Here is a 72,089-nt window from a genome sequence, read left to right on the forward strand (position 1 = left end):
GCACAGGCAGAAGAGACATATAACCTGAGTGCTAAGTGCGGGGCCTAGAAACATGTGACAATGCTCCATGTAGGCAGGGCCAAGGCAGAATAGAATAACATCACCTATGTTCTGGGTCCAGTGATATATCACAATTTCATCTCTGGGCTGAGACTCAAATCATGCTGGGTGCTGGGCACATGACATGTCAGTCACACCTGCAGGTAGGTCCAGGGACGAGATTAACAATCCTGCACATGTCCCAGTTTTAGGTATGAGAGTCAACACTGTTGCGGGAAGTCAGGGACCCCAAACGGAGGGACCGGCTGAAGTCATGACAGTAGAACGTGGATTGCAAATATTTCATGGACACTTATCACTTCCCCAATCAATACCCTTGTGATTTCCTATGCCTGTCTTTACTTTAATCTCTTAATCCTGTCAGCCAAGAAGGATGTATATCGTCTCAGGACCCTGTAATAATTGCGTTAACTATACAAATTGTACAGCGTGTGTGTTTGAGGAATATGAAATGTGGGCACCCTGAAAAAAGAACAGGATAACAGCAATAGTTCAGGGAATAAGAGAGATAACCTTAAACTCTGACCGCCAGTGAGCCGGGCAGAACAGAGCCATATGTCTCTTCTTTCAAAAGCAAATGGGAGAAATATCGCTGAATTCTTTTTCTCAGCATGGGATATCCCTGAGAGAGAATGCACACCTAGGGGTAGGTCTCTGAACTGGCCCCCCCGGGGCGTACCTGTCTCTTATGGTTGAGACTGCAGGGGTGAAATAAATTCCAGCCTCCCATAGTGCTCCCAGGCTTATTAGGAAGAGGAAATTCCCACCTAATAAATTTTGGTCAGACTGGTTGATCTCAAAACCCTGTCTCCTGATAAGATGTTATCAATGACAATGGTGCCCGAAACTTCATTAGCAATTTTAATTTCGCCTCGGTCCTGTGGCCCTCTGATCTCACCCTGCCTCCACTTGCCTTGTGATATTCTATTACCCTGTTAAGTACTTGATGTCTGTCACCCACACCTATTTCGCACACTCCCTCCCCTTTTGAAAATCCCTAATAAAAACTTGCTGGTTTTTGTGGCTTGTGGGGCATCAGGGATCCTACCAATGTGTGATGTCTCCCCCAGATGCCCAGCTTTAAAATTTCTCTCTTTTGTACTCTGTCCCTTTATTTCTTAAGCCAGCCAACGCTTAGGAAAATAGAAAAGAACCTACATGATTTTGGGGGCAGGTCCCCCGAAACAACACATCCTGAATGTTGGGTCCATCTACATGAGGCACATCTCATCAGTGAACCGGATCTATGCATCATAGCCTCAATTCCTATTGCAGATTGTGTTGACTTAATGGAGTCCCAGCCTCCTTGGTGTGCTGAATCCTGGTCTGAGAGTCACCAAGCCACCTGTGGACCACAATTATGCACAAGAGCCTTTTTTTTTTTTTAATCTTCTGACTGCCTCTGGGTGTGAGATTTAGAACTTCAACAGTGCACTGTGTTGATGTATGGCTTACATCTTTACTTGACCATCCTTACTTTCAGCTGGGTTTTCATATGAGGGTCACAATCCCACCTATCTTCTGGGCCCTGTGAAAACATTCTCTGTACCAACTGATGGCATTATACATTGTGCATTAGTGTCACCATTCACTCCGAGACATTCATGCTGGTATGGACCAATGATTGTACCTGTGGCCCTAAGCCAAGATATGACAGTCAACATCACTCTAGTTGGCTCGGTCCAGATAGGAGAGTCCCGCCTATGAGTGGATTTAGAAATGAGTTACCATTCCAAGTGTGGCCAAATCTTCACGTATGAAAGTCGTAATTCCAAGTGTAAGCTGCATTCCTGTGTGAGATTTAAAACTTCATCAGTGGGCTTTGTCATGTATGAATGTGATTAATGAAATGGTTGGCAGGGTGTGTGTATGTAACACACAATTTCACATGTGTGCCGGGCTTTGTGTTGACACTCTCTGTACCACCCAAGGTCTTTATATGATATGCAACAAAGTGGTAACCCATTACCTTTGAACAAAGGGAAGGCCCACAATATTACCCATATTGGCTGGTTCGAGGTATAAAAGTCATCATCACACCTGTAAACTAAGCAAAGATAAATGTCACAACCCTACTTGTGGGTAGGGAGCAAGCAGAAGAATCACATCATCTGGGTCCTTCTCCAGGGATATGTCACAATCATTTTTGAGGGCAGGGAATTGGCAGGAAAGTCACATTATCTGTGTGCTGGGCTCAGTGATAAGTCACTCTCTATTTTGTGCAGATGGTCCAGGACAAAGCTCATAGGAGAGAAGAGTTCCCATCAAAGAGTTGATGGGTCCAAAGATATGTCAAATTACCCCTTGTGGGCAGGATGCAGGCAGGAGACTTACATCACCTTGGCGCTGGGCCCAGAAATATGTCACAATGTCTTGTGATTGCAGTGTGAAGGCAAGAGTAACGTCAACATAGTGCTGGGACAAGGGACATGTTACAATCTCCCCGGTGGGCAGAAGCTAGGGAAAAGAGAAAAGCCACATCAGCTAGGTGCTAGTCTCAGAGATAAGTCACAATTTTTCCTGTAGACTGAGACCAGGCTGGATAAGAGAGTCACATCACCTGAATAAAAGGCACAGAGATAGGTCAAATGCCCCTTGTAGGAAGGTCCCAAGCAGGAGAGTTACATCATGTGGGTGATGGGACTCAGCAATACACCTCAATGGCCCATATGGGCAGGGAACAGGCAGGAGAGCCAAATATCCTGGGTGCAGGGCCCAGTGATATGTCACAATGCCCTCTGGGGCATCGCCAAGACAAGAGAGGAGATTCACAGCACCTGGCTACAAGGCCCAGAAATATGTCACAATGTCCCCTGTGGTTAGAGACAAAGCAAAATAGTTACATCAATTAGATACTGAGTCCAATGATATCTCACAATTTACCTTTGAGCCCAGGCAGAAAACTCAAATCACTCATGTGGTGGGCAGGGGCATATGTCACACTCTCACCTGCTGGAAGGTCTAGTGATGAGATTAAGAATTTAGTTGCCGGGCACAGTGGCTCATGCCTGTAATCCCAGCACTTTTGGAGGCCGAGGCAGGCAGATCACCTGAGGTCAGGAGTTCGAGACCAGCCTGACCAACATGACAAAACCCTGTCTCCACTAAAAATACAAAAAATTAGCTGGTCGTTGTGGCAGATACCTATAATCCCAGCTACTCAGGAGGCTGAGGCAGGAGGATCGCTTGAACCTGGGAGGCAGAGGCTGCAGTGAGCAGAGATCATTACACTGCACTCCAGCCTGAGCAAGAGTGAGATTCTGTCTCAAAAACAAAAAAAAGAAGGAAGGAAGGAAGGAAGGAAAGAAAAAAAGAAAAAGAAAGAAAGAAAAAGAAAAAGAAAGAAAGAAAGAGAGAAAGAATGAAAAGTATTTAGCATGTGTCTTGGTTCTAGGTACAACACCTCTTGTATGTTGAGTCTAAATACAGGAGTCACAATCTCAGTGGTGGACTGGAATCAATTATTTTTGTGGACTGTGTGAGCCTCAATCACTTTTGTGGACTGTGTCTCCTTAGTCACAGCCTTACAGGTGTGCCGAGTCATGGTCCAAAATTTGCCAGCCCTCCTTTTGACTGGATCCACATGTGAAAGTCCACACTTTGACTGCCTCCAGTTGTGAGATTTAGTTCCTCAACTGTGGGCTGTGTTCATGCGGAAAGGTGACATCTTGACTGTTGGGTGTGTGTGCATATGAGTGTCATATTCTCATCTGCGTTCTCGGTTTTGTTAGGACACTCTGTATCACCTGAGGGCTTTATACATTATGTATGAGAGTCACAATCTGCTCTGACATATTTGTACTGATATGGACCCATGATTGTACCCGTGGCCCTAAGCCCAGGTATGAGAGTCAACATCTCTTCAATTAGGAGAGTCCAGATTGGAAAGTTTTTACCTGCTTATAGGCTGGGTTTATTAAAGAGTCACTAACCCAACAATGGCCAGATGTTCACATATGACAGTCACAATTTTAACTTTGGACTGTGTCTACTTGTGAGTTTCAGGACCTCAAAATTGGACCCTGTCCATGTGTGAGGGTGACAACTTTAAAGGTTGGCAGGTTGCGCATACAAAAAACAATCTCATATTTGTGCTGTGTCCTGCGATGACAGTTTGTACCACTTGATGGCTTTATACCGTATGTGAGGGAGTGGTAATTCTCTATGACATTTATACAAAGAAAAGACCCATTATTTTACCCATTTCCCTAAGCCTAGCTATTAGAGACAGTATATCTTTTATTAACTTTTTTGGGGGGGTACAAATGTCATCATCATATCAGTAATCTCCACAAATATATATATCAACATCCCTCCCATGTGTAGGGAATGAGGAGAGTTATGTCACCTTGGCACTGGCCCAGGAATATGTCACACTCTTTTCGGAGGGCAAAGACCAGGCAGGAGAGTCACATCACCTTGATGCTTAGCGAGGAATATGTTACAATCCCCTCCTGAAAGTAGGGCACAGGTGGCAGGGTAACATCACCTGGGTGCAGGGCCTAGTGTTATATCCCAATACTTTTTGTGGGCAAGGCCCAGGCAGGAGAGGCATGTCACCTGTTTTTTGGGCCCAGTAATAGGTTACAGTCTTCCAAGTAGAAAGAAGAAGAGTCACTACTTTTTGCTGATGAATGCAAAGATATGTCACAATTTCCTTGTAGGTAGGGTCCAGACATAAGCCTCTAATCTAATTCCACTAATCCACACTAATTCCAACTCTGGCTCTGCCAGCTTCTTATGACTTATTGTATACTTTTCATTTCTGTTATGCTCCAGGAATGAGTTTCTCAGTGACTTTTGAAGTAATTTGTCCACAGCTTTGGATAAACATTGCCCTCTTGAATCCAAGGGCTGTTTTGTTGAGCATATGAAGGCTTCCCTTGAGTATTCCTCTCGCTTCCGTTCACTTTCTTCTGTAGCCTCCATTTTTCTAATTGCTTTCCTATAGCCCCTTTTTGGCAGTTAGCTGAAAAACGGCCTTCACAGCTACTAAAAGAATATGGGAAGTGGAAATCTGAGAAGAGAAATACTTATTTTGTTGCTAGAATGCTCTTACCGAGAGTCACTAGAGGTCAATGGAGTCGACGACATAGGCCGGACCAAGGCCACAGGTGCAAGAGACACATAAAGCAGAGATCAAAATTTGGGTGTACATGGTAAGACTTGCCCATTCCAGAACCCCAAGGATGAAGAGGGGGCCACAGTTCAATCCCATATCTCCTCTGTTCTCAAGTGGGTAACTAGTGAATCACCTACAAATAGTGATCAGCAGCTTCCCAACAATATCTCAAGAGTTGGGCGAGTGGGGGGAAGTAATGCAAGACCCCTGAAGTATGACAACATACAAAACCCCAAGTTAAACACCGTGCACTTGCCTTTTAAGTCACCCACTTGGCCCTCTTCTAAGTGTACTTTCCTTCCTTTTGTTTCTGTTCTGTAGCTTTCTAATAAACTTTTACTGCTACTCTAAATCTTGCCTGCTTTATGTCTCCTGCTTTATGCCCCTCAGTTGAGTTGTTTCTTCTGAGGAGGCAAGAATCGAGGTTCCTGATGACTCATACCCACATGAATTCACTTCCAGTAACAGGTAACAGGTAGGAGAAAAGAGTAACATCACCTAGGTGCTGGTCCAGGAATATGTCACAATACCGTATTAGGGGAGGATCCAGGAAAAGAGTCATATTACCTAGGTGAAGTGCTTAGAGATGTGTCACAATGACCCCTATGGGTAGGACTCAGGAAGAAGAGAAGAGTTAAATTACCTAGAAGCTGTGCCCAGCTATATGTCACAATCAGCCCAGTGGGAAAAGCCAAGGCATGAGGCACATCATGTAGGTGCTGGGTCAAGTGATATGTCACAACCTCCTCTGTGGACAGGTCCCAGGAAGAAAAGGAGACACACATCATCTAGCAGAAAAGCCCAAAGTATGTAATGATGATTCCTATGGGCAAGGATCAAGGCAGTAGAATCACATCATCTGTGTGCTGGGCCCAGTCATAAGTCACTCTCTTCTGTAGGCATAGCCCAGGCAGGAGAGCAGAGTTACATCAACTAAGTGCTGGACCCAGAGATATGTCACATTCTCTCCTATGGGCAAAGAGCAGGTATAATATGGTAACCACTTCAAATACTTGAGCTTCCAGAGACCATGTCACAATGGTCTCTATGGTTAGGGTTCAAGCAGGAGACTCACGTCACGTTGATTGTGGCCCCAACAATATGTCACAATGTTTTCTGAGAAGAGGGTCAAGGTAAAAAAGCAATGTCACTTTGGTATTGGGCCCAGCAATATGTCACTGTCTCCCATGTGAGCAGATATCAGGCAAGAGAAGAGAATCACATCACCTTAGTTATGAGCACAGACATGTCACAAAGCCCCAAGTAGGTAGTGCCAAGGCAGGAGAATAGTGTCACATCACCTAGGTGCTGGGTCCAGTGATATGCCACAATCCCATCTGTCAGCTAGGCCCCCCACAAGAGTCAAATCACTCAGGTGCTAGGAGAGGTGTATGTCACAATAACATCTACAGGAAGATCCAGGGGTGAGATTAACAATTCCGTACTTGTCCCAGTTTTAGGTATAAGAGTCAACACCTCCTGAATGTTGAGTCTAAGTACATGAGTCACAATCTCAAGAGTGGACTGCATGAAAGCCTCTATTCCTCCTGTAAACTTTGTATTCTTAGTAAAGTCGCCATTTCATGGGTGTGCTGAACCATAGTGTGGGAGTCACCAACCTACCTGTGGACCAGATCTATGTTTGCAAGTCAATTTTCCAACTTTTGACTGCCTTCGGGTGTAGGATTCAGAAACTCCACAGTGGGCTGTGTGATGTCACCAGCTAAAGGGCTATTCATGCACAGAAGGGTTGTTATTGTAATCATCATGGTTTCTGTTGCTTTTACCTTGTTAAGAATACATGCGTGGCTCATAATTGTGCTAGAAAACCCTAAGGGTTTTGGTTAAATTACCTGTTGTTGTATGTTATAAAGTAGACATAAAATTGGCCAAAATAGATTAAAATTCTACAAATGTGGAGTCAAGTTTCTCTTGACTCCAAGAGAAACTTGGAGGCTTAGGAAAGACAGACCTGGAAAAAACCCAATAAAAGGCTAATCAGAAGCTCAGAAAAACTGCAACCAGCTGTCCTTTATCTACCTATGACCTGGAAGCTCCCACCCCACTTCGTGTTGTCCCACCTTTCTGGACAATGTACATCTTACATATAGTGATGGATGTCTCCTGTCTCCCTAAAATGTATAAAACTAACACATGCCCCAACCACCTTGGGCACGCATTGTCACAGCCTCCTGACACTGTGTCACCGGTGTGTTCTTAACCTTGGCAAAATGAACTTTCTAAATTGAGACCTGTCTCGATACTTTGGGTTCAAATTAGTAATTTCAGGTAGAAATTAAAATTCTTCTTACAATAGAAACAAACAAAAGGACTAAACAGAGAAAAACTAATAAAAGTGTGCTCAAGGCCGGGCATGTGCTCACACCTGTAATCCCAGCACTTTGAGAGGCTGAGGTGGATCACTCGAGGTCAGGAGTTCAAGACCAGCATCGCCAACATGGTAAAACCCCATCTCTACTAAAAATGCAAAAATTAGCAAAGCACAGTGGTGCGTGCCTGTAATCCCAGCTACTCAGGAGGGTGAGGCAGGAGAACCATTTGCACCCGAGGGCAGGGGTTGAAATGAGCCGAGATTGCACAACTGCACTTCAGCCTGGGTGACAAGAGTGAAACTCCATCTAAAAAAAAAAAATCTAAAATTTATATGGTATGACAAAAAACTCTGAAGAGCAGAAGGATTCAAGCAAAAAAGAAAGGCTAAAAGTATCATCCTACTTGACTTTGAAATATACAGCAAAGCTATAGTAATGAAAACAGTATGATACTTGAACAAAAATAGTCACATTGGCCAATGGAGAATAAAAGAGAAACCAGAAATACATCCATGTATTTAAGGCTAACCAATTTTTTATATAGATGACAATTTCTTAGGAAAATGACAGTATCTTTAAATGTAAAGCCTGAAGCTCTGAAACTACTAAAAAATATATAGATTGAAAGCCCTATAACATTGGTTTGGGCAGTGATTTTTTTTATTTAACCTCAAAATCCCAGGGAACTAAAGATCATACATGTGACAAGGGGTGAATATCAAGATTATGTAAGAAAGTAAAAAACAAATAACTACTAAAAATGAGCAAAAGGCTTAAATATTTTTCAAAAAAAGACATACATATGGCCAACAGATATTTAAAAATGCTCAATGTCACTTATTATCAGAGAAAGGCAAGCCAAAAAATCTATGAGATATAAAGTCACTCATATTAGAATGATTCTTATTAAAAAGAAAAAAAAGCATTGGTAAAGATGTGAAGAAAAGGGAATGCTTGCACACTGCAGGTTTGAGTGTAAATGAGGAAAACCATTATGAAAACTGAAATAGAGATTTCTTAATAAATTTAAAATCAAACTACCATATAATACAGCAATTTCACTATTGGATATATATATTTAAAAACAAATGAAATAAGAATGAGAAACATTTGCACTTCTATGTTGTTTGCAACACTCTTCACAATAGCCAAAATATAGAATCAACAGTTCAACATCCAATGAGTAAATATTGACAATGTAGTATATATACACAATGGAATACTATTTCTCTTTTAGAAAGAAAACTCTATTATGTTCAATCACATGGATTAACCTGGAGGACATTATATTAGTTTAAATAAGCCAGGAACAGAAACATTAAAATTTTATGATTTCACCTACACAGGAATGATATAAAACTTAAATTAAGTAGAGAGCAAAATTGTAACCATCAGACGCCAAGGTATTTAGAAGAAAGAGGGCTTTAGAAAGATGTTTGTCAAAGAATACATAATTATAATAGCATACAAGTAACACATTCAAAAGACTGATTGTACAGCATGGTATCTACAGTTAATAGTAATGTATTTTTGAAAAATGCTAGGATAATGTCATGTGCTCTTACCACAAAAATGTTAACTGTGTGAAGTAAAGCATTAATTACCTAAAATTAAGCATTTGACAATGTATATATATACTTCAAAACATGTTTTACAGAACATGTTTTATCTATCAAGTTGAAAAATATATATTTGAAACATTATAGAAGGATACCAATTTTTTCAAATACTCTCTGTCTTTGTCATTAACTTGGCTAAATAGTATCCAAAATATATTTTTGTGCTGTTTTTGTCATTTAATTTTTCAGTCATAACCATAGGAGCTCTGACATTTAACAGCATGTTCTGAATGCAGTACTGTGCATAGGAGGAGCCAATGTACATTAGGGTTTTTATTTTAAGCTTGGGACAGCAGGAGTTTCTGGGGCTAATTGCAATGGTATGAAAGACATTAAAAGGGCAGGTGTTGTTTGTTCTCAAGACTGGCCACTGTTTGAACACAGTAAACAAGTTTGCATGCAAAATAATAGGAAATGTTTTAATCTGAAAGCCATCGTAACCTCATCTCCAAAATTTTTTCAGAGAAAATGACCAAAGAGTTGCCTACAGTGAGGTGACTAAAAATAAAAACTGTAGACTGAACTTCACCAACTTCAAAAATTATACAACAGTAAAAATTTTCTCCAAATTGTAATATCAGTATGAAAAATAAACACTTCAAATGTCTAATCAACAGAGTACATTTTATTATTTTTCAACATTTAACATTTACACTTAAAAATAGGAGTCTGTATAAAAATGTAACGTGCTGTATCATAGAAAATTAAATTTAGAATCCTTACTTACCACTAACTCTCTTTTAAATATAACTTATAAGATATATTTTGTAACAAATTTTATGCTTGCCACACTTTGTGTAAGAATCCAATAAGATTCTTCTTTTACAAACAAAGAAAAACAATGTTAACTGATTTAATTATTCCACGTGTGGACAGTGTATGTCTCTTATTTTAATTAACTAATCTGAAAGTTATATTGGCAAGCAAATTCTCCACTTAAAATCCATTTTTTAGCACATTAAAAATAGCAACTTTTGGCCAGGGGTGATGGCTCATGCCTGTAATCCCAGCATTTTGGGAGGCTGAGGAGGTGGGGATCATGCGGTCAGGAGTTCGAGACCAGTCTGGCCAATATAGTGAAACCCCATCTCTACTAAAAATACAAAAGTTAGCTGGGCATGGTGGCGCATGCCTGTAGTCCCAGCTACTTGGGAGACTGAGGCAGAAGAATCACTTGAACCCAGGAGGCAAAGGTTGGAGTGAGCCAAGATCACACCACTGCACTCCAGCCTGGGTGACAGAATGAGACTCCATCTCAGAAAAAACAAAACAAAACAAAACAAAACAAAACAAAACCAACCAACTTTCTCATCAGAACCTACAAAATACCATGTAAAATAACATGGTAGGAAGACAACTGAGACAATTGTAGCTGTAACACAGAAAAAGAATTAGAAGAACTGTGATGCATACATACTTGAAATGAATATATGACAAACAAAACTGAACATAATTAAAAAATAAAGAAGCAGAATTTCTCTTTAAATTCAGCAAGAGTAAACTTTGCATCCTGGGAAAAATGTCCTCTCAACATGAGGAATCAATGTAATTTCTTCTCCATTGATATTTTCCATTCTGACTTAAAGTTACAAACTAACTCCAGGAGGAATACTTATGGCTTATCATGAAGCATCTGCTACACAGCAAGCACTGCCATGTTTGTTTGCTGCATTTATATACAAAAACATCCTCTTGACTTATCGAAGCCTTCCTAGTACTTACCTGAACAAACTTGCTCAGTAAATAAACTTATGACAATTTTAAAAATAGAGAAGAACAATAACCAAGTAAAAGTGAGCTTATATAGGGTTCTCCAAGTAAAAGAAATAAATGAAATCTTCTAACTAAATAAAATATAACTTAATACACTAATTGTGGAATTACATCTAAAAATCATTTCATGTACACTACTAAATTTCATAAAAATTATTCTTATACTCCATGACCAGCTCACATAATGTATACTTCATAAACTACAAAACAATATATGATATATATGAGATATATATGTGATATATATATGAGATATATATGATATATATATGATATATATATGAGATATATATGAGATATATATATGATATATATATGAGATATATATGATATATATATGAGATATATATATGATATATATGAGATATATATATGAGATATATATGATATATATATGAAATATATATATATGACATATATATATGAAAAAAGAAAATTGTGGGTCTTGCATTGAGTACCAGGCAAGTAAAAACAAAGAAATTTCATGGGGAGATTCTGAACCATAAGATGTAAGATTTTACAGTAATGAATTCAATACAAACCAGAGAGTACAGATTTGCTTTCCAGATTTTTTAGGTTTTTGGTTTTCTAGTAAATTAGTCACCTTATTACAATAATTTGTTCTGTTCTAATAATTTTTTTTCTGAAAATAGGTACAAACTCATAATTACACAAACACACTTACTTCATAATTTTCTTCTAAGGTATAGCTTTAGAGTAATATATATGTATGTTTAACCCTATGTAAATAAAAACTAAAAGTCTGCATGGGGCTACCCCCTTTGGGTCCCCTCCCTTTGTATGGGAGCTCTGTTTTCACTCTATTAAATCTTGCAACTGCACACTCTTCTGGTCCATGTTTGTTATGGCTCGAGCTGAACTTTTGCTCACCATCCACCACTGCTGTTTGCTGCTGTCACAGACCTGCCGCTGACTTCCACCCCTCCAGATCCAGCAGGGTGTCTGCTGTGCTCCTGATCCAGCGAGGTGCCCACTGCCAATCCCAATAGGGCTAAGGCTTGCCATTGTTCCTGCATGGCTAAGTGCCTGGGTTTGTCCTAATTGAGCTGAACACTAGTCACTGGGTTCCACGGTTCTCTTCCGTGACCCACGGCTTCTAACAGAGCTATAACACTCACTGCATGGCTCAAGATTCCATTCCTTGGAATCTGTGAAGCCAAGAACCCCAGGTCAGAGAACAAGAGGCTTGCTGCTATCTTGGAAGCAGCCCGCCACCACCTTGGGAGCTCCAGGAGCAAAGACCCCTTCATGGCAACCACGAAGGGACCTCTAAAGCAGTGAGTAAAATTGGACCACTTTCACCTTGCTATTCTGTCCTGCCCTTCCTTAGAATTGGAGGAAAATACTGGGCACCTGTCAGCCAGTTAAAAACGATTAGTGTGGCCGCCGGACTTAAGACTCAGGTGTGAGGCTGTCTGGGAAAGGGCTTTCCAACAATCCCCAACCCTTCTGGATTGGGAGCGTTGGTCTGCCTGGAACCAGCTTCCACTTTCAATTTTCCTGAGGAAGCCGAGGGCTGACTAGAGGCAGAAAGCTGTCGTCCCGAACTCCCAGCGTTAGCCGATTGAGATCATGGTGCAGCCAGAAGTCTCTACTCAACAGTCTCCCATGCGTGCACCCCTACCTTTCCTTCTGACCCATATCTCCTGGGTCCTGACTATGACTTTCTTGAAAGTGTAGCCCCAAAATTCTCCTTATCTCTGAATCTACTTCCTCTGATCCCTGCCTCCTAGGTACTAATGGTTCAGATTTTCATTTACTCTAGCAAGTTGTATCTCCAAAGGGATGTAAGGAAGCTCTACACTGTGTCCTTAGGCCCCTAGGCTATGAACCCACAAAGTCTTGTCCCTGGTGTCCCTCCCAATTTAGGTATACAGCTCTCAGCATGGGCAGTTACACAGGACCTGTTCCCCACCACCCTTGCCAGGGCCCCAAGTTTGTAAAGAGCTAGGAGAAAAGAGAGAGAGACAGAGGGGAGAGAAAGAGAGAGAGACAAAGAGGGAGAAAGAGAGAGAGACAAAGAGGGAGACAGAGAGAGAGAGACAAAGAGAAAGATAGAAGTAGTAAAGAAAAAACAGTGTGCCCTATTCCTTTAAAAGCCAGGGTAAATTTAAAACCTATAATTGTTCATTGAAAGTCTTCTCTGTGACCTTATAACACTCCAATACCACTTGGCTGTCAGTGTAAACAAGGGCGTAGCCCTAAAGCACTGAGGCCACTGACAACCCATAGCCTTCCTATCAAAAATTCTTAACCCAGTAACCCATGGATGGGACAAATGCATTCAGTCAGTAGTGGCACTGCTTTGCTATAAGTAGAAAAACTTTAGAGGGAACCTCATTGTGAGCACACCTTGCCAGTTCAGAGCTATCCTAAGTCAAAAAAAAAAAAAGCAAAAAGGTAGCTTACTAACTCAAATCTTAAAGTATGGGACTATTCTGTTAGAAAAAGGTGATTTAACATTGACCACTGAAAATTCCCTTAACCCAGCAGATTTCCTAACAGGGGATTTAAATCTTAATTACCATACAAAGGTCCAACCAGACCTAGGAGGAACTCCCTCATGACAGGACCATAGATGGTTCCTCCCAGGTGATTGAGGAAAAAAAAAAAAACACACACACACAATGGGTATTCAGTAATTGAGGTAAACTCTTGTAGAAGCAGAGTTAGGAAAATTGCCTAATAACTAGTCTGCTCAAACGTGTGAGCTGTTTGCACTCAGCCAAGCCTTAAAGTACTTACAGAATCAAAAAACTCTATCTCGGTCCTGACTCAAAAGGTTACCCACACCCTCTCTGAAGTGAATTTGCATATGAACTGTTGTTTGTAGGAATGCATCTTGATGGGGCATCTGGGTTGTTATGAAATATTCAGGAACCCCGCCTAGCTCTAGAACTCACCTATGAGCACAAAGTCAACATTAGGCATGCTGGTAAAGGACCACTAGAATCCAGCAGCCCAGACCCCTTTCTTTGTGGTCAAGAAAGGTGGGAAAACAGGTGCAGAACTGCTACATCAGTAAACGTAACTAATCCAATAAGCAGAAGTCCATGGGGTTACACACTCTGGAAAGGAATAAGCATTAGGACCATAGAGGATGCTGCAGGACTAATGCTCATCGGAAAATGACTAAGGGTACTAGCATCCTTATGTTTTTTTTTTCAGATGGGAAACATTCCCTCCAAGGCAAAAATGCCCCTAAGATGTATTCTGGAGAATTCAGCCCAGTCAGGGTATATGTACCTTTTTCCCTGTCAGACTTGAGGCAAACTGAAATAGCCCTAGGTAAATTATCAGATAACCCTGATGGCTATATTGATGTTTTACAAGGGTTAGGACAATCCTTTGATCTGACATGGAGAGATAAAATGTTACTGTTAGATCAGACACTAACCCCAAATGAGAGAAGTGCCACCATAACTGCAGCCTGAGAGTTCGGTGATCTCTGGTATGTCAGTCAGGTCAATGATAGTATGACAACAGAGGAAAGAGAATGATTCCCCACAGGCCAGCAGGTAATTCCCAGTGTAGACCCTCATTGAGACGCAGAACCAGAACATGTAGATTGATGCTGCAGACATTTGCTAACTTGCATGCTAGAAAGACTAAGGAAAACTAGGAAGAAGCCTATTAATTATTCAATGATGTCCACTATAACACAGGGAAAGGAAGAAAATCCTACTGCCTTTCTGGAGAGACTAAGGGAGGCATTAAGGAAGCATATCTCTCTGTCACCTGACTCTATTAAAGGCCAACTAATCTTAAAGGATAAGTTTATCACTCAGTCAGTTGCAGACATTAGAAAAAAACTTCAAAAGTCTGCCTTAGGCCTGGAGCAAAACTTAGAAACCCTGTTGAACTTGGCAACCTCGGTTTTTTATAATAGAGATCAGGAGGAACAGGCAGAATGAGACAAATGAGATTAAAAAAAAAAAAGGCTTTAGTCATGGCCCTCAGGCAAACAGACTTTGGAGGCTCTGGAACACGGAAAGCCTGGGCAAATCAAATGCCTAATAGGGCTTCCTTCCAGTGTGGTCTACAAAGACACTTTAAAAAAGATTGTCCAAATAGAAATAAGCCACCCCCTCATCCATGCCCCTTATGTCAAGGGAATCACTGGAAGGCCCACTGCCCCAGGGGATGAAGGTCCTCTGAGTCAGAAGCCACTAACCAGATGATCCAGCAGCAGGACTGAGGGTGCCCGGGGCAAGCGCCAGCCCATGCCACCACCCTCACAGAGCCCCGGGTATTCTTAACCATTGAAGGCCAGGTGGTTAACCACCTCCTGGACACTGGCGTGTCAGTCTTACTCTCCTGTCCCAGACAACTGTCCTCCAGATCTGTCACTATCTGAGGGTTCCTAGGACAGCCAGTCACTAGATACTTCTTCCAGCCACTAAGTTGTGACTGGGGAACTTTACTCTTTTCACATGCTTTTCTAATTATGCCTGAAAGCCCCACTCGCTTTTTAGGGAGAGACATTCTAGCAAAAGCAGGGGCCATTATACACCTGAACATAGGAGAAGGAACACCTGTTTGTTGTCCCCTGCTTGAGGAATTAATCCTGAAGTCTGGAAAACAGAAGGACAATATAGGCAAGCAAAGAATGCCCGTCCTGTTCAAGTTAAACTAAAGGAGTCCACCTCCTTTCCCTACCAAAGGCAGTACCCCTTTAGACCCGAGGCCCAACAAGGACTCCAAAAGATTAAGGACCTAAAAGCCCAAGGCCTAGTAAAACCCTGCAATAGCCCCTGCAATCCTCCAATTTTAGGAGTACAGGAACCTAACGGACAGTGCATGTTAGTGCAAGATCTCAGGATTATCAGTGAGGCCGTTGTCCCTCTATACCCAGCTGTATCTAACCCTTATACTCTACTCTGCTTTCCCAAATACCAGAGGAAGCAGAGTGTTTTACAGTCCTGGACCTTAAGGATGCCTATTTCTGCATCCCTGTACATCCTGACTCTCAATTCTTGTTTTTCTTTGAAGATCCTTCGAACCCAACATCTCAATTCACCTGGATTGTTATACCCCAAGGGTTCAGGGATAACCCCCATCTATTTGGCCAGGCATTAGCCCAAGACTTGAGCCAGTTCTCATACCCGGACACTCCTGCCCTTCGGTATGTGAATAATTTACTTCTAGACGCCCATTCAGAAACCTTGTGCCATCAAGCCACCAAAGCGCTTTTAAACTTCCTCACCACTTGTGGCTACAAGGATTCCAAACCAAAGGCTCAGCTCTGCTTACAGCAGGTTAAATACTTAGGGCTAAAATTATTTAAAGGCACTAGGGCCCTCGGTGAGGAAAGTATCCAGCCTATACTGGCTTATCCTCATCCCAAAACCCTAAAAGCAACTAAGAGGGTTCTTTGGCATAACAGGCTTCTGCCAAATATGGTTTCCCAGGTACGGTGAAACAGTCAGGCCAGTATATACACTAAGTAAACTCAGAAAGCCAATACCCATTTAGTAAGATGGACACCTGAAGCAAAAGAGGCTTTCCAGGCCCTAAAGAAGGCCCTAACCCAAGCCCCAATGTTAAGTTTGCCAACAGGGCAAGGCTTCTCTTTATATGTCACAGAAAAAACAGGAATAGCTCTAGGAATCCTTACACAGGTTCAAGGGACCAGCTTGCAACCTGTGGCATACTTGAGTAAGAAAATTGATGTAGTGGCAAAGGGTTGGCCTCATTGTTTACAGGTAGTGACGGCAGTAGCAGTCTTAGTATCTGAAGCAGTTAAAATAATACAGGGAAGAGATCTTACTGTGTGGACATCTCATGATGTAAATGGTATACTCACTGCTAAAGGAAACTTGTGGCTGTCAGACAACCATTTGCTTAAAAATCAGGCTCTATTAATTGAAGGACTAGTGCTGAGACTGCGCACTTGTGCAACTCTTAACCCAGCCACATTTCTTCCAGACAATGAAGAAAAGAGAGAACGTAACTGTCAACGGTGATTGCTCAAACCTATGTCACTCAAAGGGACCTTCTAGAGATTCCCTTGACTGATCCCTACCTCAACTTGTATACTGATGAAAGTTCCTTTGTAGCAAAAGGGCTTTGAAAAGCAGGGTATGCAGTGGTCAGTGATAATGGAATACTTGAAAGTAATCCCCTCACTGCAGGAACTAGCGCTCAGTTGGCAGAACTAATAGCCCTCATTCGGGCACTAGAATTAAGAAAAGGAAAAAGGGTAAATATATATACAGAATCTAAGTATGCTTACCTAGCCCTCCAAGCCCACACAGCAATATGGAGAGAAATGGAATTCCTAACTTCTGAGGGAACACCTATCAAACATCAGGAAGCTATTAGATTATTATTGGCTATACAGAAACCTAAAGAGGTGGCAGTCTTACACTGCTGGGGTCATCAAAAAGGAAAGGAAAGGGAAATAGAAGGGAACCGCCAAGCGGACATTGAAGCCAAAAGAGATGCAAGGCAGGACCCTCCATTAGAAATGCTTATAGAAGGACCCCTAGTATGGGGTAACCCCCTCCAGGAAACCAAGCCCCAGTACTCAGCAGAAGAAACAATGGGGAACCTCACGACGACAGTTTCCTCCCCTCAGGATGGCTAGCCACTGAAGAAGGAAAAATACTTTTGCCTGCAGCTAACCAATGGAAATTACTTAAAACCCTTCACCAAACCTTTCCCTTAGGCATTAATAGCACCTATCAGATGGCCAAATTATTATTTACTGGACAAGGCCTTTTTAAAACCATCAAGCAGATAGTCAGGGCCTGTGAAGTGTGCCAAAGAAATAATCTCCTGCACTGCAGGCCATACATTTCAATTCCTGTATCTTTAACCTCCTTGTTAAGTTTGTCTCTTCCAGAATCCAAGCTGTAAAGCTACAAATCGTTCTTCAAATGGAGCCCCAGATGCAGTCCATGACTAAGATCTACCGTGGACCCCTGGACCGGCCTGCAAGCCCATGCTCTGATGTTGATGACATCAAAGCCACCCCTCCTGAGGAAATCTCAACTGCACAACCCCTACTATGCCCCAATTCAGCAGAAAGCAGTTAGAGCGGTCATCAGCCAACCTCCCCAACAGGACTTGGGTTTTCCTGTTGAGAAGGGGGACTGAGAGACAGGACTAGCTGGATTTCCTAGGCCGACTAAGAATCCCTAAGCCTAGCTGGGAAGGTGACCGCATCCACCTTTAAACACGGGGCTTGCAACTTGGCTCACACCCAACCAATCAGGTAGTAAAGAGAGCTCACTAAAATGCTAATTAGGCAAAAATGGGAGGTAAAGAAATAGCCAATCATCTATCCCCTGAGAGCACAGGGGGAGGGACAATGATCAGGATATAAACCCAGGCATTTGAGCTGGCACCAGCTACCCTCTTTGGGTCCCCTCCTTTTGTATGAGAGCTCTGTTTTCACTCTATTAAATCTTGCAACTGCAAAAAAAAAAAAAAAAAAAAAAAAGTCTGTAGGTATGTGTTTGCAGGCACAGTGGCCACATGTTCAAAGAAAAATAGATGACAAATTAAAAAAAATATTTACTCAGGACCCAGATATGTATAGATTTTATTTACATTCCTATATGATTTTTATTATGACCACAAAAATGACGCTATAATAAAGATAACAATTTAGTTTTATATTTCAAAGTGACTAAAAGTGTAGATTTGGATTGCTTGTAATTCAAGGAATAAATGTTGAAGGTGAAGAATCCCTCATTTACCCTGACGTGATTATTACATATTTTATGCTGGTATCAAAATATGCTATATATGGCAGAAATATATCTACACACTATGTACCCATAAAAGTTAAGAAAAATAAGTTTAAATTTGTCAAGGCAAAAAAAAAAAGAAGTTTAAATAAGATTAAAAGTATAAAAATGTAACCTACGAGAACAATATTCTTTAATTTATTTGCAGGTTAAAGCCACTGAAAAAAAGAGATTACTAGAGATGTTATTCCACTCTTACCAAATAGTAAACTGTTGCCATCTCTTACCTACACCCTTGAGTAAGGTGGGATAGGTTAAAGCGAGTGGCATAATAACACTTCATTGAATGTACAACAGACTTAACATGTCAAAAAATGTTTAAAAAATTAAGTTTACATATAATCTAAAAATTTATGAATGTACTACATTACATAAAAGCACAACTAATATAATACATCACTAATTTAATTTTAATTTTAACTAAAATTTTAAAATGTTTTTCTCACTATAATGCACAAAAATATATTCCTCAGAACACCTACCTCATACATCACTCAATATTTTAAGTTAACCACAAAAAGCCTCTCCATTTAGATTTTTATCATGCATTTTATATTTTAATATCCTTTCTCTTTTATGAAAAAGGTCATAAATAATGCCCATCTAATAAAAAAGAATCTTTCATATCTCTGATGCAGCAACAATTGATCGCATGCTTTCACATGTAAATAAAGTAGGAATGAAGAGCATGAAGTAACTTGAGAGTTGAATTACATCCTTATTTGCTTTTCAGAGTCTGTAATTTTTTTCAATATTGTGATGTTAATTTTTTTGATATTTGAAGTATACAAAAAGTATACTTCAAATGTAATTATAATTCTCCAAAAAATCACCTCCTCTTTTTTAAGTTATATGCAAATAACTTATCTAAATTTTAGATTGAAATTATTTTTTTTACTCAACACTCTGATTTAGTGTAGTCTGAAGTGCCAGTGCCTTATCATTTCTACTGTGAATTCTCTGACATTTACAGAGTTAATTTTGGATTGAATATTTTTCATATTTACTGCATCTACAAAAAAAACTTACTCTGTTTTCTAAGCTGTAGTTTATAAACTTTTTTCCAAATTTATTACATTTGCAGGTTTTTTTCTCTATTATACATTCCCTGATATTGAACAAAGTTTGAGCAACTTTAGGGTTTTTCTCTAGCACAAAATATGCACAATAAGATCTGTGATACAAATATAGTACTACAACCGTCTTTATATTTGTAATGTTTGTCATCAAAAGAAATACTCTTCACCATTCTAAGGTTTATATTTTCTAAAAGATATTCTCACAGTAATTGCATTTTTAATATTTGTTTTAAGTATAAACTCTGTGATGTTAAGATGTGAGCAGATATTAATGGCTTTTCCACATTCTTCATAGGTGTACATTTTTTTTCAAGTATAAATGCTTTCCTATGCGATAAGGTGTGAGTATTGGTTAAATATTTTGCCACATTCTTCATAGTTTTCTCTAGGATAAATTAGCTTATACTCAAGTGTGACAACCATTTAAAGGCTTTGTGACATGACTCACATCTAGGGCTTCTTGACACTATGATTTCTTTTATGTTTAGAAAAGTTTAAGGTGTTCTCAAGAGCACTGTCATGTCTTTTAGGTTTGTAGAGCTTCTCTCCAGTATGATTTGATAACTTATTAAAAACTTTGCCACATTCGACCGGGCTCAATGGCTCATGCTTGTAATCCCAGCACTTTGGGGCACTTTGGGAGGCCAAGGCGGGTGGATCACTTGAGGTCAGGAGTTCAAAACCAGCCTGGTCAAAATGGTGAAACCCCGTCTCTACTAAAAATACAAAAATTAGCTGGGCGTGGTGGCAGGCGCCTGCAATCCCAGCTGCTTGGGAGGTTGAGGCCAGAGAATCGCTTGAACCCAGGAGGCGGAGGTTGCAATGAACTGAGATTGCACCATTGCACTCCAATTTGGGCGACAGAGTGAGACTCCATTTCAAAAAAAAAAAAAAAACTTTGCCACATTCTTCACATTTGTAGAATTTCTCTACAACATAAATTATCTTATGTGTAATAAGGGTTGAAATGTTTTTAAAGCTTTTGTCACATTCTTCATATTTATAAAATTTATCTTCTGTATGAATTCTCTTATATTTAGTATGAGTTGAAGACCAGTTAAAGACTTTGTTACATTCTTCACATTTGTCGGGTTTCTCTTCAGTATGAATTATCTTAATGTGTGGTAAGATGTGAGAAATGGTTACAGTGTTTGCCACATTCTTCATATTTGTAGGGCTAGTTTCCATTATGAATTATCTTATGTTCAGTAAGGTTTGAGGACGTTAAAAGCTTTGCAACATTCTTCACGTTTGTAGGGTTTCTCTTCAGTATAAATTGTTTATTAAGAATTGAAGAATTAGGCTGGGCACGGTGGCTCACGCCTTTAATCCCAGCACTTTGGGAGGCCGAGGCGGGCAGATCACCAGAGGTCGGGAGTTCGAGACCAGCTTGACCAACATGGAGAAACCCCGTCTCTACTAAAAATACAAAATTAGGTGGGCGTGGTGGCACATGCCTATAGTCCCTGCTACTCGGGAGGCTGAGGCAGGAGAATCGCTTGAAAACCCAGGAGGCGGAGGTTGCAGTGAGCCGAGATTGTGCCACTGCACTCCAGAGCCTGGGCAACTAGGGCGAAACTCTGTTTCAAAAAAAAAAAAAAAAAAATTGAAGAATGCTTATGGCATTATTCACATTTGTAGGGTTTCTCTCCCATTGAATTATGTTGTTTAGCAAGAGTTGAGGACTGGCTAAAAGCATTGCCACTTTCTTCACATTTGTAGGGTTTTTCTCCAGTACGAATTTTCTTATGTCTAATAAAGTTTAACTGATTAAAAGCATTGCCACATTCTTCACATTTCTAGAGTTTGTCTTCAGTATCAACTATTTTCTGTTGAGTAAGGTCTGAAAACCAGTTAAAAGCTTTGCCACAGTTTTCATATTTGTAGGGTTTCTCTTCAGTATGAATTATCTTATGTTCAGTAAGGTTTGAGGACCAGTTAAAAGTTTTGCCACACTCTTCACATGAGGCGGGTTTCTCTCTAATTTATCTTATATTCAGTAAGATCTGAGAACCCGTTAGAAGCTTTGCCACATTCTTCACATTTGTAAAGTATCTCTCCAGTATGAATTATCTTATGTTCAGTAAGTTTTGAGAAGCAGTTAAAAGTTTTGCCAAATTCTTTAAATTTGTAGTGTTCCTCTCCAAGATAAATTATTTTATGTTGAGTAAAGTTTGAGGACTGGTTAAAAGCTTTGCCCATTCTTCATATTTGCAGTGTTTGTCTCTACTATGAATTATCTTATGTTCAGTAAGATTTGAGGACTGATTAAAAGCTTTGCCACATTCCTCACATTTGAAGGGTTTATCTTCAGTATGAATTATCTTACATTCAGTAAGATTTGAGGACCAGTTAAAAGCTTTGCCATATTATTCACATTTGTGGAGTTTATCTTCTTTAGGAATTCTCTCATTTTGAGTAACAGCTGAGCAATGGTTAAAAGCTTTGTCACCTTTATTATATTTGTAGGGTTTTCCTCCAGTATCAATTATTTTATGTGTATTTAAGGTGTGAGGACTGGTTAAAGGCTTTGCCACATTCTTTACATTTGTGGGGTTTCTCTCCAGCATGAATTGTTTTCTGCCTATTAAGGCTTGAGGACTGGTTAAAAGCTTTGCCACATTCTTCACATATGGAGGGTCTGTCTCTAGTATAAATTATCTTATGTGTATTAAGGTTTGTAAAATGGTTGAAAGCTTTGACACATTCTTCACATTTTTAGGGCTTCTCCCCAGTATGAATTATCTTATGTTTAGTAAGGGCTGAAAGATGGTTAAAAGCTTTGCCACATTCTTCACATTTGTAGGTTTTCCCTCCAGTATGAATTGTTTTATGTTGAGTAAGGTGTGAGGACTGGTTAAAGGCTTTGCCACATTCTTCACATTTGTAGGGTTTCTCTCCAGAATGAATTATCTTATGTTTAGTAAGGTTTGAGGACTAAATGCTTTACCACACTCTTCACATTTGTAGGGTTTCTTTCCAGTATGAATTATCCTATGTTTAGTAAGGCGTGAGAAATGGCTAAAAGCTTTGCCACGTTCTTCACATTTGTAGGGTTTCTCTCCAGTATGAATTGATTTATGTTTAGTAAGGTGTGAGGATTGCTTAAAAGCTTTGCCACATTCTTCACATTTGTACGGTTTCTCCCCAGTATGAATTATCTTATGTTTCATAAGGGTCGAGAAATTGTTAAAACCTTTGCCACATTCTTCACATTTGTACGGTTTCTCCCCAGTATGAATTATCTTATGTTTCATAAGGGTTGAGGAATTGTTAAAAGCTTTGCCACATTCTTCACATTTGTAGGGTTTCTTTCCAGTATAATTATCTCATGTTTTCTAAGGGCTGAGAAATGCTTAAAAGCTTTGCCACATTCTTCACATTTGTAGGGTTTCTCTACAGTATGAATTACCTTATGTTCCATAAGTTTTGAGACCACTTAAAAGCTTTACCACATTCTTCACATTTGTATGGTTTCTCCCCAGTATGAATTATCTTATGTTTCCTAAGGGCTGAGAAATTGCTAAAAGCTTTGCCACATTCTTCACATTTGTACGATTTCTCCCTAGTATGAATTAGCTTATGTTTCTTAAGGGTTGAGGAATTGTTAAAAGCTTTTCCACATTCTCCACATTTGTAGGGCTTCTCCCCAGTATGAACTGCTTTATGTCTAGTAAGGTGTGAGGACTGCTTAAAAGCTTTGCCACATTCTTCACATTTGTATGGTTTCTTCCCAGTATAAATTATCTTATGTTTCCTAAGGGTTGAGGAATTGTTAAAAGCTTTGCCACATTCTTCACATTTGTAGGGTTTCTTTCCAGTATGAATTATCTCATGTTTTCTAAGGGCTGAGAAATGTTTAAAAGCTTTGCCACATTCTTCACATTTGCAGGGTTTCTCTCCATATGAATTACCTTATGTAAAGTAAGTTTTGAGGACCACTGAAAAGCTTTACCACATTCTTCACATTTGTAGGATTTCTCTCCAGTATGAATTATCTCATGTTTTCTAAGGGTTGAGGAATTGTTAAAAGCTTTGCCACATTCTTCACATTTATAGGGTTTCTTTCCAGTATGAATTATCTTATGTTTTCTAAGGGCTGAGAAATGCTTAAAAGCTTTGCCACATTCTTCACATTTGCAGGGTTTCTCTGCAGTATGAATTACCTTATGTACAGTAAGTTTTGAGGACCACTTAAAAGCTTTACCACATTCTTCACATTTGTAGGGTTTCTCTCCAGTATGAATTATCTCATGTTTTCTAAGAGTTGAGGACTGGCTAAAAGCTTTGCCACATTCTTCACATTTGTAGGGTTTCTTTCCAGTATGAATTATCTTATGTTTCCTAAGGGCTGAGAAATGGTTAAAAGCCTTGCCACATTCTTCACATTTGTAGGGTTTCTCTTCAGTATGAATTACTTTATGTCTAGTAAGGTGTGAGGACCACTTAAAAGCTTTACCACATTCTTCACATTTGTAGGGTTTCTCTCCAGTATGAATTATCTCATGTTTTCTAAGGGTTGAGGACTGGCTAAAAGCTTTGCCACATTCTTCACATTTGTAGGGTTTCTTTCCAGTATGAATTATCTGATGTTTTCTAAGGGCTGAGAAGTGGTTAAAAGCTTTGCCACATTCTTCACATTTGTAGGGTTTCTCCCCAGTATGAATTGCTTTATGTCTAGTAAGATGTGAAGATTGCTTAAAAGCTTTGCCACATTCTTCACATTTGTATGGTTTCTTCCCAGTATGAATTATCTTATGTTTCATAAGGGTTGAGGAATTGTTAAAAGCTTTGCCACATTCTTCACATTTGTAGGGTTTCTTTCCAGTATGAATTATCTTATGTTTTCTAAGGGCTGAGAAATGCTTAAAAGCTTTGCCACATTCTTCACATTTGCAAGGTTTCTCTTCCATATGAATTACCTTATGTACAGTAAGTTTTGAGGACCACTTAAAAGCTTTACCACATTCTTCACATTTGTAGGGTTTCTCTCCAGTATGAATTATCTCATGTTTTCTAAGGGCTGAAAAATTGCTAAAAGCTTTGCTGCATTCTTCACATTTGTAGGGTTGCTTTCCAGTATGAATTATCTTATGTTTTCTAAGGGCTGAGAAACGCTTAAAAGCTTTGCCACATTCTTCACATTTGCAGGGTTTCTCTGCAGTATGAATTACCTTATGTACAGTAAGTTTTGAGGACCACTTAAAAGCTTTACCACATTCTTCACATTTGTAGGGTTTCTGTCCAGTATGAATTATCTCATGTTTTCTAAGGGCTGACAAATTGCTAAAAGCTTTGCCGCATTCTTCATATTTGTAGGGTTTCTCTTCAGTATGAATTATCTCATGTTTTCTAAGGGTTGAGGACTGGCTAAAAGCTTTGCCACATTCTTCACATTTGTAGGGTTTCTTTCCAGTATGAATTATCTGATGTTTTCTAAGGGCTGAGAAATGGTTAAAAGCTTTGCCACATTCTTCGCATTTGTAGGGTTTCTCTCCAGTATGAATTGCTTTATGTCTAGTAAGGTGTGAGGATTGCTTAAAAGCTTTGCCACATTCTTCACATTTATATGGTTTCTTCCCAGTATGAATTATCTTATGTTTCATAAGGGTTGAGGAATTGTTAAAAACTTTGCCACATTCTTCACATTTGCAGGGTTTCTTTCCAGTATGAATTATCTTACATTTAGTGAACATTGAAGAGATGTTAAAAGCTTTGCCACATTTCTTATATTTGTAGGGTTTGTCTTCAGTATGAATTATCTTATGTTTAATAAGGGTTGAGAACCATTTAAAGGCTTTGCCACGTTCTTCACATTTGTAGATATTCTCTCTAGTATGAATTCTCTTATGTTGAATTAAGTGTGAAAGCATGAAAAATGATTTGCTACATTTCATACATTTGAAAGTTTTCTTTTTAGTGTGTCTAATCTTATATCTATTTGAATTTGAATATTTATGAAAGACTTTCACATATTTGTTACACTGAAATATTTTTCCCTGGGTAGTTGTCCAACATTGGTTAAGTTTATTATAAGCTTCTTCGTGCATCTTACCCTCATTGACACTTTCACAATCTTTTCTTAATCGTAAATTCTTATGTCCACATCTTGCATATGTTCTCAATATTATTTCTTGGAAAGAATCTTTTATGCTCTGATCTGGCCAAAAGTCTTGTGTAAAATGAGAACTAATAACTGGAAGAAATGAAAATAATAAATTATGTCACTTGCTAGACTCAGATGAATATACTTTACAAATCTAACCTATAAAATTATACAAACCGCTTAAGCAAGATGGCACAGCAAAATAAGACAGGCCCTAATTTCTTCATAGACATATAAATGTAATAAAAACATACTGACCAAAATATATTTGTTGAAAATTTATAAATAAGTTAAGTGTGTAGAGTGCCCCAAGTAAGTACAATGCAAACAGCCACATAAAAGGAAAGAGAAGTCTGTTACAGTTTCCCAACTCAGCTCTTCCTGCTCCCCAAAATGACATGGTGTCGTTAGAAGTAAATTGCTGGCTGGGAATGGCAGCTCACACCTGCAATCCCAGCACTTTTGGAGGCTGAGGCAAGTGGATTACCTGAGATCAAGGGTTCAAGACCAGCCTGGCCAAAATGGAAAAACTCCATCTCTACTAAAAATTCAAAAATTAGCCAGGCATGGTGGCACACGTCTGTAGTCTCAGCTACTTGGGAAGCTGAGGCAATCACTTGAACTTGGGATGTAGAAATTACAGTGAGATGAGATTATGCTATTGTACTCCAGCCAGCGTGACACAGTGAGACTCTGTCTCAAAACAAAAAAAGTAAATTGCCATCTCCTGATTTCATTTCTAAAGACATATAAAACAGTGGCACATACATATTTATTTCTGGCTTCTAGGGGCCTTTCCAGACTGGTTTATGTTTCTCATGACACAAAGTACTGAAAGAAATGGTGGCATACTTTAAAATGACAGCTTGAGGCCGGGCACGGTGGCTCAGGCCTGTAATCCCAGCACCTTGAGAGGCCTAGGTGGGCAGATCACGAGGTCAGGAGATCGAGACCATTCTGGCTAACACGGTGAAACCGCGTCTCCACTAAAAATACAAAAAATTCGCCAGGTGTGGTGGCGGGCATCTGTAGTCCCAGCTACTCAGGAGGCTGAAGCAGGAAAATGGCATGAACCCGGGAGGCAGAGCTTGCAGTGAGCCGAGATCATGCCACTGCACTCCAGCCTGGGCGACAGAGAGAGACTCTGTCTCAAAAAAAAATAAATGAATAAAATAAAATGGCAGCTTGAATCTGCTGAAACCAAAGTTAAATATTACAGCAGCAGAGAATGTAGTACCACACACAAAAAATAGATTACTATTGAGAAGAAACATGAGTAACATTCTTTATCTAAAAAAAAAAAAAAAAAAAAAATTTCAAACAAGATGCATTCTAAGAACATGTTTGACATACTCCCAGAATCTCTAGCCAAGACAATTGGTTTCAGATTTCCAGGACAAGGCTACATTATGAAGACTGTAACAGGTAGCTTTTTTGATGTACAAATTTTAATTAATTATTATAATGTATATGGAATACTAGGGCAACATGGCCCAATCAAAAAAAGTATAAAATTTTTGGAAAACAACCATAAAACAATGAAGATTAATAAATTAATTTTTAAAATTTCAAATAAATTAAATAATACTGAATAAGAGACATAGGAACACAGACCACTATAAAAAATTTTAAAAATGAGGATACCTCTTCCCCTAATGGCGTGAGGTAATTCATGAAAATGGCTTGCTATTCACCTAAGCCAGAGAATCCCGCAATATCATGCTAAACAAGAGGTTCATAAGAGCTATTCTTATATAAGACAAAATAAACTTTAAAGCAACAGCAGTTTAAAAAAACAAAGAGGGACATTATACAATGGTAAAAGGTCTTGTACAACAGGAACATATCACAATCCTCAACATATATGCACCTAACACTGAAGCTCCCAAATTTATAAGACAATTACTAGTAGACCTAATAAATGAGATAGACACCAACACAATAATAATGAGGACTTCAATACTCCACTGACAGCACTAGACAGGTCATCAAGACAGAAAGTCAACAAATAAAAAATGGATTTAAACTATACCTTGGAGCAAATGCACTTAACAGATATATACAGAACATTCCATCCAATAACTGCAGAATATACATTCTACTCAACAGTGCACGAAACCTTCTCCAAATAGACCGTATGATAAGCCACAAAATGAGCCTCAATAAATTTAAGAAAATGAAATTATATCAAACACTCTCTCAGACCACAGTGGAATAAAAGTGGAATTCAACTACAAAAGGAAACTTCAAAACCATGCAAATACATGTAAATTAAAAAACCTGCTCCTGAATAATCATTGGGTCAAACATGAAATCAAAATGGAAATTTAAAAATTCTTCAAACTCAACAACAAAAGTGATACAACCTATCAAAACCTCTAGGATACAGCAAAGGAGATGCTAAAAGGAAAGTTCATAGTCCTAAACACCTACATCAAAAAGTCTGAAAGAACACAAAATGACACTCTTGTTCACACCTCAAGAAACTAGAGAAACAAGGACAAACCAAACCCAAACCCAGAAGAAGAAAAAAAAATAGTCACAGTCAGAGCAGAATGAAATGAAATTGAAACAAACAAACAAAAACCAAAAGATAAATAAAACAAAAACCTGGCTCTTTAAAACGCATAAATACAATTGATAGACCATTAGCAAGATTAACCAAGAAAAAAAGAAAATCCAAATAACCTCAATAAGAAATGAAATGGGAGATATTACAACTGACAACACAGAAATACAAAAGATCATTCAAGGCTACTATGAACACCTTTAAGTGCACTAACTAGAAAACCTAAAAGAAATGAATAAATTTCTGCAAAAATGCAACCCACCCAGCTTAAATCAGGAAGAATTAGATACCCTGAACAGACCAATAATGAGCAGCGAGATTGAAATGGTAATTTAAAAATTACCAAGAAAAAAATGTCTAGGACCAGACAGTATGCAGCAGAATTCTACCAGACATTCAAAGAAGAATTGATACCAATTCTATTGACACTATTCCATAAGATAGAGAAAGAGGGAGCCCTTCCTAATTCATTCTATGAAGCCAGCATCACCCTAATACCAAAACCAGAAAAGGCATTAATCAAAAAAGAAAACCACAGACTGACGTCCCTGATGAAAATAGATGCTAAAATCCTTAACAAAATACTAGCTAACTGAATCCAACAACATATCAAAAACAGAATCCATGATCAAGTGGGTTTCATACCAGTGATGCAGGGATGGTTTAACAAATGCAAGTCAATAAATGTGATACACCACATAAAAAGAAATAAAAACAAAAGTCACAGGATCATCTCAATAGATGCAGAAAAAGCATTCAACAAAATCCAGCAACGCTTTATGATTAAAACTCTTAGCAACACTGGCATACAAGGGACATACATCAAGATAATAAAAGCCATCTATGACAAACCCAGAGCCAACATAATACTGAATGAGGAGAAGTTGAAAGCATTCCCTCTGAGGACTGGAACAAGACAAGGATGCCCACTTTCACCCCACTTCTTCAACATAGTACTGGAAGTCTTATCCAGAGCAAGCAGAAAAGAGAAAAAAATAAAGGGCATCAAAATTGGTAAAGAGGAAGTAAAGCTGTCACTGTTTGCGGATGATATGATTGTTTACTTTGAAAACCCTAGACTTTTCAAGAAAGCTCCTAGAAGTGATAAAATAATTCAGCAAAGTTTTCAGATACAAAATTAATGCATACAAATCAGTAGCTCTTCTATACACCAACAGCGACGAAGCAGAGAGTCAAATCAAAACTCAAACTCTTTTACAATAGCTGTGAGAAAAAAAAAAAATTAGGAATATACCTAACCAAGGAGGTAAAAGACCTCTACAAGGAAAACTACAAAACACTGCTGAAAGAAATCACAGATGACACAAACAAATGGAAACAGTCCACGTTCATGGATAGGTAGAATCAATATTGTGAAAATGACCACACTGCCAAAAGCAATCTACAAATTAAATGCAATTTCCATCAAAATACCACCGTCATTCTTCACAGAATTAGAAAAAATTATTCTAAAATCCATATGGAACAAAAAAAGAGCCTGCATAGCCAAAGCAAGACTAAGCAAAAAGAACAAATCTGAAGGCATCACACTACCTGACTTCAAACTATACTATAAAGCCATAGTCACAAAAACAGCATGGTACTGGTATAAAAATAGGCACATAAACCAATGGAACAGAATAGAGAACCCAGAAATAAACCCAAATATTACAGCCAGCTGAACTTCGACAAAGCAAACAAAAACATAAAGTAGGGAAAGGATACTCTTTTTTTTTTCTTTCCTTTTTTTTTTTTTTTTTTTTTTGAGATGGAGTCTTGTTCTGTCACCCAGGCTGGAGTGCAGTGGTGTGATCTTGGCTCACCACAACTTCTGCCTCCCGGGTTCAAGCAATTCTCCTGCCTCAGCCTCCCAAGTAGCTGGGATTACAGGTGCCTGCCACTGCACCTGGCTAATTTTTGTATTTTTAGTAGAGATGGGGTTTCATCACATTGGCCAGGCTGGTCTTGAACTCCTGACCTCATGATCCACCCGTCTCAGCCTCCCAAAGTGCTGGGATTACAGGCATGAGCCACCGCGCCTGGCCAGGGACTCTTTTCAACAAATGATGCTGGGATAATTGGCTAGCCACATGTAGGAGAATAAAACTGGATCCTCATATTTTACTTTATACAAAAATCAACACAAGATGGATTAAGGACTTAAATCTAAGACCTGAAAGTATAAAAATTCTAGAACATTGGAAAAACCCTTTTAGACATTGGCTTAGACAAGGATTTCATAATCAAGAACCCAAAAGCAAATGCAATTAAAACAAACATAAATTAGGGAGGGTTTTCTCTCTATCTTGTGGAATAGTGTCAAAACAGGGACTTAATTAAACTAAAGAGCTTTTGCATGGCAAAAGGAACACCAGAGTGAACAGACAACCCACAGAGTAGGAGAAAATCTTCACAATCTATACACCTGACAAAGAAGTAATATCTTGAATCTACAATGCACTCAAACAAATCAGCAAGAAAAAAAAAAATCCCATCAAAACTGAGCTAAGGACACAAATAGACAATTTTCAACAGAAGATATACAAATGGCCAAGAAACATATGAAAAAATGCTCAATATTGCTAATGGCCAGGGAAATGCAAATCAAAACCACCAAAGGATACCACCTTACTCATGCAAGAATGGCCATAATAAAAAATAAATAAATAAAAAAACAGATGTTGGTGTGGATGTGGTGATCAGGGAACACTTCTACACTGCTGGTGGGAATGTAAACTAGTACAACCACTATGGAAAACAGTGTGGAGATTCCTAAAGAACTAAAAGTTGTACTACCATTTGATCCAGCAATCCCACTACTGGGTATCTACTCAGAGGAAAAGAAGTCATTATATGAAAAAGATACTTACACACACATTTATAGCAGCGTAATTCACAACAGCAAAATCATGGAACCAACCCAAATGCCCATTAACCAATGAGTGGATAAAGAAACTGTGAGATATATATATAATGGAACACTACTCAGCCATAAAATGGAATAAATTAATGGCATTCACAGCAACATGGATAAGATTAGAGGCTATCCTTCTAAGTGAAGTAAATCAGAAATGGAAAACCAAACATCGTATGTTCTCACTGATATGTGGGAGTTAAGCTATGAGGATGCAAAGGCATAAGAATGACACAGTGGACTTTGGGGACTTGGGGGGAAGAGTGGGAGGAAAACGAGGGATAAAAGACCACAAATAGAGTGCAGTGTATACAGCTCGGGTGATGAGTGCACAAAAATCCCACAAATCACCACTAAAGAACTTACTCATGTAACCAAACACCACTTGTACCTCAATAACTTATGAAAAAATAAAATAAATAAAAAAAAATAAAGTAGTACACAGGTTACTTGAAGACGAAAAAAAAGAGCTTTCCAAATTTTGATGTAATAAAAAAAATTCTTAATCCATAATACTTGATCAGAAATTATTTTACTTTAAAAAACAATAAAAAATAAAGACTTTCCAAAATGAAAGGTAAGGGTGTTCATCACCACTAGCACAGTTAAAAAAAAAAGCTACATGGTGGCCAGGCACAGTGGCTCATGCCTGTAATCCTACACCTTTAGGAGGCCAAGGTAGTCAGAAAACTTGAGACCAAGAGTTCAAGATCAGCCCCAAAACAGAGTGAGACTGTGCATATATAACAAGAGAAATGCTAAAATGAGTCTTTTATGTTGAAAAATAAAATGATGCTAGACAGCATCAAAAAACCGTATATGAATATATAGCTTTCTATTAAATGTAAACATACAGACACATATAAAATGTCTTACTATAATAATAGGCATAATACCCTTAAAATTCTTCTATAGAATATAAAAACAAAATATAAATCTGCATAAATCTGAATACACAATATAAAATAATTTGTAATATTAATAACAAACTTGAAAATATAGAAATATAGTTTTTGTATTCAATTAAGTTGTTATGATATTAAAACACATTGATTTAATCTTAAGATGTTTTACATAATGTCCATTTTTCAACATAACTACAAAAATTTTATAGAAACTACGCAAAACAAAATAAAAAAAATAAGCAAAGTGTGCCACTACAAAATTAAACAAAAAATAGTTAAACAAGAAATGAGACAAAATATGTAAAAAAAAAAAAAACATAAAACATAACAATGAAACTGGTATGTAACTTTATTTCTTTTCTTTTCTTTTTTTTTTTGAGATGGAGTCTCGCTCTATTGCCCAGGGTGGAGTGCGGTGGCACGATCTCAGCTCACCACAACCTACGCCTCTGGGTTCAAGTGATTCTCCTGCCTCAGCCTCCCAAGCAGCTAGGACTACAGGCACGTGCCACCATGCCTGGATAATTTTTGTATTTTCAGTAGAGACGGGGTTTCATTGTGTTGGCCAGGCTAGTCTCAAACTCCTGACCTCGTGATCCACCCACTTCGGTCTCCCAAAGTGCTGGGATTACAGGCATGAGCCACCGTGCCCGGCATAACTTTATTTCTTATTTCTTTTTTTTTTTTTGAGTCGGAGTTTCACTGTTGTTGTCCAGGCTGGAGTGCAATGGCGCCATCTCGGCTTACCACAACCTCCGCCTCCCGGGTTCAAGCAATTCTCCTGCATCAGCCTCCCGAATAGCTGGGATTACAGGCATGCGCCACCACGCCCGGCTAATTTTATATTTTTAGCAGACATAGGGTTTCTCCATGTTGGTCAGGCTGGTCTCAAACTCCCAACCTCAGGTGATCCGCCCACCTCGGCCTCCCAAAGTGCTGGAATTACAGGCGTGAGACACCATGCCTGGCGTAACTTTCTTTAAGAAATCATTTTAAATATAAATTTATCAAACTACTTAATAAAAAGAAATGTAATTCCAGGACTTTCGGAGGCCAAGGTGGGCTGATAACTTGATTCCAGGAGTTTGAGAACAGCCTGAGCAACAAAGCAAAACCCTGTCTCTACCAAAAAAAAAAAAAAAAAAAACCAAAAAACTAGCTGGGTTTAATGGCATGGGCCTGTAACCCAGCTACTTAAGAGGTTGAAACTAGAAGATTATCTGAGTTTGAGAGGCTGAGGCTGCAGTTCACTGCCATGATTACACCATTGCAAAACAGCCTGGTTGACGAAGTGAGACCCTATTTCATTAATTAATTAATTAAAAGGAAAAGAAAGAAGATGCCTGAGTGGCTTAAGAAAAGAAGCATACAATATGTTCTCTACAAGAGACCAATTTTAGCACTGAGTCAAATAGTCTGTAAGTAACAGAATTTAAAAAAATCTATATTTCATGCAAATAGTAGCCACAATTGGGTGAGGTAGTCGTAATTATATTGGGCACAATATGCTTTAAGTCAAGTACTAGTACAAGAAAAAGATTGATATTATATAATAGTAAAATGGGTCAATTTACCAGGAATCTATAACTATTATATTTATATGTACAGGTAGGTATAACAACAGGCCTCCAAAATATATAAATATTGACATAGGTGAAGCAAGAAGTACATAGCAACATAACAGTTGCAGACACTGAGACCCCATTTTCAATAATAATAGAAAATTCATATAGAAGATTAAGAAAATAGAAAATGTAGATAACATTATGGACTGTAATATTTTACATACAGAGAAATATCTGAGAGTAAATAATTTATAACAGAAAAGTTTATTTGGCTCACAGTTCAACAGACTGTACAAGAAGTATATGCCGGTATCTGTTTCTGGTGTGTTCTCAGGAAGCTTATGATCATAGTGGAAAGCGAAGAGAAACTGGACATATCACATGGTAAGAGATAGAGCAAGTGTGAGGTAAAAGAGCCAGGTTTTTTAAAAATAGTTTCTCAAAACTATACAGATATTTGTGTGTCCCCAATATGGAAAAGCAGTCAGATTGTGCAGTCCCTTATATGCCATGAACACAACTTTGGCTCTCACTGTAAACTTGAAGGGAAATTACCAAAACGAAAATAGAATCCTTAGAGAATTTTAAAGCATAAGACAGAAGATGCCCTACATGAGAGCAAAATTTTAAAAAATCTCAGTCTTCCCAGAAACTACTTCCTTTGGAGCACAGCTTCTCAGGTCACATTTTGAGAACTGGCTTTCTCCTGGACCTCTGGACCTCTTATTTGTGTTGTTTCTTGTATTCACTCTCACATACCTGGGGGTTTAGTTACCATCTCATGTCTCTTCATATTCCAAGGCTCTTTCCCTTGCTTCAGACAAGTTATCAAGTCTAGCTTAGAGACAGCGATACCTGTTTTATTAAAAATAAATAACATAAATATTGCTCATATTCCCCAAATAATGTGCTCATTAAAGAGAATGTAATAGAATATTCTAGTAAATTGATCCCTCAATACTAATTTATAACATAAATTTCTAAATATTTAGAAAATATTTTCAATTTGTACAGTCCCTTAATTTTACTACCTGGTACTACTGAATCAAATATTGGTGGTGGCAATGAGATTTCAAGGTGTGGCAACTACATTTTATGCCACTAAATTTCTTCAATTTTCACTAATCTAGAGTGAAAAATGCAGATCTGCTTAGAAATGTGGAAAGTTCAGGTAAAAATTAAACATCTTTAAAAAATTCCTTTCTGGCCGGGCATGGTGGCTCACACCTATAATCCCAGCACTTTGAGAGGCCGAGGCAGGTGGATCACCTGAGGTCAGGAGTTCAAGACCAGCCTCAACATGGAGAAACCCCGTCTCTGCTAAAAATACAAAATTAGCCGGGTGTGGTGGTGCATGCCTGTAATCCCAGCTACTCAGGAGGCTGAGGCAGAAGAATTGCTTGAACCTGGGAGGCGGAGGTTGTGGTAAGCCGAGATCGCACCATTGCACTCCAGCCTGGGCAACAAGAGCGAAACTCTGTTTCAAAAAAAAAAAAAAAAATTCTTTTCTACACTTTCAAATCCCTGTTTTCAGAAAACGGGTATCTGAAACTTATTTATGCTAAGCATAAATCACCAAAACACATCCTACAGAAAAGAGAAATGAAACCTATAGAATATAATAGGAATTGCTTAATTAAAATCATCCTCACCCAGGAAGACCAGGTTTCTGTAGTTCTCTAACATAACATTCCTATATAAATTCTGCTGAGCCATGTCCAGGCATTGCCACTCCTCCAGAGCGAATTCTATGGTCACATCCCAAAATGTCAACGATCCCTGAAAAACACAACAAAGATACATATAGATTTCCCAATTGGCCATGGACAGAATTTTTAATTTGACTCAAGGTGAAATGAGAGAGTAAAGAGAACAGGTTCTAACTTACAGGGATGACTGAACGTATTCAGTAAAATAATTTTCAACACAGAAATCGTCTCGGCTGGGCGCAGTGGCTCATGCCTGTAATCCCAGCACTTTGGGAGGCCAAGGCAGGAAGATCACGAAGTCAGGAGATTGAGACCATCCTGGCTAACACGGTGAAACCCCGTCTCTACTAAAAATACAAAAAATTAGCCGGCATGGTGGTGGGTGCCTGTAGCCCCAGCTACTTGGGAGGCTGAGGCAGGAGAATGGCATGAACCCGGGAGGCAGAGCTTGCAGTGAGCTGAGATTGCTGCACTCCAGCCTGGGCGACAGAGCTAGACTCTGTCTCAAAAAAAAAAAAATAAAGAAAAGAAAAAAAGAAATATTCTCTAATGTATTCTCAAACTCTGAGAAAAAAAGAATGGCAGAAGATCCACAACACCAGCACAGACAAGATACTTTTCTGGATAATAAAGTATAAAATTAAGGGCATGATAACATGTACATTTTTGAGTGCTATTTTTAAATCATACAGAATAAGTCTTGTACATTTTTCAGACCAAAAAGACATGTTGAGTTAGAAGACACCTCTCAAATTTTAATGTGTACAATTAACTGGAGATCTTGTTAAGCATATTTATTTTATAAGATCTGGAATAAAGTCTGAGTTTCTGAATTTGACAAGCTCACCAGTAATGCCTGTTTTTGGCCCCAAAAGAATCTTTTGTTAAATATTCAGCAAGTGGAGGAGCCTGTATTTTTCCCAGTTTTTCTGCCCTATAAACAAAGACGAGAGCCCTCATTTTCCAAAGATAGATATATGCAGAGAAAATCTAAGAAAGGCAGGTGCCAGATTAAATGTGATCATTGGTGCACATCAGCTACATAAAGATACTTAATAACGAGGAGAAAAATAGTTAACTCTATACTGAAAAAACCTGTCAGACAGCTTTTTTTTTTTTTAGACAGAGTTTCTCTCTTGTCACCAAGGCTGGAGTGCAGTGGCGCGATCTCGACTCACTGCAACCTTCGCCTCCTGGGTTCAAGCGATTCTCCTGCCTCAGCCTCCCGGGTAGCTGGGACTACAGGCGCGTGCCACCACGCGCAGCTAATGTTTGTATTTTTAGTAGAGACAGGGTTTCACCATCTTGGCCAGGCTGGCTTCAAACTCCTGACCTTGTGATCCACCCACCTCGGCCTCCCAAAGTGCTGGGATTACAGGCATAAGCCACCGCGCACAGCTCAGACAGCACTTTAATCAAGTCAATCATTAACATCAACTGCAGTAGGACAAATTTTTATGATGTGCTGATGCACACAGAAGGGCACACAGAAGGACACAGCATTACTGCTGTGATATTGCTCCCCCAAAGTAAATTATAATCTGAATTTAACCATAAAGAAACATCAGTTTATGCAAATGTCAAGACACAGATAACTCCCATTTTTTGTAACTTTTAATAGCCATTTTAAGCAGACTTTCTTTAGCACACTAGAGAGCAGGTATCTCCTAACCATTTTTTTCAGAACTTTTTTTTTTTTTTTGAGATGGAGTCTCACTCTGTTGCCCAGGCGGGAGTGCAATGGTGCGATCTCAGCTCACTGCAACCTCCACCTCCCGGGTTCAAGCGATTCTCCTGCCTCAGCCTCCCGAGTAGCTGAGATTACAGGTGCCCCACACCACGCCTAGGTATTTTTTGTATTTTTAGTATAGACGGGGTTTCACCGTGCTGGCCAGGCTGGTCTCGAACTCCTAATCTCAGGTGATCCACCCGCCTTAAAGTGCTGGGGTTACAGGTGTGAGCCACTGCAACTTGCCTTTAAAAAGCATTTTCTTTTTTTTTTTTTTTTTTTTTTTTTTTGAGGCAGAGTCTTGCTCTGTCGCCCAGGCTGGAGTGTAGCAGCCTGATCTCCGCTCACTGCAAGCTCGGCCTCACGGATTCACGCCATTCTCCTACCTCAGCCTCCCGAGTAGCTGGGACTACAGGTGCCCGCCACCACGCCCGGCTAATTTTTTGTATTTTTAGTAGAGACAGGGTTTCACCGTGTTAGCCAGGATGGTCTCGATCTCCTGACCTCGTGATCCGCCTGCCTTGGCCTCCCAAAGTGCTGGGATTACAGGCGTGAGCCACCGGGCCCAGCTAAAAAGCATTTTCTTAAAGCTGTTCTGCATAGAGCTAATGGAGAACACAGATGGAGCCTCAACATTACATGTTCTACTTTTTCCGTAAGGACCCCAGCTTTTCCCCAATAGGAATCTTGAGTATCCACACCTTCCCCTATTCAACAACCACAGGTGAAACTTTTTTTTTTTTTTTTTTTTTGAGACGGAGTCTTGCTCTGTCACCCAGGCTGGAGTGCAATGGCACCATCTCGGCTCACTGCAACCTCTGCCTCCCGGGTTCAAGCGATTCTCCTGCCTCAGCCTCCTGAGTAGCTGGGATTACAGGCGTGTGCCACCACGCCCGGCTAATTTTTGTATTTTTAGTAGAGACAGGGTTTCACCATATTGGCCAGGCTGGTCTCGAACTCCTGACCTTGTGATCCGCCCGCCTCGGCCTCCCAAAGTGCTGGGATCACAGGCGTGAGCCACCGCGCCCAGCCTGCTCTGGCACATTCTAAATAATATGTCTACCTAGGAAAAATCTGAGGAAACATAGATATAAGTTGACCGTTTATTTGGGCCAAGCTTGAGGACTGTAACCTGGGAGCAAATATTCAAGTTGCCTGAAATATATACTTGATTAGCAGTGTGATTACAAGTTGATTTGTAAAGGCTAAAAAAGATGGACAGAGAGTGAGTTGATACAAAGTTGTCTGTCAGAAATTTTTATTTATTTACAGGAATAACATTGATTATTGATTGGATATACACCATTAGTTTTTAGGTACAAGTTATAGTGTCCAGTGTGGCATTATTAATATATAGCTACTTGTGGCAATAGTGAACAGCTTCAAAAGATGAATACATAGTGCAAAAAACAAAAAGAAGGTCGGGTACGGTGGCTTGCGCCTATAATCCCAGCACTTTGGGAGGCGGGCAGATCACCTGAGGTTGGGAACTCAAGATCAGCCTGACAAACATGGAGAAACCCTATCTCTACTAAAATACAAAATTAGCCTGGCATGGTGGGGCATGCCTGTAATCCCAGCTATTCGGGAGGCTGAGGCAGGAGAATCACCTGAACCCGGGAGGCAGGGGTTGCGGTGAGCCGAGATGGTGCCATTGCACTCCAGCCTGGGCAACAAGAACGAAATTCTGTCTCAAAAAAAAAAAAAAAGACAGAGAGAAAGAGAATTCTACTCTCATTTTAGTGTCTCTATAAGTTTGACAACTAAAAGGACTTGCATCTCTCAGAAAGAAAGTTTTTCTTTTTTCTCAAATCTGAAAACCTGGATTCAGAATTTGAAGTTGCAGTTTTAGGTCCTGAATGGATGGAGTAGCAGCAGGTGTTCCCTGCACATCTGTGGGCATTTTAACAAGAGGAAGAAAAAGGAAGTAGAGATTCCCATGTGTACATGTCTACTCAATGCACACATGTTACTGTGACTGGGTTTCTGGGCCCCATGGTCTGTGAATCAGTTTCAGATGTGAAGATACAAGAGTCACTGAAAAAGGTAAAACGGCTGTTTGCTGCCCTGTGAAGTTTGTAGAATTCTGATCTAGCCTCTCTAAAAGTTACTGTGGAGGACTATAGATACCAAATTGGCAGAGAAACAATTCTGCCTGCATATTTAGGGGACAGCATGCACTTTGCAGCACAATTGTGAGTTGAATGATAGCCTGAGAGGGAAAGTTTCCTCTAGCTTAAAGCTTGGGTGGCACCTTATATTTTTGTAACATGTCTGATAATTCTAGAGTTTTTGTGAAACATAAAAGACAAATTTTCTTCAGCCCCGGAGAAACTCCACAATAATAGAACAGACATAAAACTGTTGTATTACACAATTAAACCTGAACGTGACATGCATCACAGTCAGTCTGCTTAAGAGACTGCAAAGACAAAAGGATGGTCACCTTAATTAGTTAACAAGTAGAAAATTTATAGCACCATGTCATACATAGTTATTCCTAAATTCACCTGGTAATTGAAAAGGCTAGCCATGTAGGCTAATCAGTTATGTTCAATGACAAAATAAACTTTTCATATCTTCATGAAAGGAGGTAATTTTGCAACTTGAAGCCAGGTGCCTGCTGAAGGTAGGCTCTCAATCTCCTACAAAAATGGTTGAATAGGGTGCTATCTTTTTGGCTATTTATATTTTAAAGCAATGGCTCTCTACTCCCTGAGCACTGGGGCTACTCCTCTCCCGCTTGCACTCTCCTGTTAGCTGGTGTCCTCTCTTGACCCCTACCATCTGCCATTGAGGCAGAGCTCACAGCTGAAAGCTCACATCTTACATAAACCACAACTGCCACAGCAGCACTCCAGTGACACCTCAGAGAGGGAAGCCTGAGCTGCAGGAGAAAAGCCTGCAGGCCTCCTGGGGAGAACTGCACCTTCACATTAATGGAAATTGGAACAGTAATTCAGCCTCAGTTTTTATTTACAATGGTGACATGGAAAAACCACTGCTGGATTTCCAACATGAGTCCAGACAGAGATAGCTCCAAAAGTTCCCACTGTGACAGCCCACCTCTTTTACAGACACCAGGGAATACTTACAATGCAGACACCCAAAGCACTGGACAGAAAAACAGCTCTCAGTCTGAGCAAGATTATGCTGAGAGGAAAAAAGAAGTTAAAACCATCTTAGGTAAAAACTCAGTTTAGACGTAAGATTGATCAAGTCAGCCAGAAAATACTATCTTAAAAAGAATTTCTCTCTCAACAAGCAAAATACACAACTACTCTCAGCATGAGAAACATGAGCATTACGAAGAAAAGGGGCATATTCTCAGCAGAATTTTAGAAGGTTTCTCTTCCATCTCTGCTGCTCTCTCATCTCCTAGCCATTGAATGGGGGTTCCATATTGAAATACATCTCACAATTTCCACCAGCACTTTTTGATGAAGATTTATAATCTGACTTTGTTCATATACTGGAATATATTTAAGCTTGCCACATAGCTAACTAAAGAGCTATTATGGTTTTTGGGTGGCCACATCATCTGTGTTTATTTGTCCTGTAATAGCAGCATTCCGATTTAGTGAAATGAAAGACACTATTAACAGGCCAGGCACAGTGGCTCACATCTGTAATCCCAGCACTTTGGGAGGCCGAGGTGGGTAGATCATTTGAGGTCAGGAGTTGGAGACCAGCCTGGCCAACATGGTGAAACCCCATCTCTACTAAAAATACAAAAATGAGCTGGGCATGGTGGTGGGCGCCTGTAATCTCAGCTATTCAGGAGGCTGAGGCAGGAGAATAGCTTGAACCCGGAAGACAGAGGTTGCAGTGAGCCGAGATTGTGCCATTGCACTCCAGCCTGGGCGACAGAGCGAGGATCTGACTCAAAATTAAAAAAAAGAAAAGAAAAAGAAAACAAAAGTCAGAGATAACACAAATAAATGGAAAACCATTTTATGCTCATAGGTAGAAAAGATCAAAATCATTAAAATGGCCATACTACCCAAAAACGGAACAGATTTAATGCTATTCTTATCAAACTACCAAAAACATTTTTAACAGAACTATAAAAAACTATTTTAAAATTCATATGGAACCATAAAAGAGCCTGAGTAGCCAAGGCAATCCTAAGCAAAAAGAACAAAGCTGGAGGCATTACATTACCTGACTTCAAACTATGCAACAGGGCTACAGTAACCAAAGCCACATAATACTGGTACAAGAAACAGACTTATAGAACAATGCAACAGAATAGAGAGCCCAGAAATAATGCCACAGACCTAAAACCACCTGATCTTTGACAAAACTAATAAGAGGAATGTGGGAAGAAATCCCTATTTAATAAATGGTACTGGGAAACCACCTAGCAGTATGTAGAAAATTGAAACTGGACCCCTTCCTTACATCATATACAAAAATCAACTCAAGATGAATTAAAGCCTTAAATGTAAAACTTGAAATTATAAGAAACCCTTGAAGATAACCTAGAAAATACCATTTTACACATGGGAACTAACTAAGATTTTATGATGAAATTACCAAAAGCAACTGCAACAGAAGTAAAAACTGACAAATGGGACCTAATTAAATTAAATATCTTCTTCACAGCAAGGAAATCATCAACAGAGTAAACACACAACCTACAGAATAAAAGAAAATATTTGCAAACTATGCTTTTGACAAAGGTCTAGTATCTAGAATCCATAAAAAACTGAAGTTTACAAGAAACAAACAACCTCCTTAAAAGTAAACAAAACGCAGCCAGGCGCGGTGGCTCATGCCTGTAATCCCAGCACTCTGGGAGGCTGAGGCGGGTGGATCACCTGAGGTCAGGAGTTCGAGACCAGCCTGGCCAAGAGGGTGAAACCCAGTCTTTACTAAAAACACAATTAGCTGGGCGTGGTGGTAGGCACCTGTAATCTCAGCTTCTCGGGAGGCTGAGGTAGGAGAATCTCTTGAACCCGGGAGGCAGAGGTTGCAGTGTGCCGAGACTGTGCCACTGCACTCGAGCCTAGGCAACAAGAGTGAAACTCCACCTCAAAAACAAAACAAAACATAACAAAAACCTAGTAGACAAAAGGCTAAGAGTAAGATTAAAGGCTCACGCCTGTAATCCCAGCATCTTGGGAGGCCAAGGAGGGAAGATCACTTGAGATCAGGAGTTTGAGACCAGCCTGGCCAACATGGTTAAACCTCATCTCTACTAAAAATAAAAAAATTAGCTGGGTGTGGTGGCAGGCGCCTATAATTCCATCCACTCAGGAGGCTGAGGCAGGAGAATCACTTGAACCCAGGAGGCGAAGGTTGTAGTGTGCTGAGATTATGCCACTGCGCTTTAGCTTGGGTGACAGAGTGAGGCTTCATCTCAATTAAAAAAAAAAAAAAAAGTAAACAAAAAACATGAGCAAACTTTTTCCAAAATAAGATATATATATATATATATATATATATATATATATATATATATATATATATATATATGGCTAACAAGCCTATGAAAAAAATACTCATCACTACAGAAAAGCAAAGAAAAACCACAATGATATACCATCTCATATCAGTCAAAATGGCTATTACTACAAAGTCAAAAAATAACAGATGCTGGCAGTTGCAGAGAAAAGCGTATGCGCTGCTGCTAGGAGTGTAAATTAGTTCAACCATTGTGAAAAGCAGTGTGGCGATTCCTCACAGAACTAAAAGCAGAATTACCATTTGACCCGGCAACCTCATAATTGGGTATATACCCAAAGAAATAAAAATTATTCTGTCATAAAGACACATGCACATGCATGTTCACTGAAGCACTATTCACAATAGCAAAGACATGGAATCAACCGAAATGCCTATCAATGGTAAACTGGATAAAGAAAATATGGTACAGGTAAGGTTTGGTGGCTCATGCCTGTAGTTCCAGCACTCTGGGAGGCTGAGGCAGGTAAATTGCCTGAGCTCAGGAGTTCAAGACCACCCTAAACAACATGGCAAAACCCTATGTCAACAAAAAATACAGGAAGAAAAATTAGCTGGGCTTGGTGGCACACACCTGTAGTCCCAGCTAGTTAGGGGGCTGAGGTAGAAGAACTGTTTGAGCCCGGGAATTTGAGGCTGCAATAAGCCAAGATCATGTCACTGTACTCCAGCCTGGGTGACAGAGACCCATTTTCAAAAAATAAAATAAAGTATTTAGCAAAAACAAAACATGGTATATAAACATCATGGAATACTGCATTGCCATAAAAAGTGAACAAGATTATGTCATTTGCAGCAACATAGATGGAGCTGGAGACCATTATCCTTAGAAAACTAATGCAGAAAGAGAAAACCAAATGCATGCTCTCATTTATTAGTAAGAGCTAAATAATGAGAACACAAAGAGGGGAACAACACACACCCTTCTAGTTAAGGGTGGAGGACAAAGAGGATCAGAAAAATAATACCTGTGTGGTGCTGTGCTTAATACCTCAGTGACAAAATAATCTGCACACCAACTCCCGACACAATTTCCTCTATGTAACAAACCTACACATGTACTCCTGAATCAAAAATAAAAGTTAAAACAAAAAAACTCTATGGGTGAAAGAGAGTGCAATGCAGGTGGAAGGACTGGTTTGTGCTACAGATAGTGGCCCAGGTACGGCTCTACTCTGATTAATTTTTGGGTTCATGCTGGCAGATGATATTATGAACAGGTTGTCCAGAACCTCATGTTGGTGGAAAAAACATGTTGCTGCTGCAGATTCAGTGTCTGGGGTTGGGATATGCCAGGAGACTTGTAGACACTTGAGTGAGATTTGGCAGGAAACACTAGGATCAAAAATGCTGTAGTGAAATTCCTGAGGGTGGTAACTAGTTCTAAGAGGGGTGTGGATAAGCCAGTGTCCAGTGGATATGCTTGTAAGAAGGTGGGAATCCTGTGATGGCAGCAGTGGAAAAAGGCGGTCTGTTCGCATATTCTCACTCATAGGTGGGAATTGAATAATGAGAACACTTGGACACAGGGTGGGGAACATCACACACCAGGGCCTGTCGTGGGGTGGGGGGAGGGGGGAGGGATAGCATTAGGAGAAATACCTAACGTAAATGATGAGTTAACGGGTGCAGCACACCAACATGGCACATGTATACATATGTAACAAACCTGCATGTTGTGCACATGTATCCTAGAACTTAAATTAAAAAAAAAAAGAAAAAGGCGGTCTGTTATTAGAACTTTTTTCCTCTTTTTTATCCTCTCTCACCCTGGGAGGAGACCTGAAATCACAGGGTAATGGGCAGTGTGATGGCCTGTGTACAGAAAAGCAGAGCCTCCCATTCCTAGACACCCAGAGATCCATTCCAGACCAGGCCTCTGTGATATCTCTCAGCTGGAACCAAATTTGTAGAGTTTGCTAAACACCAAGCAATTCTCCCACACCAACTCACTGTCTGACATTCTCCAACACCAACTCACTGAATTCTGACACCACCCAGAGTCAGCACACACCCTGATTCAGGGCTCAGTCTCACAACATTGTTCTTACTGAAAAAGCCAGTCACAAACCCCATGGGCCCATCTTTGCTTCTGAGCTACTGTTTAAAAACTGGGGACTCTCATAACATTCCTCAAATTCAATAATTTTATAGAGCTAGTCACAGAACTCAGGAAAACACTGTAGTTACATTTATCAGTTTATTAGAAAAGATACAATCCAGGAAAAGTCAAATGGAAGAAATGTATAGGACAAAGAAAAGATGTGGGGAGGCTGAGCACGGTGGCTCACACCTGTAATCCCAGCACTTTGGGAGGCCAAGGTGGGCGATCACCTGAGGTTGTGAGTTCAAGACTGGCCTGAACAACATGAAGAAACCTCGTCTCTACTAAAAATACAAAAAAATTAGCTGGGCGTGGTGGTGCCTGCCTGTAATCCCAGCTACTCAGGAGGCTGAGGCAGGAGAATCGCTCCAACCCAGGAAGTGGAGGTTGTGGTGAGCCAAGATTGTGCCATTGCACTCAAGCCTGGGCAACAAGAGCAAAACTCTATCTCAAAAAAAAAAAAGAAAGAAAAGAGGTGGGGAAAGATAAAGCATATAGATAATCCTGGTAAATAGCTGTGATTAATAAAATTCTCTATCCTTTGTGTGCTCCAGGAACAGTTTCTGGAAAGAAACACCCTTCCCATTATGACTTCGATGGTGCTCTCTTTTCTTACCTATCACATAGCCAGACACAGACTCTGCACATTGTCTCCTTTTTCTCATTAAAAAATAAATAAATAAATCGGGCCGGGCGCGGTAGCTCATGCGTGTAATCCTAGCACTTTGGGAGGCTGAGGCAGGCGGATCAAAAGGTCAGGAGTTCGAGACCAGCTTGGCCAATATGGTGAAACACGGTCTCTACTAAAAACACAAAAATTAGCCAGGCATGATGGCAGATGCCTGTAGTCCCAGCTCCTCAGGAGGCTAAGGCAGGAGAATAGCTTGAACCCGGGAGGCGGAGGTTGCAGTTGAGTCAAGATCGTGCCACTGCACTCCAGCCTCAGCAACAGAGTGAGACTCTGTCTCAAAAAATAATAATAATAAAAATAAATAAATAAATCAGCTGAGTTTGTTTTCAGTGGTCAACCTAAAATATTTCTTAATCAAACATTACTTATTTAAACAGGCTTCTGAACTTTGAGCTACCCTCAGTCTGAGTCAACATACAACCTTATTTTTATGTAGTTCCTAAGTACATGATGACTTCAGTGTAAAACATTCTCTGATCTAAAATCTCTTTCTTTCACCCTCCATTCGCCATCCCCTCCGACCTCCTCTCTAATATGGTTTGCTCTTCCATATGAAACAAGGCCCTTGTCTGCCTAAACTTAGCAATCCTTAAAGATCTTATAGTTGGTATTTCCTCCTGTTGCAATACCCTTTTGGAATTCAATTCTTTTTTCAACATAAATCTAACTTCGTTTTATTTTACAAAGTCTAGAAACTATCTCAAAACAATAACAATTTCATCTTCAGTAAGACCCTCCCAATCCCCTTTCATCTTAACCTTAACTGCATCTGCCTGTGGGTCCCCAGCTTTCCAGGGTTCTGTGGCTTCCCTCAGGATAAAGTCTCCTTCCATGACTGGGGTGAGCAGGCTGGGATATCTGCAGAGAAGACTCCCCAGAAAAAACTAACTGATCCTTTAATAACCTCCTTTTGCAGGCTCAGTATTAGCCTTAGCTTAGAGTCACTGGGCTCAGGCTTTAATCTTCATGTCAGAGTTATTCCCTTGGTTTTTGAAAGTAAGTGTTCGAAAAATTCAGTGCAATTACTCTAACACAGTGTTCATATAAGGGAAGGAAATTTTAAGGTGCTTACACTTTATATCTCAATAAGAGAAACAAAAGTATCTATTCTTTTCAGACAATAAATGTATTATTTTACTATTTCCATTAAAAATCATGTAGTAGGCCAGGCGTGGTGGCTCATGCCTGTAATCCCAGCACTTTGGGAGGCTGAGGCGGGCGGATCACCTGAGGTTGGGAGTTCGAGACCAGCATGGCCAACATGGAGAAACCCCCGTCTCTACTAAAAATACAAAATTAGCGGCGTGGTGGCACATATCTGTAATCCCAGCTACTCGGGAGGCTGAGGCAGGAGAATCACTTGAACCCGGGAGGCAGAGGTTACAGTCAGCCAAGATCGTGCCATTGCACTCCAGCCTGGGCAACAAGAATGAAACTCTGTTTCAAAAAAAAAAAAAAAAATCATGTAGCAAACAATTAGTCATATGGAAACATTTCTAGAAGGTACAAAGTTTCAGCATGAAACTCAGATAGCAAAGTAATAGGATACAGAATAGAGATAGTCACTGTTACAAATTTACCCTGCAAAAGGAGGAACTGATGTTTTCATGAATCTAAGGAACTCACCAATTACCACCTTTTCTTGTGGAAATATGTGCATTTTCTAAAGCCAAAATGGAAGAGAGATTTTCCCTATTTTTCTTCCTTGGTAGCATTTGAAAAGTCAAGCCTTGAAATTCTGTTTAAAATCACCCAACCATAAAAAACACACCAGAGAAAATTCCTAAAGTCATTCTGGGAAAAAGGTAAATGAAAATTTTTAACAAATGGAATATACAATTCAATATTAATTTTATTCTGAAACCCATCTCTTTTTTGCCCTTGGTTAAGTATTTTCTTACCTTTCAATCCCTACTAACAAAATGCAATTTACAGTTAAAAAACTGAGGTCAAAATAAGTGAACAAATCTTTTCAAGGTACAGATGTGTCTGATTCATGTGTCAAGTCAGGCCATCCAATCACTTAAGAGATTCTCCCACCCCATTCTCCTCACTTAAGTGCCCAATAACTCCTTCTCAGGAGACTCTGAACTATGCCCCAGTGAGTGCCCCAGGTAAGAACTTTTCAAGTTCTTACACCATCTCATTGGGGTCACTTTTTTTTTTTTTTTTTTTTTTTGTCGTTTGGGACACTATTTTTGATTTCACAGATTCTCACTATTTTTCTTTCACTATTTTTTCATTATATTTCACTATTGTTCTGCTCCCTTAAAGAATGCAGGGGGCAGAAATTATTTCTGTGTTTTCCCCGCAATACCAGCATCTGATTGGCTGACCAGCAATGTGTCTTCAAAAAATGGAAGCTGGGTTGGGTGAAGACAATCTTAATGTCTCAAGGGTTAGCTTTTCAAAGGAAGAGTATACCAGGAGAGACCTCTCAACCCCAGGGCATCTGCCTTCTTCGTTGAAAGGCTACACTCCACACCTCAGGTTGTCCTACTGGAGAAAATGACCAGGAGCTGATATTCACTAGACACTCTAGCAGACATAGCCATGGGGAATATTTTAGCTAATTCCCAGACAGTACTGAAACCCAGGACCAGGGAAAAAACTGAAGAATGGCTGAAAACACATCATAAAGTTTCCAAAGGAAAACCTTTACCTTTACCCCAAAACATTCTGCTAAAATCTGTGGAGCAAGGAGGAAAAAAAAAAAGCGGCACAAAGATTTTTTACAACACAGTGTCAGGGGATTATTTTTTGCTTTCTTCTCTTAGGAAATATTCACAAACAGAAAACAAATATTATGAAAAGTACCATCCAATGCTTTGTTAAAAAATAAAATACAGTATCAAAATGTACACTAAGGACAAATAGTAATGTGAATCAGAGAGGGAAAATTGACATTATGAACTGGAAGTTTAGTATTTTATTGCAAGCCAGAGTTAGGCTGCAGGAATTGGGGTTTGGGAGTAGACATAATACTCTGCTTGAGATACCTGTAAAAAATGGAGGGGAAAATCAGTCATCTGAGGAGTGTGAAAATAATTAAAAATAATTAAGTGGCAGGCAAATAGACTGAGGTGGCTCTAGTGCCTGATATCTACTTTTTTTTTTCTTTTTTTTTAAGACAGTTTCGGTCTTGTTGCCCAGAATGGACTGCAATGGCGCGATCTCGGCTCACCGCAACCTCTATCTCCCGGGTTCAAGCAATTCTCCTGCCTCAGCCCCACGAGTAGCTAGGATTACAGGTACAGGCATGTGCCACCACACCTGGCTAATTTTTGTATTTTTAGTAGAGATGGGGTTTCTCCATGTTGGTCAGGCTGGTCTTGAACTCCCGACCTCAGGTGATCCGCCTGCCTCGGCTTCCCAAAGTGCTGGGATTACAGGCATGAACCACCGCACCTGGCCTTTTTTTTTTTTTTTTTTTTTTTAATATGAGAGGGAGTCTCCCTCTCTTGCCCAGGCTGGTGTGCAGTGGCGCAATCTCAGCTCACAGCAACCTCTGCCTCCCGGGTTCAAGCGATTATCTGCCTCAGCCTCCCGAGAAACTGGGATTACAGGCATCTGCCACACTCCCGGCTAATTTTTGTATTTTTATTAGAGACGGAGTTTTACCATGTTAGCCAGGCTGGTCTAGAACTCCTGACTTCGTGATTCACCCGCCTCGGCCTCCCAAAGTGCTGGGATTACAGGTGTAAGCCACCGAGCCAGGCCTGATAATCTACTTTTTAAAAAATCTAATTCGGCCGGACGCGGTGGCTCATGTCTGTGATCCCAGCACTCTGGGAGGCGGAGGAGGGCAGATCACCTGACGTCGGGAGTTCGAGACCAGCCTGACCAAAACGGAGAAACCTCGTCTCTACTAAAAACACAAAAATTAGCCGGGTGTGGTGGCGGATGCCTGTAATCCCAGCTACTCGGGAGGCTGAGGCAGGAGAATCGCTTGAACCTGGGAGGCGGAAGTTGCGTTGAGCCGAGATCGCGCCACTGCACTCCAGCCTGGGCAACAAGAACAAAACTCCGTTTCAAAAAAAGAAAGAAAAAAATATTAATAATTCAAGTGCTTTTTTTTTTGTAAATTACTACATTGGGGGAAACAAAATTCAGGCTTAACCAACTATAAACTACAATTAACCTCTGATTATATAAACGGGAAATTTCCATCTTGATTGTACAAATTAAGAATCTACGTAACTGTACATAACCCATTACTGAATTTGGTTTTCTTCATTATGCACCTTATAAAACTCTTTCCGTCAAATCCCTTCCATAGACCATAAACTACAAACCACAGCTGGGTGCTCTGCCATTTTTGAATCACTCTTTGATTAAATCCTTTATTACTTTAGTGATGACTGCCATCAATTTTTAATAGGAGAAAAGAGGGACTGGAAACCTCACTGGACCAAAGCTCTTCCCATTCATGAACCCGCACCCGGAGTCAGGATTCTCCCCTGACGCCCCTCCCGTGGTCCCTGCACAATCTGTGAGAGAGGAGGCGCTGCGGGTGAAGAGCGGCCCAGAGAGGGCTCCAGGCCAGGGCATAGTCACAGTGCAGGAAGGAGGCAGGTCGCCCGGGGTCCCGCAGTCAGCGCAGCCGCCATCTTATGGCTGAAGGAGACTGAGGCCGAGCTGGGCAAGAGCTCGGGGCGCAGACTGTGGAGCTCACTGAGGGGAGGCCTGAGTCCCGCCACAGCCACTTTCCACCGGTTCCAGTCAGCCCCTTCCCCTTCTCAGGATATCGGACCCGGCACTCTCACCATTTCTAAGCTTCCAGGGGGTCCTGGCGTCCTAGCTGTGGATCTCCAAATACCTACAGGTCACAGGGCCACAGAGGCTAAGGACACAGAGCAGTAAAAACGAGATCCGGAGCTCCAGCTGGAACCAGAAACAACGGCCCCGCCACATCCCACAAGCCGCCCTTTCCGCTCCAGCTGAGTGCCTGATTGGACGGTTCCCAGCCCAGAGTCCCTGATTGGATAATGTTTAAATCCCCGCCTCCTCAGGCCCTGAGTGACAGAAGATGTGATCTGATGCTGAGCTGAATGAAGAGTGACGGGCCGGGCGCGGTGGCTCACGCGTGTAATCCCAGCACTTTGGGTGGCCGAGGCGGGTGAATCACCAGAGGTCAGGAGTTGGAGACCAGCCTGGCCAACATGGCAAAACCCGGTCTCTACTAAAAATAAAAATTAGGCTGGTGTGGTGGCGGGCGCCTGTAATCCCAGCTACTCCGGAGGCTGAGGCACGAGAATTGCTTAAACTCAGGAGGCGGAGGTTGCAGTGAGCCGAGATCGCGCCAGTGCACTCCAGCCTGGATGACAGAGCGAGATTCTGTCACGAAAAAAAGAAAAGAAAAGAAAAAGAAAGGAAAGGATGACAGTCTAGGCTGCAGCCTTTTCAGGCAGGGCTTCCTTCCTGAACTGAGCCAGGCCAACCCCAGAGGGTATTTGCATTTAACCTTTTGTATAAGGTCACATTCTTTTATAAATAATATATTATATGGTTATTCACAAATGAAAAGAATATAACAATTATCTAAAATTTTCAGAGTTTATGACCTTCCTGGCTTCTGGTTTTTTCATCAGATTGCCTGAGGTTTTAAAAAGAAGGCAATCCTCTGAAATAAAATTGTATTTTAAATTTTCTAGTAGCCAAACTTTAAAAATTAAAAAAAAAAAAAACAGGTGGAATTTATTGTAGCAATTTAATTAACCCAATATATCCAAAATATCATCTTAATACGTAAGCAAAATGTAAATTATAAATGAAGTGTAGATATTTTTTGGAACTTCATCTTTGAAACTAACTCTGTATTTTACCTTTCCAGCACATCACAGTTCAGACCAGCCACATTCCAGGCACTCAGTCGCCACACATGGCCAGTAGCTGCCACATTGAAGTGCAGCTCTGACCTTAGGAGAGGGAAGGGCCTGAACAAACCTTTTCTGCCAAAGATGGAAAAAGAGCCTTTCCCTACCAACATCTCTCTTCAGCTCTGAGGGAGGAACAGATAGTAGCCATAAATAAAGCACAGGACAGCAGGAAAAAACAACCACAGGTAGACCACTGCTGGCCACCTGTTGCCTACCTTTATTCCAGAGATCAGAAGGTGAACTAAGGATGGTAAGGCCACAGGAGAAGAAATCTCTGTGTCTTCAAATCTGTGCACAGTCTTGACCTCCAATGTTTAGATATGAAGAAAATAGATTAAAGGAAAACTTACTTTTCTATTTGTCCTTGGCCCTAATGGTCAGGCTGTGGTTATCTGTTTTCTCCTGTGGTATGGGGGACTGTGTGAGTATAGGCACCAATTACATGCATACATGTCCACATATATTTCTGCATTACTCAGCATTCTCTTACGAGGCCTCCAACTTTATATCAGGGGAAAAATCAGTACCTATAGGGTACCCACTGTTAGAAGAGAACTAGTAATCAACTTGTCAATGAATCCTGGCATCCTATCTGCACTGGGTGCATGTATTAATTAGCTATTGCAGCACAACAAATCATTCAAAACTTATTTGCTCATAATTGAGATGGTCAGCTATTTAGGGTGGGCTCAGTGAGGCTGTTCTTTTTGTCTCAGCTGAGCTCCTCCAGACATGTATCTTCAGCTGTTTGTTGAATAGGCAGCTGTGCTTCTGGGGATGAGCTTCTGCTTCTGGGGCTGTCAACAGGGGCAACTTGCTTCTCCTCCCCATGGTATCTTATCCTCCAGCTGGCTAACATGGGCTTTATTCATGGAGATGGCAGCATTCTGAAAGAAAAACAGAAGCATTCAAGACCTTTTGAGCCTACGCCCCAAACTAGTACATTGTCATGTTCACAGGTTTCTACTGCCCTGAGTGAATAAGGCCAGCAAAATCTAGGGTTTGAAAAGCATTCTGGATCTTGATGGGAACAGCTTTAAAAGCACCTACAATGGGCATGGATACAGGAAAAACTAGAAATTGCTACCATTTTTGAAATCAGTATCATTCTGCCTTTGTTTATTTGTTTGTTTGTTTTGCATATGTGGTTTATAGAACTCTTTCACATCAAGAATCTTGTCCAAAGACACACAGCTACTAAGTGGCTGGGCTGAGACTCAGGATCAACTCTGTCTGACTCCAAAGCCCACACACCTCCATAGATGACACTACTAAAGTAGCTGCCCTAGACCCTTGAAGTGTCCTGGAGGGTGACACTTCCACAGTAGAAGCCAGATTCCTTTTATTTTTTTTTTATTAATCTATTTCACTTCTTTTGAGACAGGGTCTCGCTCTGTCACCCAGGCTGGAATGCAGTAGTGCAATCTCGGCTCACTGTAACATCCTCCTCCCAAGTTCAAGTAATTCTCCTGTCACAGCCTTTCAAGTAGCTGGGATTTCAGGTGCTTGCCACCACACCTGACTAATTTTTGTATTTGTAGTAGAGACGGGGTTTCAGCATGTTGGCCAGGCTGGTTTCAAGCTCCTGACCTTAAGTAATCTGCCTGCCTTGGTCTCCCAAGGTTCTGAGATTACTAACATGAGCCACTGTGCCCAGCCTACATTCCTTTTACATTTGTGCCAATATAGTACTGTTTATCATTGGGAATAATCCTCTCAAGAATTTGCAGAAGTGCACAGTGGCTCACACCTGTAAACCTAGCATTTTGGGAGGCTAATGTGGAAGAATTACATGAGCTCAGGAGTTCAAGTGCAGGCTGGGTAACATAGTAAGAACCTGTCTTCACAAAAAAAAATTTAAAAATTAGCCGGACATGGTGGTACATGCCTGTAGCCCCAGCTACTCAGGTGGCAGAGGCAGAAGGATCGCTTCAGCCTGGAGGGTCAAGCTGCAGTGAGCCATGTTTGGATACACCACTGCACTCCAGCCTGGGTGATAGAGTAAGATGTTGTCTCAAAAAAAAAAAAAAAAAAAAAAGAATTTGCCAAAGCATTTTAAAAAGACATAGAATACTGGCCGGGCATGGTGGCTCAAGCCTGTAATCCCTGCACTTTGGGAGGCCGAGGTGGGTGGATCACCTGAGGTCAGGAATTCAAGACCAACCTGGCCAACATGATGAAACCCTGTCTCTACTAAAAACAAAAAAATTAGCCAGGCGTGGTGGCGGGTGCCTGTAATCCAGCTCCTCAGGAGGCTGAGGCAGAAGAATCACTTGAACCCAGGAGGCAGAGGTTGCAGTGAGCCGAGATTGCGCCATTGCACTCCAGCCTGGGCAACAAGAGCGAAACTGCATCTCAAAAAATAAAAAAAAAAGACATAGAATACTTTGTGTTTGTAGCTGATGGATAAGTTTAGAAAATCGAAACCCAACAACAGATTATTTTTCATCACAGAAAAAATTTGAAAACTTTTAAAAGAAAAATACTTTAGAGAAATTAAATTTAAAAGAGTTTAAATGGGCAAAGAATGATTTGCAAATTGGGCAGCCTGTGGAGCCAGAGTAGGCTCAGAGAGACTGCAGCATAGCCACATGGTGGAAAAAGATTTATGGACAGAAAAAGCAAAGTGACATACAGAAAATGGGGGTGAGATACAGAAACAGCCAGATTGATTACAGCTTGAGATTTGCCTTACTCAAACATGGTTTAAACAGCTGATGTTGTTTTATTGCCAAAAACACAGTAGTTGGTAGAAGAGTGGGTTACAGTCTATTCACATATCCAGTTAGGTTTCAGTTTACTATGTACAGAAAACCTATTGACAAAAATTAAACAGAAAAGACGGCAGCTTTAGGCTATAACTGATTTAACAATTTCTCCCTTTTGGTCATCTTCTCAATTTTGAGAGATAAACCAAAACTTTAGACATTGATAGCACTCTGTCACCATCAAAAGTGTACTTATTTAGTCTCAAATCCCACTGTGAAATAGCAGAACTGTGGGTTTTGTAAAGCGAAAACAAGGACTTCAGGTTATTATTATTACTATTATTATTGTTGTTATTTTTTTTGAGACAGAGTTTTGCTCTTGTTGCTCAGGCTAGAGTGCAATGGCATGATCTTGGCTCACCGCAACCTCTGCCTCCCAGGTTCAAGCGATTCTCCTGCCTCAGCCTCCTGAGTAGCTGAGATTACAGGCATGCACCACCACGGCCGGCTAATTTTGTATTTTCAGTAGAGACCAGGTTTCTCTATGATGGTCAGGCTAGTCTTGAACTCCCAACCTCAGGTGATCCGCCCGCCTTGGCCTCCCAAAGTGCTAGGATTATAGGTGTGAGCCACCGTGCTTGGCCCTATTTTTTTTAAAAAAGGAATTACAGTAGAGGGAAACTCCTTGTGTTAAAATCTGCTGTTTACAGAAGAAAGCAAAGCCTGGACTGCTTTAGGATCTACTTATTTCCTTACATTTTTAGTGTGATTATGTCATATTTAGCATGAGTGACTCCATACAATAATGGATTTTTTAAAAATTCTCAGATAATTTCCTCATGCTTTTTTCCAGATAATTTTATTCTTCATCACAGGCCATTTTTTGGTTGTTTTTCTTTTTCTTTTTTTAATTTTTTAAATTTTTTTTTTAACCATTGGTTCATTTTGCCTGACATCATACAATACGTATTATTTTATTTCAAGCTTGTCTTATCTGGCAGATTTATGAGATACATCCAGAGTGTGTGATTTAGTAGTTCATTTTTTTCTATGGCTGGATGGTATTCTCTTGTATGAATGAGATACAATTTGTTCATCTATTTTTATAGAGATGGATATTTAGTTTGTTCCTTGCTGTAAGCTATATGACCAAAAACGCCTATAAACATTCTTGTACAAATACTTTTTGGTATATAACTAAATTCCTTTATTAGCATTTAAGTGACACCTCTTTACATTTCTTAGTGGTTTCTCCAGGGATCACTATATGCATCTGTAACATATCACGATCTACCTAGAGTTTATACTGTACTATTTTAATAAATGTAAAATATGAAAACCTTGCTGTTGAAGAGTTTCAATTACCTCTTTTTATTCATATATTTTACATCTACACATCATTATATCTCACAATACCGTGTTATAACTTTTCCTTAAATAGTCATAAGTCTTATAGAGAAATTGACAGTAAATAGTGTTTATAAATATTTGGAGGCAGGTACTTTGGGGCTATGTAAATACACTATTTATCCTTTAAATCTTACCCACAATTTTTGCATTTTAAAGTACACCTTGTCTACAGTAATTATTACTGTGGTGTCTTAGTGGTGATTTTCTATTTTGCATTATGTGTCTACATTGATTAGTACTTGGAATTTTGTAAAAAACATTTTTTCTCTTTCTTTTTTTATTTATTTATTTTTCTATCTGTAGGGATTCATGAATTTTTTTTATTCTCTAGGTTTTAATCCAATGCTATTAATGTATATTGTGTTTTTCACATTTTTTCACCTTGGACTCCTGAGAAGTCTTTCAGGTTGATTTTCTCTGACATGGCTGCTTCTGTTGTTTTTTTTTTTTTTTTTTTTTTGAGATGGAGTCTCGCTCTGTCGCCCAGGCTGGAGTGCAGTGGAATGATCTCGGCTCACTGCAAGCTCCGCCTTCCGGGTTCACGCCATTCTCCTGCCTCAGCCTCCCGAGTAGCTGGGACTACAGGCGCCCGCCACTGCGCCCAGCTAATTTTTTGTATTTTTAGTAGAGACGGGGTTTCACCGTGGTCTCGATCTCCTGACCTCGTGATCCGCCCGCCTCTGCCTCCCAAAGTGCTGGGATTACAGGCGTGAGCCACCGCACCCGGCCTGCTTCTGTTGTTTATAAACCACTTTTAAACTTTCTGACTTCACAATACTCTACCTTAATTTGGATTTTCCACTCCAGTGCTAGAATTGTCTATTATTACAAGTAGTCTTGCTTTTTTTTTAATTGAAGAATAGTACTTAGAAACCGTGATATAGAGCTAGGTGTGCCCATTAATACTGGGGTGTCACTGCTTCTGCAACCTCTCAGCAAACAGAGTTTGGAAAGGTACATATTAATATTGACTCCTGTATGAACACATCTCTCTCTTTCTCTCTCTCTCAATGGATATGTTATGACACATGCATTTATCCAAATATTCTCAACTCGTCTAGAATTATCTTTTTTTTTCAACTTCAGTTAGAAGCAGGCACTAATTATGTTACATATATATACTAACATATAGAGTGCTTTTAAAGATTGCTAATCTAGGCCAGGTGCAGTGGCTCACGCCTGTAATCCCAGCACTTTGGGAGGCTGAGGCAGGAGGATCTCGAGGTCAGGAGATCGAGACCATCCTGGCCAACATGGTGAAACCCTGTCTCTACTAAAAGTGCAAAAATTAGCTTGGCGTGGTGGCATGTGTCTGTAATCCCAGCTACTTGGGGGCTGAGGCAGGAGAATCGCTTGAACCAGGGAGTCAGAGGTTGCAGTGAGCTGAGATAGCACCACTGCACTCCAGCCTGGTAACAGAGTGACACTCCATCTAAAAAATAAATAAATAAATAAATAAATAAATAAATGCTAATCTATACGCTTATAGACAAGCAATACCTACCAGAACACAATGTTTGTGTTCAGTTCTTGAGTCTTGCAGTATTTAATCAAAATACTGTTATTCAAAGTGATTTACACCAAGTCCTTTTATTCCAACGTTTTTCAATAGGGTTAGGTGATACATTTCTAGTAAGGTTAAGCTCTTCTTTTTACTACCTGCATTTTACCTGAATTTTCCCCAAATCCTTGTTTTTTATAATTTGCAGAGAGGAAAAATTTATTCTTTGTGATGTACAGTTCCATAAGTTTTGAAAACTGTCTAGAGTCACATAGCCATCTTCACAGTACCACACAGAACTGCTTCATTGCCCCCAAAATTATCTGATGCTTCCTATTTATAGTTAACTCTACCCTCATCTATTCTTTGGCAATCAGTGATTATTTTCTTTTTATTTTTCTTTTGTAGGGAGGTCTTTCTATGTTGCCCAGGCTGGTCTCAAAATCCTGGGCTCAAACAATCCTCTCAGCTCAGCCTCCCAAAGTGCTGAGATTATATGCTTGAGCCATCAAGCGTGGCCTGATTATTATCAATCCCTACAACTTTATTTTTCTACAATGCCATATAATTGGATTATATAATTTGTACCCTATCGGATCTTACTTTCTTCACTTAAAGAAATGCATTTGTGACTCATCTATACTGTGATGTCGATCAATGGTTTTTGTTTGTTTGTTTGTTTATTGACAACTAGGATTCTATTGTATGGATGCCCCAGTTTGTTTATTCATTCACCTGTTGAGAAGCATCTGGTTTACATCTAGCTTTTTGCAATTACAAATAAAGTGAGCAATAGACATCTACAAAAAGGTTTCATTTCTACATTAGTTTTCAGTTTGCTTTAGTAATAACCTAGCAGTGGGATGTCGTGGTAACATAATAAGTGTATGTTCAACTTTGTAATAAGCCACTAAAGTGTTTTCCAAAGTTATATCATTTCATATTTCTAGTTCTAGTTAACCCAAATTTTCATCCACACTCTTTGAAATTTTTCTTTTTACGATTGCCATTATCATATTTGTGTGTGATCTCATTGTTATTCATGCTTCATTTTTTTCCATTTCTGTTGGGAAACCCGAATTATATAATCAGTGCAGAAAGAAATGTATAAAATGCTTAGGCATTAGCCTTGGATTCTGGAAACTGACTTCCAGAAATCTGCTATGCAATTAGAGCTTTACAAACATTAAAAAAAATAGTTTATTATCTGTGGTTTTCTTTTTCTTTTCTTTTCTTTTCTTTTCTTCTCTTTCTTTTTCTGAGACAAAGTCTTGCTCTGCTGCCCAGGCTGGAGTGCAGTGGTGCAGTCTCAGCTCACTGCAACATCCCCCTTTACAGTTCAAGCGATTCTCATGCCTCAGCCTACCGAGAACCTGAGATTACAGGCAAATGCCACCATGCCCAGCTAATTTTTGTATTTTTAGCAGAAACAGGGTTTTTCGTGTTGGCAAGCCTTGTCTCAAACTCCTAACCTCAAGTGATCTGCCTGACTTGAATTTCATTCTCTTTCTTTCTTTTGAGACAGATTCTGTCTCACCCAGGCAGGCATGCAGTGGCATGACTGCAGCTGACTGCAGCCTCAACCATCTGGGCCCAAGCAGTTTTTCTCACCTCAGCCTTCTGAGTAGCTGGGACCACACTCATGTGCCACCATGCTCAGCTAATTTATTATTATTATTTTTAGAGGTGAGGTCACACTATATAACCCAGGCTGGTCTCAAACTCCTGAGCTAAAAGAATCCTCCCACCTCAGCCTCCCAAAGTGCTGGAATTACAGGCAGGAGTCAACATATCCACATTGAGGTTTTATTTTTTATATCAAAATATGAAAAATAGCATTGATGTCCATTAATAGAATTCAAGAAAATGTTATGCATATTAAAAAAGTAATTTCGCCGGGCGCAGTGGCTCACGCCTGTAATCCCAACACTTTGGGAGGCTGAGGTGGGCACATCACGAGGTCAAGAGATCAAGACCTTCCTGGCCAACATGGCAAAACCCTGTCTCTACTGAAAATGCAAAAAGTAGCTGGGCGTGGTGGCTTGCGCCTGTAGTCCCATCTACTCGGGAGGCTGAGGCAGGAGAATCACTTGAACCCGGGAGGCAGAGGTTGCAGTGAGCCGAGATCCCACCACTGCACTCTAACCTGAAGACAGAACAAGACTGTCTCAAAAGAAAAAAATAATAATAATTTCAAAAGCAAATACTAAAATTCAAAACAAATTGAAATAAAAATAACTAAATATTATATAGATATATGACCAGAAAGAGAGACGTTTAGTTTTCTTGACTTTATTTATTTAATTTCTTTTATTTATTTATTTATTTATTTATTTATTTATTTATTTTTGAGATGGAGTTTCACTCTTGTTGCCCAGGCTGGAGTGCAATGGCGCGATCTTGGCTCACTGCAACCTCCACCTCCTGGGTTCAAGTGATACTCCTGCCTCAGCCTCCCCAGTAGCTGGGATAACAGGCATGTGCCACCATGCCCAGCTAATTTTGTATTTTTAGTAGAGGCGGGGTTTTTCCATGTTGGTCAGGCTGGTCTCGAACTCCCGACCTCAGATGATCTGCCCACCTCGGCCTCCCAAAGTGCTGGGATTACAGGTGTGAGCCACCACGCCCAGCCTGACTTTATTTATTTATTTACATTTTATTTTGCTTTAAGTTCCGAGATACATGTGCAGAACCTGCAGTTTGTTACATAGGTAAATATGTACCATGGTGGTTTGCTGCACCTATTTACCAATCACCTCAGTATTAAGCCCCACATTAATTAGCTATTTGTCCTGATGCTGTCCCTCCCCTTGCCCCTCTGACAGGCCCGGGTGAGCGTTGCTCCTCTTTCTGTGTCCATGTGTTCTCATTGTTCAGCTCTCACATCTGAGTCAGTAATGCAATGTTTGGTTTTCTTTTCCTGTGTTAGTTTGCTGAGGATGATGGCTTCCAGCTTCATCCATCTTCCTGCAAAGGACATGATCTCATTCTTTTCTTATGGCTGCATAGTACTCCATGGTGTACATGTACTAAATTTTCTTTATCCAGCCTATCATTGATGGGCATTTGGGTTGGTTCCATGTCTTTGCTATTGTGAATAGTGCTGTAATAAACATAAGTGTGCATGTATCTTTGTAACAGAATGATTTACATTCCTTTGAGTATATACCCAGTAATAGGATTTCTGGGTCAAATGACATTTCTGGTTCTAGATCCTTGAGGAATTGCCACACTGTCTTCCACAATGGTTTAACTAATTTACACTCCCACCAACAGTGTAAAAGCATTCCTACTTCTCCACAGCCTCACCAGCATCTGTTGTTTCTTCACTTTTTAATAATCACCATTCTGACTGACATGAGATGGTATCTCACTGTAGTTTTGATTCGCATTTCTCTTATGATCGTAATGTTGAGCTTTTTTTCATATGTTTGTTGGCTGAATGAATGTCTTCTTTAGAGAAGTGTCTATTCATGTCTTTTGCCCACTTTTTGACAGGGTTGTTTTTTTCTTGTAAATTTGTTTAAGTTTCCTGTAAATTCTGGATATTAGACCGTTGTCAAATGGGTAGATTGCAAAAATTTTCTCCCATTCTGTAGATTGCCTGTTCGCTCTGATGATAGTTTCTTTTTCTGTGCAGAAGCTTTTTTGTTTAACTAGATCTCTTTGTAAATTTTTGCTTTTGTTGCAATCGCTTTCAGCCATTTCATTATAAAATCTTCACCCATGTTTATCTCTTCAATGGTATTGCCTAGATTTTCTTCTAGAGTTTTTATGGTTTGGGGTTTTACATTTAAGCCTTTAATTCATCTTGAGTTAATTTTTGTATAAGGTATAGGAGAGGGGTCCAGTTTCAGTTTGCTGCACATGGCTAGCCAGTTTTTCCAGCATCATTTATTAAGTAGGGAATATTTTCCCCATTGCTTGTTTCTGTCAGGTTTCTCAAATATCAGATGGTTGTAGATGTGTGTTCTTATTTCTGAGGTCTCTATTCTGTTTCATTGGTCAATGTGTCAGTACCATGCTGTTTTGGTTACTGTAGCCTTGTATAGTTTGAGGTCAAGTAGCATGATGCCTTCAGCTTTGTTATTTTCACTTAGAATTTTCTTGGCTACGCAGGCTCTTTTTTGGTTCCATATGAATTTTAAAGTAGCTTTTTCTAGTTCTGTGAAGAATCTCAAAGGTAGTTTGATGGGAATACCATTGAATGTATAAATTACTTTGGGCAGTATGGCCATTTTCATGATATTGATTCTTCCTATCCATGAGGATGAAATGTTTTTCCATTTGTTTGTATCCTCTCTTATTTCTTTGAGCAGTGGTGTGTAGTTCTTTTTTTTTTCTTCTTCTTGAGATGGAGTTTCGCTCTTGTTGCCCAGGCTAGAGAGCAGTGGCGAGATCTCAGCTCACCACAACCTCCGCCTCCCGGGTTCAAGCGATTTTCCTGCCTCAGTCTCTCGAGTAGCTGGGATTACAGGCCTGCACCACCACGCCCGGCTAGTTTTGTATTTTTAGTAGAGACGGGGTTTCTCCATGTTGGTCAGGCTGGTCTTGAACTCCTGACCTCAGGTGATCTGCCCACCTGGGCTTCCCAAAGTGCTGGGATTACAGGCATGAGCCACCGTGACCAGCCTGGTGTGTAGTTCTTTTTGAGGAGGTCCTTCACATCCCTTGTTAGCTGTATTCCTAGGTATTTTATTCTCTTGTAGCAATTGTGAATGAAAATTCATGCATGATTTCAAAATCTGCTTGTTTATTGTTGGTGTATAAAAATACTTGTAATTTTTGCACATTGATTTTGTATCCAGAGACTTTGCTGAAGTTGCTTATCAGCTTAAGGAGTTTTTGGGCTAAGACAATGGGATTTTCTAGATACAGCATCATATCATCTACAGAGACTATTTGACTTCCTCTCTTCCTATTTCAACACCCTTTATTTCTTTCTCTTGCCTGATTTTCCTGGCCAGAACTTCAAATACTATGTTGAATAGGAGTGGTGAGAGAGGGCATTTTGTCTTGTGCTGATTTTCCAGAATGCTTCCAGGTTTTGCCTATTCAATATGATATTGGCTGTGGATTTTTCATAAATACATCTTATTATTTTGAGGTATGGTTTTTCAATACCTAGTTTATTGAGAGTTATTAACATGAAGGGGTATTGAATTTTGTTTTTTATTTGTTTGTTTTTTTGAGACAGAGTCTCACTCTGTTGCCCAGGCTGGAGTGTAGTGGCACAGTCTTGGCTCACTGCAACTTCTGCTTTTCGGGTTCAAGGGATTCTCCTGCCTCAGCCTCCCCAGTAGCTGGGATTACAGGCACCCGCCACCACGCCTGGCTAATATTTGTATTTTTAGTAGAGATGGGGTTTCACCATGTTGATCACACTGGTCTCAAACTCCTGACCTCGTTATCCACCTGCCTCAGCCTCCCAAAGTGCTGGGATTACAGGCGTGAGCCACCATGCCTGGCCAAGGAATGTTGAATTCTATTGAAGACTTTATTATTATTATTATTATTATTATTATTATTATTATTATTATTTGAGAGAGAGTCTCGCTCTGTCACCCAGGCTGGAGTGCAGTGGCATAATCTCGGCTCACCACAACCTCCACTTCCCGGGTTCAAGCAATTCTCCTGCCTCAGCCTCCTGAGTAGCTGGGATTACAGGCGTGCACCACCATGCCCGGGTAATTTTTGTGTTTTTAGTAAAGACGAGGCTTCACCATATTGGTCAGGCTGGTCTCAAACTCCTGACCTCCTGACCTCCTGATTCGCCCACCTCAGCCTCCCAAAGTGGTGGGATTACAGGCGTGAGTCACCAGCCGGCCGTTATTGAAGAATTTTACTGCACCTATTGAGATAATCATGTGGTTTTTGTCATTGTTTCTGTTTATGTGATAGATTACATTTATTGATTTGCATATGTTAAGTGAGCTTTGCATCCCAGTGATGAAGGTGACTTGTTTGTGGTGGATAACTTCTTGATGTGCTGCTGGATTCGGTTTGCCAGTATTTTATTGAGGATATTCACATTAATGTTCTTCAGAGATATTAGCCTGAAGTTTTCTTTTTTTGTTGTGTCTCTGCCAGGTTTCGGTGTCAGGATGATGCTGGTCTCATAAAATGAGTAGGGAGGAGTCTCTTCTTTTCAATTATTTGGAATAGTTTCAGAAGAAATGGTACCAGTAGTATAGGAATTATTAAGAAATTATTTTAGGCAGTTAGCAAGGGTAAAAAAGTTCTCAGTGAATTTTTTCTTTAATAGAAAGCAGCGAAAAACCATTTCTTTTCTAACATAAAGCAGCCTGAAAAGTCAAGCTGCAAGCATAAATAAGCAAGCTGGAAGTTTGCATAGATGAATGTGGGCAGCTGTACTAAAAGCCAGGACCACCCAGTATGGCAATTCCCCCTTCCTTTTCTTTGTCCCCATGTATGCAGTTGTCGTGGAGCCGGCCAGGTAGAGGCCACATTTGCATAATAAAAGATTGGGATGGGAGGGCCAGTTTTTTTGCAGGCTGTGTAAATAGTACACTTGGGCAAACCAATCCTTCGAGCCCTATGTAAGTCAATCACCCCCTCCTCAAGCCTTTCTAAAAAATCAATTGCATCCTGTTCCAAACCTGGAAAAACTTCTTGGGCGCCCGCTTTCTCTGCATAAGGAAGCTGTCTTTCTCCTGCTCTTCTTTCTTTCATCTGTTAAACTTCCTGCTCTTAAAACCCCCTCCAAGGTTGTGTGTCCGTGTCATTAATCTTCTCAGCATGAGATAATCAACCCCGGGTATTTACCCTGGACAACGATGCTGCTTCACCAGCTCCTCTTTTTACCTCTGGTAGAATTCGGCTGTTAGTCCATCTGGTCCTGGGCTTTTTTTGTTGTTGTTTTGGTTGGTAGGCTATTTACTACTAAATTTTGGAACTTGATTGGTCTGTTCAAGGATTCGACTTCTTCCTGGTTTAGGCTTGGGAGGGTGTATGTGTCCAGAAATTGATCCATTTCTTCTAGATTTTTTAGTGTATTTGCGTAGAGGTGTTTATAATATTCTCTGTTAGTTTGTACTTTTGTGGGGTCACCGGTGATATCCCATTTATCATTTTTTATTGTGTCTATTTGATTCTTCTCTCTTTTCTTTTTTATTACTCTAGCTAGTGATGTTGTAGCAGGACAAGCGGCAGACAAAAGCCCTCAGACACCAAGTTAAAGAAGGAAGGGCTTTATTCAGCTGGGAGTTTCAGCAAGACTCACGTCTCCAACAACTGAGCTCCCCAGGTGAGCAATTCCTGTTCCTTTTGAGGGCTTACAGCTCTAAGGGAGTCTGCCTGAGAGGGTCATGATCAGTTGAGCAAGCAGGGGGTACATGACTGGGGGCTACATGCACAGGTAGTCAGAACAGAACAGAACAGGACAGGGATTTTCACAATGCTTTTCCATACAATGTCTGGAAACTATGGCTAACATAACTGGTTAGGTCAGGGGTCGATCTTTAACCAGGCCCAGGGCACGGCGCTGGGCTGTCTGCCTGTGGATTTCATTTCTGCCTTTTAGTTTTTACTTCTTCTTTCTTTGGAGGCAGAAATTGGGCATAAGACAATATGAGGGGTGGTCACCTCCTTTAGTGTATGTATTTTATTAATTTCTTAAAAAAAAAAAAAACAGATTCTGGGCCAGGCACGGTGGCTCATGCCTGTGATCCCAGCACTTTTGGAGGCCAAGGTGGGTGGATCACGAGGTCAGGAGTTTGAGACCAGCCTGACCAACATGGTGATACCCCATCTCTACTAAAAATATAAAAATTAGGGCTGGGCGCAGTGGCTCACGCCTGTAATCCCAGCACTTTGGGAAGCTGAGGCATGCAGATCACCTAAGGTCAGGAGTTCGAGACCAGCCTGACCAACATGGAGAAACCTCATCTCTACTAAAAACTCAAAATAAGCCAGGAGTGGTGGCACATGCCTGTAATCCCAGCTACTCGGGAGGCTGAATGAGGAGAATCGCTTGAACCTGGGAAGTGGAGGTTGCAGTGAGCCAAGATCACACCACTGCACTCCAGCCTGGGCAACAAGAACAAAATCCATCTCAGAAAAAAAAAAAAAGGCCAAGCATGGTGGCGCACTCCTGTAATTCCAGCTACTCAGGAGGCTGAGGCAGGAGAATTGATTAAACCTGGGAGGCAGAGGTTGCAGTGAGCCGAGATCTTGCCATTGCACTCCAGCCTGGGCAACAAGAGTGAGACTCCATCCCAAAACAAAAACAAAAACAAAACAAACAAACAAAAAAACCAGCTCCTGAATTTATTGATTTTTTGAAGAATTTTTCGTGTCTCTATCTCCTTCAGTTTTGCTCTGATCTTAATTATTTCTTGTCTTCTGTCAGCTTTTAAATTTGTTTGCTCTTGCATCTCTAGCTCTTTTAGTTGTAATGTTAGGGTGTTGATTTGAGATCTTTCTAGCTTTTCAATGTAAGCATTTAGTGCTATATATTTACCCCTTAACACTGCTGTAGCTGCATCCCAGAGATTCTAGTACATTGTCTTTTTGTTCTCATTGACTTCAAAGAACTTCTTGATTTCTGCCTTAATTTCATCATTTACCCAGAAGTCATTCAGAAGCAGGTTGTCCAATTTCCATGTAGTTGTGTGGTTTTGAGTGAGTTTCTTAATCTTGAGTTTTAATTTGATTGTACTGTGGTCTGAGAGACAGTATGATATAATTGTAGTTCTTTCGCATTTGCTGAAGAGTGTTTTACTTCCAATTATATGATCAATTTTAGAGTAAGTTCCATGTGGCACTGAGAAGAATGTATATTCTGTTGTTTTGGGGTGGAGAGTTCTGTAAATATCTATCAGTTTCACTTGGTCCGGAGCTGAGTTCCCGTACTGAATATATTTTTTGTTGTTGTTTTTTTTTGTTTTGAGATGGAGCCTTGCTCTGTCACCCAGGCTGGAGTGCAGTGGTGCAATCTTGGCTCACTGCAACCTCCACTTCCAGGATTCAAGCAATTCTCCTGCCTGAGCCTTCTGAGTAGCTGGGATTACAGGTGCACGCCACTATGCCTGGCTAATTTTTGTATTTTTAGTAGAGACGGGGTTTCACCATGTTGGTCAGGCTGGTCTTGAACTCCTGACCTCGTGATCCACCTGCCTTGGCCTCTCAAAGTGCTGGGATTACAGGTGTGAGCCACCACGCCCGTCCCCTGAATATCTTTATTAATTTTCTTTCTCATTGATCGGTCTAATATTGATAGTGGTGTGGTAATGTCTCCCAGTATTATTGTGTGGAAGTCTAAGTTTTTTTGTAGGTCTCCAAGAAATTGTTTTATGAATCTGGGTACTCCAGTATTGAGTGCATATATATTTAGGATAGTTAGGACTTCTTGTTGAATTGATTCCTTTACCATTATGTAATGCCCTTCTTTGCTTTTTTTGATCTTTGTTGGTTTAAAGCCTGTTTTGTAGGAAACTAGGATTGCAATCACTGCTTTTTTTCTGCTTTCCATTTGCTTGGTAAATTTTTCTTCATCTTTTTTATTTTGAGCATAAGTGTGTCTTTGCATGTGAAACGAGTCTAGGCCTTGTGGTGATGAATTCTCTCAGCATTTGCTTGTCTGAAAAGGATTTCATTACTCCTTTGCGTATGAGGCTTAGTTTGGCTGGATAAAAATTCTGGGTTGAAAATTATTTTATTCCAGAATGTTGAATATTGGCCCCCACTTTCTTCTGCTTGTAGCGTTTCTGCTGAGAGATCTGCTTTTAGTCTGATGGGCTTCCCTTTGTAAATGACCTGACCTTTCTCTCTGGCTGCCCTTAACATTTCTTTCTTCATTTCAACCTTGGAGAATCTGACGATTATGTGTCTTGGGGTTGATCTTCTCATAAAGTATCTTACTGAGGTTCTCTGTATTTTCTGAATTTGAATGTTGGCCTGTCTTGCTAGGTTGGGGAATTTCTCCTGGATGACCTCCTGAAGTGTGTTTTCCAACTTGGTTTCATTCTCCCTGTCTCTTTCAGGAACTCCAATCAGTCATAGGTTTGGTTTTTTTTTTTCTTTTGTAGATGGAGTTTCACTCTTGTTGCCCAGGCTGGAGTGCAATAGCGCAATCTCAGCTCACTGCAGCCTCTGCCTCCCGGGTTCAAGTGATTCTCCTGCCTCAGCCTCCCAAGTAGCTGGGACTACAGGCGTGTATCACCATACCCAGCTATTTTTTTTTTTTGGATTTTTAGTAGAGACAGGGTTTCACCATGTTGGTCAGGCTGGTCTCGAACTCCCAACCTTAGGTGATCTACCCGCCTCGGCCTCCCAAAGTGCTGGTATTACAGGCATGAGCCACTGCGCCCAGCCGGTTTGGTCTTTTTACATAGTCCCACAGTTCTCAAAGGTTTTGTTCATTACTTTTTATTCTTTTTTCTCTAATCTTGTCTGCCTGCCTTATTTCAGCAAGATAGTCTTTAAGCTCTGATATTCTTTCTTCTGCTTGATTGCTTTGGCTACTGATACCTGTGTATGCTTCACAAATTTCTCATGCTGTGTTTTCAGCTCCATTAGGTTATTTATGTTTCTCTCTAAACTGGTTATTGTAGTTAGCAACTCCTGTAATCTTTTACCATGGTTCTTAGCTTCTTTGCATTGGGTTAGAACATGCTTCTTTACCTCCTTGAAGTTTGTTATTACCCACCTTCTGAAGCCTACTTCTGTCAATTCATCAATCTTTTTCTCTATTCAGATTTGTGCCCTTTCTGGAGAGGTGTTGTGATCATTTGGAGAAGAGGCACTTTGGCCTTTTGTGTGTTCAGCATTTTTTGGTTGATTCTTTCTCATCTTCATGAGTTTGTCTGGTTTTGATCTTTGAGGCTGCTGACCCTTGGATGAAGTTTTTGTCAGGACTTTTTTTGTTGATGTTGTTGCTGTTACCTTCTGTTTGTTTTTCTTTCAATAGTCAGGTTCCTCTTCTGTAAGGCTGCTGTGGCTTGTTGGGGGTTCACTTCAGGCCTATTTATCCAGGTCACTCCTGCATCTGGAGATGCCCACAGAGGAGGCTGGAGAACAGCAAAGATAGGTGCCTCCTCCTTCCTTTGGGATTTCTGATCTCGAGGGACAGTGACCTAATGTCTGTAGGAACACTCCTGTATAAAGTATCTGGAGATTCCTATTGGGGGTCTCACACAGTTGAGAGCATGGGAACCAGGAACCATTTAAGGAAGAATTTTGGCTGTCCCTTGGTGGAGGGGGTGTGCCGTGCTGGAGGGAAACCCATTTGTCTGGGCTGCCTGGATTCTGCAGAGCTAGCAAGAGGAAAGACTAAGTTTGCTGGTCATTGGAGGCTATGGCAACTTTTCCCCCTAGGGGGTCAGAACCAGGAAGATCAGGGTTCTGTTCCTGAGCTCCTAGCTGGATTTGTTGGAGCTTCTGCAGGGAGGCCCCACTCAGTGAGAAGGGATGGATCAGGGTCTGGCCTAAAGAGGCAGTCTGGCCATTGTCTGCAAATTGGGACCAAGTTGTCTAGCCTCCCTGACTCCAACAGGGAAGTAGCATGGCCTGGAGCTATAGTGATGGCTGCCACCCTCCCCTACACCCCAGGGGCTTAGTGCCTTTGGTAGTTAGCAGCTGCAGGGATAGCTGCTGCCCCTCCACCAGGGAGTTCAGATGGCTTAGACTGCAGGCAGCCACAGTATGTAGCCCAGTCTGGTCTCAAACTCCTGGGCTTATATAATCCTCCCACCTTAGCCTCCCAAAATGCTGGAATTACAGGCATGAGCCATCACATCCACAGTGAGGTTTTATTTTTTATATCAAAATATAAAAAAGAGCATTGACATTCATTAATAGAATCCAAGAGAATATTATGCAAATTTAAAAAGTAATTTCAAAAGCAAATACTAAAATCGAAAGCAAATTAAAATAAATAAAAAATAACTAAATATTGTATAGATAATATGACCAGAAAGAGAAACATTTAATTTTCACGACTTTGAAGTGAAGTTTACCAATGGGATATTTTTAGTGGAGAAGATTCTATTTCCATAAGAAATTCAAAATGAGATAATTTCCAGGTTTTAAAAACTGATGCAAAACATATAAATATAGAAAGCCTCTAAGGTATGTAGTACTACTTGACATGAAAACTGGGCAAACTCAGCAAAAGGAAATTTTTTTTTTTGAGATGGAGTTTTGCTCTCGTCTCCCAGGCTGGAGTGCAGTGGAGTGATCTTGGCTCACTGCAACTTCCGCCTCCCGGGTTCAAGCAATTCTCCTGCCTCAGCCTCCCAAGTAGCTAGGATTACAGGTGCCCGCCACCACGCCCAGCTAATTTTTTGTATTTTTAGTAGAGATGGGATTTCACCGTGTTAGCCAGGATGGTCTCAAACTCCTGACCTCAGGTTATCCGCCTGCCTCAGCCTCCCAAAGTGCTGGGATTACAGGCATGAGTCACCACGCCCGGCAGCAAAAAGAAATTTAAAATTAATCTCAAGTGTCAGAATAGATACAGAAGTTCTAATAATATAATATTAAATGGAATCCAGAGTTTTATTAAAAAATAATATGTTGTATATTTATGTATTGTGTTATTAAACTGTAAATGTTATTAAAAATAGAAAATCTTTTTTTATTTAATTATGTAAAAGGTTAAAAAGTGAGCAGGGCATGGTGGCTCACACCTGTAATCCCAGCACTTTGGGAGGCTGAGGCAGGCGGATCACCTGAGGTCAAGAGTTCAAGATCAGCTTGGCCAACATTGTGAAACCCAGTCTCTACTAAAAATACAAAATTAGCTGGGCATGGTGGTGCATGCCTGTAATCACAGCTCCTCGGGAGGCTGAGGCAGGAGAATCACTTGAACCCGGGAGGCAGAGGTTGCAGTGAGCCGAGATCATGCCATTGCACTCCAGCGTGGGTGACAAGAGCAAGACTGTCTCCAAAAAAAAAAAAAAAAAAGTGGCTGGGCAAGGTGGCTCACGCCTGTAATCCCAGCACTTTGGGAGGCCAAAGCGGGCGGATCTTGAGGTCAGGAGATCGAGACCATCCTGGCTAACACGGCGAAACCCAGTCTCTACTAAAAATACAAAAAATTAGCCTGGCATGGCGGCGTGTGCCTGTAGTCCCAGCTGCTGGGGAGGCTGAGGCAGGAGAATGGCGTGAACCTGGGAGGCGGAGCTTGCAGTGAGCCGAGATTGCGGCACTGCACTCCAGCCTGGGTTGTGGCACTGCACTCCAGCCTGGGTGACAGAGCGAGACTCCATCTCAAAAAAAAAAAAAAAAAAAAAAGTGGCCATTCTCAGTAATTTTGAAAGCAGCATTGTCTAAACAGATGTGAATTTGCATCTACATTTATCTACACATAGATTTACATAGTATCTGTCTATGTGTTCTTCATCCATCCATTTATAGAATGTATAAAAAGGATGGATTTAAAATAGAGTGATTTAAAAAAGCATTTGAAATGTATTATCACAGTTAATTACATTGTCTAGATATTTATATGTTCACTCACAAAATATAAAATGAGATTATTTTATCAACCCTTCCAGATAATTTTTTTCATTTATTTTATTTATTATTTTTTTTTGAGATGGAGTCTCGCTCTGTCGCCCAGGCTGGAGTGCAGTGGTGGGATCTCGGCTCACTGCAAGCTCCGCCTCCCAGGTTCATGCCATTCTCGGGCCTCAGCCTCCCAAGTAGCTGGGACTACAGGCGCCCACCACCACGCCCGGCTACCAGATAATTTAATAAAATATTTTAAAACTATGTGACTAATATTATTAGCTGAAAATAGGAAAGAATATATTTATTTGCACAAATAATAAAAATGCTAAACTAAATGTAAAATATAAAAATATCCCTGAAAAAGGCAAATAATGTACACTATTTAAAAAATAACTGTGCTACAAGAGTTATGCAGCATACAGGAATCATACATAAATATCAACTATTTATATCTATTTTTTGAGACAGGATCTCAATGTATCACCCAGGCTGGAATTCTGTGGTTGATGGTGCCATGAGTAACCACACCTTACCTAACTATAGACATTTTAAATAATTTCAGTGTGAAATACTAAACATAATTCAAAATATATTTTCCTTATATGTAATGAGGCAAACAGTTTCAAGATCTAAATGATGAGTGAAAAAGAATTCCAACAACCTGCGGCATGATAATGCAAATAGCTCACGTGTACAGCGCTCTCACTGTGCCAGCCCATGTTTAGAAGCATATTAGATATTTTTGCGCATTAAATTATCATCAGAAATAACTCTTTCAGGTAAGTTTAATTATTCCCCATGTCGCAGACAAGGTGACTGAATGGAAAAATATTCAGGGACTTATCCAAGGTCACCCAGATAGGGAGTGGGTGAGCTAAGGTGTGCTCTGACCTCCTCTCTGCTTCCCTGGCACAGACAGTCCCATTGTTCATTGATTAAACAGCTCTCATTGAGCACCTGCCATGGGCCGAGCACTGTGCCTGGTACTGGGAACATAGTGGTGAACTAGACACAACTCCCAGGAGCAAACACTAAAGAAGTAAACAACAAACAGCAAGATTATTGCAGAGAATGACAAGTTGCTAAGACATGCTGCTGCTGTAAAAGATGGACGTGCATAGGGCTATTGGGGGTGGGTTCTAGTTGGAGGGAGGAGGGTGGAGCAAACCTCCCCAAGGAAGAGCTGAGCCCAGCCTGGAGGCTCCTGTCAGTGTGAGGATGTGGTTAGAGTCTGTCTCAGTTTCTTTCCATGCAGCCCCTAAAATCTTTGGAATGTCTGAAATGAGAAGTGTCTTTTCCATGTAGGCACTGATCCTCACATACATTAGAGAACAGAACTCTTGCTGTGCCCACGGCCAGGGAAAGGGGAACAATATCTCTCTACCTTGTGGATCCTAGAGCACCTTGTCCTGCCAGGACGCTCACCCTCACCCCCACAAGGTACAGATGGCAACCAGGGTGCCGCATACCACCCACTGGCTCGCCCAAAGGATGCTGAGTCCTGTAGGGACCGTGGGCCTGAATAATGTTTCCTAGTCATAGAGTCTTTCTGATTTTCTCACTCACTAGCCCTGTGCCTCAGTTTCCCTC

At 40.4% G+C, this 72,089-nt stretch overlaps 1 protein-coding gene and 2 pseudogenes across 1 annotated transcript, besides 1 other annotated feature; 1 reads left to right on the forward strand and 2 right to left on the reverse strand.

The window, feature by feature from the left end:
* Positions 9,202–9,688, reverse strand: VN1R87P (vomeronasal 1 receptor 87 pseudogene; annotated as a pseudogene).
* Positions 18,461–50,429, reverse strand: ZNF99 (zinc finger protein 99). Its single transcript, NM_001080409.3, has 4 exons — positions 50,292–50,429; positions 35,476–35,602; positions 34,583–34,678; positions 18,461–25,960 (listed from the first exon to the last, which is right to left on the reverse strand). Exons 1-4 carry the CDS (start codon positions 50,292–50,294, stop codon positions 23,592–23,594), a joined length of 2,595 nt encoding a protein of 864 aa, NP_001073878.2. The 5' UTR covers positions 50,295–50,429; the 3' UTR covers positions 18,461–23,591.
* BNIP3P34 (BCL2 interacting protein 3 pseudogene 34) lies at positions 40,131–40,699 on the forward strand (annotated as a pseudogene).
* Positions 45,075–45,574: an enhancer, noted in NCBI's record as "H3K4me1 hESC enhancer chr19:22961599-22962098 (GRCh37/hg19 assembly coordinates)". NCBI's record gives its function as "activates a minimal SCP1, AML or CMV promoter by ChIP-STARR-seq in naive H9 embryonic stem cells {active_cell/tissue: H9 hESC(naive)}" and the evidence as "EXISTENCE:reporter gene assay evidence [ECO:0000049][PMID:30033119]".
* Positions 50,430–72,089: the final 21,660 nt, after the last annotated feature.

The sequence above is a fragment of the Homo sapiens genome, chromosome 19, assembly GCF_000001405.40.
Source record: "Homo sapiens chromosome 19, GRCh38.p14 Primary Assembly".
In the NCBI taxonomy this organism is placed as follows: Eukaryota; Metazoa; Chordata; class Mammalia; order Primates; family Hominidae; genus Homo; species Homo sapiens.

Coding starts and splice junctions, on each gene's coding strand:
- ZNF99 (NM_001080409.3), bottom strand. Junction 34,679..35,475: donor CAGAAACCTGGTCTTCCTGG/GTGAGGATGATT, acceptor TTAATAAAACAG/GTATCGCTGTCTCTAAGCTA. Junction 25,961..34,582: donor GATGGTAACTAAACCCCCAG/GTATGTGAGAGT, acceptor CATTTCTTCCAG/TTATTAGTTCTCATTTTACA.